The sequence below is a fragment of the Pistacia vera genome, unplaced genomic scaffold (assembly GCF_008641045.1).
Source record: "Pistacia vera cultivar Batoury unplaced genomic scaffold, PisVer_v2 Contig14, whole genome shotgun sequence".
In the NCBI taxonomy this organism is placed as follows: domain Eukaryota; kingdom Viridiplantae; phylum Streptophyta; class Magnoliopsida; order Sapindales; family Anacardiaceae; genus Pistacia; species Pistacia vera.
In genome coordinates this window covers 794,806-866,894 of record NW_022195466.1, presented here as the reverse complement: position 1 = coordinate 866,894, position 72,089 = coordinate 794,806, and the positions used below count along the sequence as shown (strand labels likewise).

Below are 72,089 nucleotides of genomic sequence, written 5' to 3'. Positions count from 1 at the left end.
ATCTTTGACTTGACGAGCATGTGGTCGATATAAACCTCCATTGTGTCTCCAAGGTGCTTGGCAAACATCCTGTTGACTAGCCGCTAGTAAGTAGCCTCGGCGTTCTTGAGACCCAATGGCATCACTTTATAGCAATAGGTTCCCCTTTCCGTGATGAAGGCTGTCTTCTCTTGGTCGTCCGAGTGCATCAAGATCTAGTTGTACCCTAAGAAAGCGTCCATGAAACTAAGGAGCTCGTGGCTTGCGGTTGCATCAACATCATGTCGATATGTGGAAGTAGGAAGGAGTCCTTAGGGCAGGATTTGTTTAAGTCCGTGAAATCGATGCAGACTCTCCACTTCCCGTTCTTTTTCTTTACAACCACGACATTCGCCAACCATTCGGGGTAGTGGACCTCTCTGATCATACCATTGCTCAGCAGCTTCTCGACCTCTTCATTGACGATTTGGTTACACTCTGGTGCGAATTTCCTTCTCCTCTGCTTCACTGGTAGGTGATCCGGATCTACCTTGAGCTGGTGGACCATTGCTTCTGGACTAACTCCTATCATGTCAGCGTGTGACCAGGCGAAACAATCTTGGTTTTGTCTGAGGAATTCTATCAGCTTTTCTCTTGTCTCGGGCTCGAGGTGGGAACCTATGTGTGTTTTTCTCTTGGGGTTGTCCGAATGTATCTGTACTTCATCCAACTGTTCCATAGATGGTTGGTCCAGCTCGGTCAGAGGGGTTGGATAGAATTGTAATTGCTATGAAGTGTTATCCTTGCCCTTGAAAGTATTCGGTCCAACCTGTCTGTTATCGGTTCTCGTTGGTTGGCGATCATAGGGCTTCTTGACTTTGCCTATGTTACGCATTGGGGGTTGATAGCAGTGTTCCACTGATCTGTGCTCTAGCTTTCTGTCATTCCGCCTTGGGTTGTATCTGGCGTGAGTTGCCCGGTTTGTCTCATCTTCTTCCCACCTTATATGGATCACTACACGGGCTAAAGCGTCTTCCATCATGGTACAACCCAGCTTCGTTAGTTCTTTGTATAGTTCTCCATCCGGAAGAAGGCCCTTTCTAAAGGCGTCTACGGCTGCCTCCGGGTTGCAAGAAGGGATGGAGATCTTCTCTTTGTTGAATCTGCTGACATACTCTTTTAGCGGCTCTCCCCTCTTCTGGTATACTCTGTATAGATCGGCTGACAACTTCTCGAGTTTCTTGCTGCTTGCGAACTGCTCCACAAAGGTGTCGATGAGCTGAGCGAATGAGTCGATGGAACAATTCGGGAGGTTTGTGTACCACTGGAGGGTTGGACTGGATAAGCTTGAACCAAAACTTTTGCACATGCAGGCTTCCCTCAACGCTCGGGGTATTGAGAAAGTGAACATCCACTGCTTGTACAAGACTATGTGATCATCAGGGTCAGTTGTGCCGTCGTAGGATTTCATGTTGGGGATGGTGAACTTCTGGGACATGTCAGCTAAGGCGATCTCATCCACAAAGGTGAGTCAGCATAGCAGTGAGGCCTACTTTTCTTTGTCGGGATCGGCATTCTTAGGATGCCCCTCATCACTGCCTCTACATCAGCCAACCTCTTAGCCGGTACCTGTTCCATAGGAGAGGACACCACTAGGTCATCCCGCTTGACTGAGTCGGCCTTTGCATTCGTCCTTGGCATATTCCGTTGGGCCATCTCATGTGGTGTAGTTTGGTGGATCATTCCTTCGTGAACACCCTGGTAGCCTGGATCTTCGTTCACTCCTTCTAGTTGGATGACTCCCATGATAACCAATCTGGTGTTTCACCCTACACAAATGGTCATGGGGGTTGTTTGATAGTCACTCGATCCATCAGAATGGGTGGGCTCGAGTGCTGTAGTTTGGTTGGGTTGGCCGTTCAACCCATGAGGGCGAGACGAGCCGAATGGTGTTTGTGTGGGGATTGTTAACTGAAGGTGAGGCTGGATGGTAAGAATGGGCCGGTCTTATGGGTGTGGACTTTTCGTCACTTAGGCGTCTTGATCTTGAAACTGGGGTGGATCGGCTAAGTGGGGTTCTGTAGGCAGATCCTTTTCTCCATGAGTCAGGACCGAATCACCGATCGCCAATAAACTTAATGGACGTGGCCTTTTACCGGAGGCCACTAGTCCGTGCTCTGGGGTTTGGAGAGGTTGCATGGATGGGACAGAGACACGGAACCGATTGGGTGGTACCTGACAAGGCAGAAGCTCGAGGTCATAAAACTGGCTTACCTTTTCTTTCAGAGACTGGTTCTCGGCCCTAATGGAGGCGTTTTCGGTCTGGATGGCAGTGTTAGGACTGTAAACGAGCCGAGCTGAGCCGGCTCGCGAGCCGGCTTGGCTCGGCTCGATAAAAGCTTATTTAGGGCTTGGCTCGATAAAGCTCGGTTTGACTCGACTCGAACTCGGTTTGTTAACCGAGTCAAGCTCGAACATAGTGAAGCTTGGCTCGTGGGCTTGCGAGCCTGGCTCGGCTCGTCGGCTCGTGAGACTGGCTCGGCTCGATTAAGCACTGTACACTTCATAGGGTGTTTTGGTAATTTTTTAAACTATTAGGTATTAAACCGATATTTTTCAGTGAAAAAAGTTTTAAAAAATGATAGTTTCCCCCTAAAGTGCAAATTTGAAATAACACAATAGCAAGCTCGATAAGGCTCGTGAACTTGGCTCGCGAGCCGGCTCGAGCTCGAGCTCGATAAGGCTCACAAACTCGGCTCGCGAGCCAGCTCGAGCTCGAGCTCGAGCTCTAGTCTCAATTTTGAGGCTCACCAGGCTCGAGCTTGAGCTCAAGCTCGACACTGTTGTAAACAAGCCGAGCTCGATAAGCCAAAAGCTCGGCTCGGCTTGGCTCGTTTACACCCCTAGGCAGTGTTCTCAGCTTCCAATACGGCTACCTTGTCTGAGTTTTGTTGCATGAGGGCAGTCAGAGCCTCCAGTTTGGCCTCGAGGCCAGGGTTAGCGTTGTCAGAATTGTCAGCCATGGAAAATTCCTCTACGTAGCAAGGTTTGTTGAGCCGAATGATTGCTAGAGGCCCCACGGTGGATGTCAAACTGTAGACGTAAAAAATCTACCTGTACAGAAAAAGGGTCTGATCTCGTGAGGTTGAGGCCATTAGCGATCCGCTGCACCTGCACACGTAGAGAAACGAATGTGAAGCGACGGAAAACACCAGGGTGGTGTTTGCCATAGGCACTCCAACGCTCAAGTCAGCAAGGCTGAAAGCGGCTAATTTAGTAAGGGCTAAGGAGTAGAGAGGTTACCGGAAGTCTAGTCGGGGACTGTGACTACGGCGATGATGTGAAGTTCTCAAGTAGGAACTCCGGGCGTGAAGGTGTAGTATCATCTATCTTGTGAGAGGGCTAGCCTCTGTTTATATAGTGACTGTCTGGTCTCCCATTTCTGGTGGGAGTAGGAGTCCTAGACTGACTCTGATATGAACCCTAAAGGAGTTGGGGCGGTGGTGAGCTGTCTTACCAATGTTCGAATAGGAAAGTGATCCTGAACAGGAAAGTAACCTCGAATAGGAAGTTGATCAGGAATAGGAAAGTAATCTTTCCACATATCTATCCATTTTAAATTCCAAATTTCCATAAAAAAAAAATAATAACATATAAATTAGTTAGACGAAATTTAAACAAATGTATACAACATAATTTTATTAGAATGATAAAAAATATTTAGATTTATAACGTTAATTATACAATATCGTTCACATTCAAATACTTCAAGATTTGGTATGAATCCTGTTCTTATCGACTCTTACCATCAAACTTAACTAACGTACACAACCACTAAAAAAGAAACTCAAATTAGCAAATTAATTTCTCTATCTTTCTTCACCTCTAATTACTGAATCAAGATGAAGCTGCATAATAATTTTGACTATAACTTATTTGGTGGATTGAATATGTTGATGCTGGATTTTGGCACCAACTAATTGTCACGTGCGTAGCATTGATTGGTCAAAAAGCACACGTGATAATGAATATAGAAAACGAAATAAATGCTATGAGAGCTTTTAAAGTGGTTTAGATGCTAAGGTAGCAAGTCCTATGTCCACTAATTTGTATTGATACTGATAGTGTGGGTCAGGTCGCCACAGCGGACTGACTTACAAAAGATTGGGAAGTAGATACCAAAGCGTGAGAGAGAGAGTTTTTTTTGTATAAAATTGTCAAATCCCCTTAATGAAGGGGTCTTCCTCTTCTTATACCGAGTTGAATGTGCGTAATCATCACTAAATCCTTGGGTTGGTGTGATTGTTAGGACCTAATCTGATTTTACGTCCCATTACCCATTTTCCAAGCTGATTTCACGCGATTCGGAGCAGGTTAGCAACACGTGGGAGCACCAGGGTGTTTGGCAAGCCTGACGTGCGCTTACCGTTCTGACGGGAGTAGGCCACGTTTCGTCACGCAACTCCACGTCAGCCTTTGATTTCTTATTCATAATAGAAGCCCCCTAGTTTGTAAGGTTTGAGGGTCGAACCTTGGAAACTAAGCCATGTCGCGGTTGGAGGTTTTGGTTGTTCCGACCTGAATAGAAGAAGCTCGGGACATGACCCTTGGCGAACACGACCTCGCACAGTTCTCGCCCAAACAACCTGAGAATTGTCATTTTAACGACCTGGATTCGTCGGGCGCTCTTTTACGTGCCTTGGAGAGATTCAATGAACCTGCATCCACGCTGTCAGACGCTCTGCATGCACTGCAGTGCCTGCCAGAAACATTAAATGCGTTGTGCTGACTCGGCGTTGTTTCGACAGCTCTGACTACATGACGCACTTGAAATGATGTCTCCTATCACGGCATTTAATGCGACGTGGGGTGCATTAAATGCGGGGAGAGAGAGGACGCTGTCGTTTCAGTTCCGAGAAGTGGTAACCGTCGATTCGCAATCCATATAAAAACTCACATTTTTCAGATGAGGTCACGAAAACCCCTTTTACTTCGAGTGACAAGCCTTTGCAAACCAGAAATTATTCTTTCCGATCGGCGCTTCTTAGGCAACTGAAACGAGTTTCGGCCTCGGTTACGCATCCCAGAAGGTAAGATTCTCTTCTTCTTCTTCTTCTTCTTTTTTTTTTTTTTTTTTTGCATTTGTTTGGTTGGTGGGCAACGACGTTGGGTCTCCTGGCGTTCCACCAGAGACGTGCCACTGTTGCCGGACTCGAGCCGTGGGTGGCGACTCAAGTTACTATTAGGGTTTTAGGAATTTGTCCCCTGTCGCCGCACGGGACAAAACACAAAGGCCTAAATGACCGTGTCTGTCGATGTTGCAGACTCTGGAATGGATCCGTCAACGTCCAGAACCGAGGAAGCGGCCAGCTCGTCCTCGCTGGACGTTTCTGAGGACGCATCCCTTGATGTCTTCTCGGTTCTCACCCAAGAAGAACTTAATAGGATAAAAAAGCAGTTTGACGTCCGCGCGGAGGTGTTCCTCGACCATACCAGGTCGTCACGGCACCCTTCCGATGGCCTTGCCGCGATCTCTGAAGAGATCTTCAAGGGTGGAGGGACGATTCCCCTCCATCCTTTCATCAGGTCGGTCCTGGATCACTTCGGGATCGCACCGATGCAACTCACGTCAAACGCGTATGTCATCGCTGTTGCGATGTACATCGCGTGCTACGAAAGCTACTTGGGTGAGCCAACGGCAGTGGAGCTCGGCGTTGCCTATTACCTCAAAAAGAGTAGGGACAAGGATTCATACTACTTGTCCCGACGACCTACCATCATCGAGAGGATACATAGCTATCCCAGCAATGCGGGGGCCTACGAGACAAAATTCTTCTTTTTCTGCTATGACGGCCACTGCCGCTTTCAGACACCAAGTAGGTTATTCCTCGTGAGGCATATTATCTGTTCGCATGCTCTATAATAACGACCTGTATTCTTTTGCAGTTAACAGAACGACCAGCCAAGACTTACTTGACGACTCGGAAAGGCTCTTATCTTTTGGAGTACTAAACGAGGAGAGACGGGAAGCGAGGAAGCTCATGACAACCGCGAACTTGCAGAAGTACAGTTTTTTCAGCAACAAAGCATCTTTAGAACCCTTAGAAGGTAAGTTACGTTGATTCCCGTCCTGGTCGCGGAGCAATTTTGTTTACTAACGCACTTGCATGCAGAAACTATGCCCCCGAAGGAATCCGAGCAGCCCCGCCGAGCTCCGTTCGTCTTCCCTCGATCAAGGAGGGAGAGAGCGGTCGAAGCTGCTCGTCCCATTCCTGCATAATCGATGCGAACTGCTGCACCTTCACAGCCCCTTGTGCATGAAGCGACCAGGGCAGAACAGGTCGCTTAGGCACCACCGGCACGCCCAAGGCGTAAGGCCCCGGCCCAAAGGTCGAAGAAGAGGAAACAAGTTTAGGCCGAAGAGTTTGAGACCGAATCCGATGAGGAGCCCTTGAGGTCACGAAGGGACTCAAGGAGGTTGGGCAAGGAACCTGCAAGTGAGGCGATCACCTCCGACAAGGCAAAGGACATACCAGTGCTGGACTCGCTAGGGAGCCTGCCCGAGTACCTGCAGCCGATAGTCTATTCTCTGCTCGAGTGTGGACTATCAGAGTCTTACGATGAGTTCGCTGACACGACCGACGACCTGATGACCACGTCGTTCCAGCATCTAAGCAAGGTAAACAAGTTGTTCTTAAAATTTTGTTCTAGTTCATTTCTAACCATTTCGTGCTCGTAGGCTCTACTTGCGATGAGGATGTCTATGGAGAGGACTCGATTGGGAGCCGCGAAGGGGTCCAGCGACCTACAAGAGGAGGTTACGAAGCTCAAGAAAAGCCTGGAGTCCGCCAAAGTTGAAAGAACACAAGCATTCGATGCGGCGAACAGGTATCTGAGCCAAAAGGATGCTACTTTACGAACGATGGACTTCTAAAAGGCGGAGCTTGAGCGACGCGTGGAGGATGTGAAGGAACTCCAAAGGACAACCGCCAGGCTCAACAAAGTGGTCGGGGAGAAGGACTAGGAGATCCAAGCGAACTCCGTATGGGCCCAGCGAGTTGAACAGGAAAAGGAGGCCTCCGAACAGGAGAAGCGAGCTCCTGAGGCTGAACTCCAGGAGAGTCGTGAAAGGATCGCTTCACTGACTGAAGAAATGCGGAATCGGTCAGAGGAGCTGGAGGAAAAGGCCGCCGACTGGGCGATCGGGTCCATTTATTCCCTCTGACTAAGGAACCCAGATATGGACATTTTCGACCTCCCGGAGGGGTGGCGAGAGGCTTTGCGGATCATGGCTGAGGAGGACGATCAGGCAGCCGTGGCCGCCCAACGACCCGACCAGGCAGGTGGTTCTGGTTCGAAGGATCCCCCCGACCAGCCGTAGTGTAATGAGTCGACCCCATCGTAGTTGGGTCTAACTTTTGTTTGTACATAAATGAAGATACACTTTCTTTTCAATTGCAGCTCGCTTCATACATAAGTTCAATTTACAATTCAATTTGCATAAGCAATATTACATGCGAATTCTTACACGCGAACAGAACACATACGAACTGTCTCCAGCGAACAAAATTAAGCTTTACATTAGAAATGAAATTAACATAAACTGATTGAGAGCTGAGTTCGGGATTACTGATAGTATGGCCAGAGGTGTTCGGCGTTCCAAGCTCGGGGTACTTTGGAACCGTTCAGTCTTTTGAGATGGTAAGTCCCCGGCCTGATCACCTTGTCAACCCAGTACGGCCCTTCCCAGTTAGGTCCCAGTACCCCTACACTCGGTTCTCTGGTCCCAAGGAGGACTTCCTTTAGCATAAGGTCCTCGACTGGAAGTCTCTTCGCTTGACCTTTGAATCGAAAAACCTCTTTGCTCGCTGCTGGTAGGCTGCTATCCTTAGCGAAGCCTTGCTGCGATGCTCTTCAACGAGATCCAAACTTGCCCTCATAAGTGCTTCGTTTTCAACCTCGTCGTACAAGTCCCTCCGAAGAGAACCAGTTCCCACTTCTACAAGGACCATTGCTTCGTAGCCATACGCTAGCGAAAAAGGGGTCTCTGAGGTGGAAGTTCTTGGAGTTGTCCTGTACGCCCATAAGACTTCGGGGAGGTCGTCAGCCCAATTCCCCTTGGCCGCCCCAAGTTTGGCCTTTAGAGTGTGCTTGATGGTTTTGCTGACTGCTTCAACTTGGCCATTCGCTTGCGGTCTGGCGACTGAGGTAAATTTTTTATGGATGCCCAGCTCGTTGCAGAACTGCTTGAACTCCTCGTTATCAAATTGCTTTCCATTATCCGAGATGAGGGTGTGACGAATTCCGTAGCGGCACACTATGCTCTTGAAAACGAAGTCTTTCAGCTTTCTAGTCGTGATTGCGGCTAGTGGTTCGGCTTCCACCCATTTCGTGAAATAATCTACCGCGACCACGGCATACTTGACCCCTCCCTTTCCGACTGGCATGGGGCCGATAAGATCGATCCCCCACATGGAAAACGGCCAGGGGCTAGACATAGTTATCAGCTCATGAAAGGGGGCTCGCGGAATGTTCGCGAACTACCAGCATTTATCACATTTCTTGACAAAGTTGTGCGCATCTTCTTGAATCCGGGGCCAATAATATCCCTGACGAACAACTGGAGCGGTATGAGTCGGCAGTGAGTGAGGTCGATCGGAGCTTGGCTTGTAAGAGTTGATAGTTTGTTGACTTGACAGGTCGACCGGTGCGAAGGAGGAGAGAGCTGGTGCATTGGTCTGTTCAGTCAGTTGTTAAGGGAAGTGGTTGTTGACACTTGGTTTTTCGGAGTCCAGAACCTTGGATCTAGTCGATCGGTTGGGTAGGGCAATCAAGTCAACATGTCAGACCGGAGTCATCTAGCTCTAGCGGGTTGAGGCAGAGTGGAGATAAGTACTATCCACCCCAACCATTGTGATGATGCTCGAGGGGGCATTCCGATGGGTGTAACAATCGGTGTCAGTGTAACTATCCTGAGTGTCGCCGTCCGAGTGGTTCGGGCAGGCATGGGAGAAGTGGGGAAGACTGAAGGAGTGGTAGTCATCGTGTCTAGTAGCAGTTCTAAGAAAAAGCCGAGCCAATAGGGCAGCGTATCTTGACTAGGGATATCCGCCCGTTTTAAGGACAGCATGGTGGCACATGGACTTTGTATCACATTCTGAATTCGGTTGATATCCAGGCGCCACGGTTGTACAGCGGGTGTGATGGCAGACAAGGTTGAGTTAGTGTTTACGAGAAGTGGTTTCAGATGGGTTGAGGTTGCATATCTCCCTTTCGGAGGGGTTACCACTTCATGATAGCCCTCTCAACTCATGCCGCACGGTTGGAGGTTGCTTATGGTCTAGAGGACCTTTGTATCAGGAACTAGGTGATGTTCGAGGTGCACGAGTTGTTATACTCGTACTTTCTAAGGAGAATCACAAAGAGAAGGTCGATATCTGATTAACCTGAGGCATGATGGACTCACCTGGTGACCGACCTGCGGTCCAGCGACAAGAACTGGAAGGACCGATACTTCTTTGTGAGGGTCAAGCTGTCCTTGGAGAGAGAGGACAGGGCGACATCCCGAGCAGTTGGCGAGCTATGGTGAGAACTTTGCGTTTTTTTTTGTACTTTATTACTAAATCTTGATTGTGTTTTTTGCTTGAGAGCTTGAGTACAATCGGGTTAGGCAGAGGGAGAAGGCTTGGACGTGACGACTAGAGGGTTCTAGCCATTTCGAAGGCGTAGAGGGATTGGCGAGTAGTATTGGCAGAGTCCAACCTCAGGAATAGCCATCTTTGGGCGGAGTAGAGGCGTCAGCGAGGTATTCCCTTTCCTTCATTGAAGAGACTTGGGATGTGCTTCTGGCTCGGTACTGCAATCATATATTTTTGTGAGTCAGGCTGAACCCACTAACCTTGGAGAGTTTCGCGTGCAGAGACACTGATGAAGAAGTGATCATCCCCAGCGCAAGCGGGTCATCGCTCGGCGCGGGAGAAGAGAGGGAATCCTGGCCAAAGGGATAGGAGAGCGGATGATGTGTGGCGACGCCGCGAGTTAGTAGCCAAACGGAGCTGGGTCATCCCAGACTCTATCTTGATGAGGAGACCGAGAGATTACTTCAAGATTCTGGCTATTGCGTCGACCTATGTAATGCGACTCATGAGCAAGCTGACCGAATCGTTCTTATTCCCAGCGGATGAGGCGTGTTTGAACCAATGGGGTAGTTGCTGCCACTAACTAGGGGTATCCGCCTTCAAGTAGGGAGGAGTTTCTTTCTATTTTGTTCTTGACCTGTACTGATGACAATGCTTTTTTGGCAGGCATTCACAACAATCTTCACTGAGGAAGTCTGTGGTGGCATAAGAGAAGAGGATACAAGATGTGTCCAAGGCGAACACTAGTTTGCGCCAGAGAGGGCAGAGCCCAGAAGGCCGAGCAAGAGAGTCAACAGCGTCTGAGGGACATTGAGCGTGAGTTGGAGAGACTGAGGGTGAGTTAGCCGAGAGACCGCAAGGTCAAGTCTCTTAAGGAGCAGTGCCTCTCTATTGCAGAGATGCTATTATCAGGGCCCGGGGGGAGTCATGCTCGAGTATAAAGCTAGGAACACTTCCACTAGAATCCGGATGAAGACATCCAGTTCATGCAGGAGATGTTGGATGGAGGAGCAGATTGATGAGCAGATGCTCGATTTTGCTAGTCGGATTGGACCTCGGTTATAGGGGATGTGAGCAACCAGGTTGCAGGGAAGGGTACTGGTGCTGTAGGATGGAGTGACGAGTCAGAGATGGGGGAGACGACTGTATCGCCGACACTAGTTTATTTCTGTTTGCTCATGTATTGAGGCCTGTGATGCCTTTCTTGGCGTGTGTGTCTTTTATTTACTTTGAATGGGCCGTTTGAGGCTGTATGTTTTATACTTACTGTTCTAACTTTTGATGACTTCTTGATGTGAATTGAGTGTTCATTGTTTTTGTACTTGTGGATGTCTAGGGTTGAGCTCTGGTGCATTTGTGATTCTAGTGTGGCGTGGCTAAGACAGTAGGCTTTAGTGGGCTAGATCGATTGTTTTGCCGACTAAGGGTATAAGAAACCCTTCGTTCGTGTGAGACTGGGTATGTAGCTTTGGGATCGAACGGGTTAACTGAAGGTGTGTATTTTTGGATCGGGCAAGGCCGATCTGAAGGTGTAAATTAGCGTCGTGGAGGCGGGTGATCGCTGGTGTAAATTAGCATCATGGATTGGGCGGGGCTAATTCGATGGTGTAAATTCGTGTCGTGGATTAGGCAGGCCAATCCAAAGGTTGAAATTGTGTCGTGGATCGGACAGGGCCAATCTGAAGGTGTAAATTCGTGTCATGGATCTGAGGGCCAATCGAAGGTGTAAATTCGTACTGTGGATCGGGCAGGGCTACCAATGGTGTATTGAAGATGGAAATTTTCTGAATAATATCGTTAAATTGGGCCATGAGGCGATGTATGAGGAGGTGGATAGGCACCCACTCTCCTTTTTTAAATAAAAACAAAAGAAAACAGAAGAAAAAACAAGTCACCTAAAAGTAGTAGCGTTTGAGGTGAAGGCATTCCAGACTTCGCAATGTTTGCCCTCAGGGGTCTGGGGTTGTAAGCACCTTCCCTGTTCTTTGAAATCTTGTAGGACCTTCCCAGATGGGGCCAAGTTTGCCAGAGTTGATCTCCTTTGTGTTTTGGAAGACTTGCAAGGAACAGTTCCTATCTTGAAAGTTGGATCCTCACTTGCGGTTGTAGTGTGGGCGGCTTGTTGCAGATGCTCCCATTCCGAGCTCATCGACGGTGTCAGTTCTGGCAAAGGTTCTAGTTGTTTGTTTCCTATTCCTATTGGAGCCTGGGGGAGGGACTGATACTTCAGTTGGGATGACGCTTCAAAACCGTGTGAGGGGGAAGGGGGTCTCGCGTGTGACGAGTAAGCGTGGTTCGTATGAACAAAGGACTCCGGGCAGCTCGTCTGCCCATGCACCATTCGCTTTCTACAATCGCTTCTTTAGGGTCGTATGATGGTTTTATTGATGACTCAGCCTGACCATTGGACTGGGGGTTGCGGGAGGTCGAGAAGCTCAGTTTTATGCCCCACGTGTCACAGAAATCCGAAGCTTAAACTGATAAACGGGATCCATTGTCGGTGACGATTTCCTTCGTATCTGAACCTGCAGATGACATGCTTCCAGATAAAGCTTTTACCTCTCGGTCTTGATTTGTGGAAAGCTTCGGCTTAATCCATTTGGTAAAGTATATAGTCATAGCAACATGAAGACTTGTTACCGGGTGCGGTCGATAGTTTTTCCACTATATCCATTCCTCACTCATAAAAGGCCAGGTGTGGGAGGATGGAGTGGAGTCGCTCGGGTGGGAGGTGTGAGACATGAGCAAACCTTTGACAACTATCGCACTTCTTCACAAAGCAGCCGAATGTTCGTATTAGGGCCAATAATACCCAGCAGTGATCACCCAGTGTGCCAAGCTGCGTACCCGCCTGGTTTCCGTATTTGCCTATGAAGTTTGGCGAGAACTTGTTAGGCCTCCTCGGGCTTGTGCACTTGAGATAGGGTCCCAGAATGATTTTCTGAGGGTTGGCCCTATGTATGGTGGATCTGGCAGCTCTTGCTCTCAGTCGGCGTGCTTTATTCTTGTCAGCTGGAGTTGTTGTGCTCTAAGTATTTCAATATTGGAGTCATCCAACATCGGCTAGTTCAATGTCCATTGCTTTCTCGGACGACTTTTGGTGGTTATTCCTTCAGTTGGCTGGCCATTGCATGAACATAGAAGAATGGTACTAAGAGGAAAATTTGAGCGTTGAGCCAAGGTTGGCAAGGGCGTCAGCGTGAGAGTTCTCTGCTCTTGGACTTGGACGATGGAGAACTCTTTGAATTGGGCTGCGCTCTTGACCATGTTCAAGTAAGGTATCTTTGAGTCGGTGTTGGTACGTGCGTTGTAGTTGATTGACCAGAGCTGGGAGTCAGACTTCACCTCCAGTCTCTTCGCTCCATTTCTTTGGCTAAGGAGAGTCCAACATGAGAGCTCATATTCAGCTTCGTGTGTGTGCACCTGAACCACACCGCTATTGCCATTGGATGATGTCTCCTTCTGGTGCAATCAGTACTAGCTGAGTCCACTTCCATTCACGTTACTTGAGCCACCATAAGAGAGTCCATTTGGGGGTAAACCCTCCGTTCAAGCATAACAACTCATTTTCTTCTTGGGTTGTGGTATCGGGGTGAAATCAGTAATGAAGTCTGCCAATGCTTGTGATTTGACAGTAGTGCGAGGTGGTGGGATATGTTGAACACTTAGGTCTATTATCCATTGCGTGAGTTGACTGATAGCTCTAGTTTGTGCAATCTTCTTAAGGGGGAAAGAGGTGAGTAAAACTATGGAGTGACACTGAAGTCGGCCTGAGCTTCCTGGAGCATGATGAGGGCGAGGGACGTTTCTCCAGTTAACTGATCGCGTTTCTGCGCGAGGAGTGACTTGCTTACATAGTGAACCGTAATGCTTCGTCTCTTCTTCTCGAACTAGCACTGCTGAGATTACTATCTCTGAGACTGCTAGGTAAGTGTAAAGCTTCTCCTCCACAGGCTTGGAAAGGAGTGGAGGGGAGGTAGGTACCTTTTTAGTAGTTGCAGGGCTTCTTCCAGGAGGGGGTCCACTCGAACTCTGGACTTCTTGAGGGCATGAAAGAAGAGTGACACTTGTCGGAGATCTGGAGATGAAGTGCCAAGGCAGCAATCATCTTGCTAGGCGCTGGAGTCTGATGCAAGCCGGGGATGGTATACTAAGGATCCTTTGATCGGTCAGAGTTGGCTTCTATCCCCGCTGAGTACCATGTAGCCCAAGACTTACCTAACGAGACGCAGAATGAGCATTTGGCTGGATTAACTTCATGTTATACCTTGAGGAGACGAATGAGCGGAGGTGGTCAAGGTGTGTCAGCCATCTTTGACTGACGAGCATGTCGATTTAAACCTCCATTGTGTCTCCAGGTGCTTGGCAAACATCCTGTTGACTAGCCGCTAGTAAGTAGCCGGCGTTCTTGAGACCCAATGCATCATATAGCAATAGGTTCCCCTTTCCGTGATGAAGGCTGTCTTTCTGGTCGTCCGGAGTGCATCAAGATCTAGTTGTACCCTAAGAAAGCGTCCATGAAACTAAGGAGCTCGTGGCTTGCGGTTGCATCAACATCATGTCGATATGTGGAAGTAGGAAGGAGTCCTTAGGGCAGGTTTGTTTAAGTCCGTGAAATCGATGCAGACTTCCACTTCCCGTTCTTTTTCTTTACAACCACGACATTGCCAACCATTCGGGGTAGTGGACCTCTCTGATCATACCATTGCTCAGCAGCTTCTCGACCTCTTCATTGACGATTTGGTTACACTCTGTGGGCGAATTTCCTTCTCCTCTACTTCACTGGTAGGTGATCCGGATCTACCTTGAGCTGGTGGACCATTGCTTCTGGACTAACTCCTATCATGTCAAGCTGTGACAGGCGAACATCTTGGTTTGTCTGAGGAATTCTATCAGCTTTTCTCTTGTCTCGGGCTCGAGGTGGGAACCTATGTGTGTTTTTCTCTTGGGGTTGTCCGAATGATCTGTACTTCATCAAATTTCCATAGATGGTTGGTCCAGCTCGGTCAGAGGGGTTGGATAGAATTGTATTGCTATGAAGTGTATCCTTGCCCTTGAAAGTATTCGGTCCAACCTGTCTGTTATCGGTTCTCGTTGGTTGGCGATCATAGGGCTTCTTGACTTTGCCTATGTTACGCATTGGGGGTTGATAGCAGTGTTCCACTGATCTGTGCTCTAGCTTTCTGTCATTCCGCCTGGGTTGTATCTGGCGCGTAGTTGCCCGGTTTGTCTCATCTTCTTCCCACCTTATATGGATCACTACACGGGCTAAAGCGTCTTCCATCATGGATACACCAGCTTCGTTAGTTCTTTGTATAGTTCTCCAATCGGAAGAAGGCCCTTTCTAAAGGCGTCTACGGCTGCCTCCGGGTTGCAAGAAGGGATGGAGATCTTCTCTTTGTTGAATCTGCTGACATACTCTTTTAGGGCTCCCCCTCTTCTGGTATACTCTGTATAGATCGGCTGACACTTCTGAGTTCTTGCTGCTTGCGAACTGCTCCACAAAGGTGTCGATGAGCTGAGCGAATGAGTCGATGGAACAATTCGGGAGGTTTGTGTACCACTGGAGGGTTGGACTGGATAAGCTTGAACCAAAACTTTTGCACATGCAGGCTTCCCTCAAGCTCGGGGTATGAGAAAGTGAACATCCACTGCTTGTACAAGACTATGTGATCATCAGGGTCAGTTGTGCCGTCGTAGGATTTCATGTTGGGATGGTGAACTTCTGGGACATGTCAGCTAAGGCGATCTCATCCACAAAGGTGAGTCAGCATAGCAGTGAGGCCTACTTTTCTTTGTCGGGATCGGCATTCTTAGGATGCCCCTATCACTGCCTCTACATCAGCCAACCTCTTAGCCGGTACCTGTTCCATAGGAGAGAGGACACCACTAGGTCATCCCGCTTGACTGAGTCGGCCTTTGCATTCGTCTTGGCATATTCCGTTGGGCCATCTCATGTGGTGTAGTTTGGTGGATCATTCCTTCGTGAACACCCTGGTAGCCTGGATCTTCGTTCACTCCTTCTAGTTGGATGACTCCATGATAACAATCTGGGTTTCACCCTACACAAATGGTCATGGGGGTTGTTTGATAGTCACTCGATCCATCAGAATGGGTGGGCTCGAGTGCTGTAGTTTGGTTGGGTTGGCGTTCAACCCATGAGGCGGAGACGAGCCGAATGGTGTTTGTGTGGGGATTGTTAACTGAAGGTGAGGCTGGATGGTAAGAATGGGCGCGGTCTTATGGGTGTGGACTTTTCGTCACTTGGCGTCTTGATCTTGAAACTGGGTGGATCGGCTAAGTGGGGTTCTGTAGGCAGATCCTTTTCTCCATGAGTCAGGACCGAATCACCGATCGCCAATAAACTTAATGGACGTGGCCTTTTACCGGAGGCCACTAGTCCGTGCTGGGGTTTGGAGAGGTTGCATGGATGGGACAGAGCACGGAACCGATTGGGTGGTACCTGACAAGGCAGAAGCTCGAGGTCATAAAACTGGCTTACCTTTTCTTTCAGAGACTGGTTTCCGGCCCTAATGGAGGCGTTTTCGGTCTGGATGGCAGTGTTAGGACTGTAAACGAGCGAGCGAGCCGGCTCGCGAGCCGGCTTGGCGTCGCTCGATAAAAGCTATTTAGGGCTTGGCTCGATAAAGCTCGGTTTGACTCGACTCGAACTGGTTTGTTAACCGAGTCAAGCTCGAACATAGTGAAGCTTGGCTCGTGGGCTTGCGAGCCTGGCTCGGCTCGTCGGCTCGTGAGACTGGCTCGGCTCGATTAAGCACTGTACACTTCATAGGGTGTTTTGGTAATTTTTTAAACTATTAGGTTAAACCGATATTTTCAGTGAAAAAAGTTTTAAAAAATGATAGTTTCCCCCTAAAGTGCAAATTTGAAATAACACAATAGCAAGCTCGATAAGGCTCGTGAACTTGGCGCGAGCCGGCTCGAGCTCGAGCTCGATAAGGCTCACAAACTCGGCTCGCGAGCCAGCTCGAGCTCGAGCTCGAGCTCTAGTCTCAATTTTGAGGCTCACCAGGCTCGAGCTTGAGCTCAAGCTCGAACACTGTTGTAAACAAGCCGAGCTCGATAAGCCAAAAGCTCGGCTCGGCTTGGCTCGTTTACACCCTAGGCAGTGTTCTCAGCTTCCAATACGGCTACCTGTGTCTGAGTTTTGTTGCATGAGGGCAGTCAGAGCCTCCAGTTTGGCCTCGAGGCCAGGGTTAGCGTTGTCAGAATTGTCAGCCATGGAAAATTCCTTACGTAGCAAGGTTTGTTGAGCCGAATGATTGCTTGAGGCCCCACGGTGGATGTCAAACTGTAGACGTAAAAATCTACCTGTACGAAAAAGGGTCTGATCTCGTGAGGTTGAGGCCATTAGCGATCCGCTGCACCTGCACCGTAGAGAAACGAATGTGAAGCGACGCGAAAACACCAGGGTGGTGTTTGCCATAGGCACTCCAACGCTCAAGTAGCAAGGCTGAAAGCGGCTAATTTAGTAAGGGCTAAGGAGTAGAGAGGTTACCGGAAGTCTAGTCGGGGACTGTGACTACGCGATGATGTGAAGTTCTTAAGTAGGAACGGGCGTGAAGGTGTAGTATCATCTATCTTGTGAGAGGGCTAGCCTCTGTTATATAGTGAGTCTGGCTCCCATTTCTGGTGGGAGTAGGAGTCCTAGACTGACTCTGATATGAACCCTAAAGGAGTTGGGGCTGGTGGTGAGCTGTCTTACCAATGTTCGAATAGGAAAGTGATCCTGAACAGGAAAGTAACCTCGAATAGGAAGTTGATCAGGAATAGGAAAGTAATCTTTCCACATATCTATCCATTTTAAATTCCAAATTTCCATTAAAAAAAAATAATAACATATAAATTAGTTAGACGAATTTAAACAAATGTATACAACATAATTTATTTTAGATGATAAAAAATATTTAGATTTATAACGTTAATTATACAATATCGTTACATTCAAATACTTCAGATTTGGTATGATACCTGTTCTTATCGACTCTTACCATCAAACTTAACTAACGTACAACCACTAAAAAAGAAACCAAATTAGCAAATTAATTTCTCTATCTTTCTTCACCTCTAATTACTGAATCAAGATGAAGTGCATAATATTTTGACTATAAACTATTTGGTGGATTGAATATGTGATGCTGGATTTTGGCACCAACTAATTGTCACGTGCGTAGCATTGATTGGTCAAAAAGCACACGTGATAATGAATATAGAAAACGAAATAAATGCTATGAGAGCTTTTAAAGTGGTTTAGATGCTAAGGTAGCAAGTCCTATGTCCACTAATTTGTATGATACTGATAGTGTGGGTCAGGTCGCCACAGCGGACTGACTTACAAAGATTGGGAAGTAGATACCAAAGCGTGAGAGAGAGAGTTTTTTTTTTGTATAAAATTGTCAATCCCCTTAATGAAGGGGTCTTCCTCTTCTTATACCGAGTTGAATGTGCGTAATCATCACTAAATCCTTGGGTTGTGTGATTGTTAGGACCTAATCTGATTTTAGTCCCATACCCATTTTCCAAGCTGATTTCACGCGATTCGGAGCAGGTTAGCAACACGTGGGAGCACCAGGGTGTTGGCAAGCCTGACGTGCGCTTACCGTTCTGACGGGAGTAGGCCACGTTTCGTCACGCAACTCCACGTCAGCCTTTGATTTCTTATTCATAATAGAAGCCCCCTAGTTGTAAGGTTTGAGGGTCGAACCTTGGAAACTAAGCCATGTCGCGTTGGAGGTTTTGGTTGTTCCGACCTGATAGAAGAAGCTCGGACATGACTTGGCGAACACGACCTCGCACAGTTCTCGCCCACAAACACTGAGAATTGTATTTTAACGAACGGATTCGTCGGGCGCTCTTTTACGTGCCTGGAGAGATTCAATGAACTGCATCCACGCTGTCAGACGCTCTGCATGCACTGCAGTGCCTGCCAGAAACATTAAATGCGTTGTGCTGACTCGGCGTTGTTTCACAGCTCTGACTACATGACGCACTTGAAATGATGTCTCCTATCACGGCATTTAATGCGACGTGGGGTGCATTAAATGCGGGGAGAGAGAGGACGCTGTCGTTTCAGTTCCGAGAAGTGGTAACCGTCGATTCGCAATCCATATAAAACTCACATTTTTCAGATGAGGTCACGAAAACCCCTTTTACTTCGAGTGACAAGCCTTTGCAAACCAGAAATTATTCTTTCCGATCGGCGCTTCTTAGGCAACTGAAACGAGTTTCGGCCTCGGTTACGCATCCCGAGGGAAGATTCTCTTCTTTTCTTCTTCTTCTTTTTTTTTTTTTTTTTGCATTTGTTTGGTTGGTGGGCAACGACGTTGGGTCTCCTGGCGTTCCACCAGAGAGTGCCACTGTTGCCGGCTCGAGCCGTGGGTGGCGACTCAAGTACTATTAGGGTTTTAGGAATTGTCCCCTGTGCCGCAGGACAAAACACAAAGGCCTAAATGACCGTGTCTGTCGATGTTGCAGACTCTGGAATGGATCCGTCAACGTCCAGAACCGAGGAAGGGCCAGCTCGTCCTCGCTGGACGTTTCTGAGGACGCATCCCTTGATGTTTCTCGGTTCTCACCAAGAAGAACTTAATAGGATAAAAAAGCAGTTTGACGTCCGCGGGGGTGTTCTCGACCATACCAGGTCGTCACGGCACCCTTCCGATGGCCTTGCCGCGATCTCTGAAGAGATCTTCAAGGGTGGAGGGACGATTCCCCTCCATCCTTTCATCAGGTCGGTCCGGATCACTTCGGGATCGCACCGATGCAACTCACGTCAAAGCGTATGTCATCGCTGTTGCGATGTACATCGCGTGCTACGAAGCTACTTGGGTGAGCCAACGGCAGTGGAGCTCGGCGTTGCCTATTACCTCAAAAGAGTAGGGACAAGGATTCATACTACTTGTCCCGACGACCTACCATCATCGAGAGGATAACATAGCTATCCCAGCAATGCGGGGGCCTACGAGACCAAATTCTTTTTTCTGCTATGACGGCCACTGCCGCTTTCAGACACCAAGTAGGTTATTCCTCGTGAGCATATTATCTGTTCGCATGCTCTATAATAACGACCTGTATCTTTTGCAGTTAACAGAACGACCAGCCAAGACTTACTTGACGACTCGGATAGGCTCTTATCTTTTGGAGTACTAAACGAGGAGAGCCGGGATGCGAGGAGCTCGTGACAACCGTGAACTTGCAAAGTACGGTTTTTTCAGCGACAAAGCATCTTTAGAACCCTTGGAAGGTAAGTTACGGTGATATAAGCTAAATATATGTAAAAATTTAATAAGGTTAGGTCATATCAATTTAAATATATTTGATTTAATTTTAAAACATCATATTAAAGTCATCAATCTAATGTTTTAAAGATTGCTGAAGTAACACATAAATAAATCCATTAAACTTTTCTCTAAAAAATATTGGATCCATAATCAATTGTTAATGTCGTTACTTAAGTTAAAAGTTTATTTGCGTGTTCTTCTACAAGTAGATCATTAGAATAATCATACATTTTTAACAAAATAAAAATAATGATGAAATATATTTAATAGATATGTCTTGACGTAGGAATGTGTAGACGTAAAAATCTACCTATACGGAAAGATGGTCTGATCCCGTGAGGTTGAGGTCACTAGCGATCCGCTGCACTTGCATACATAGAGAAATGAACGTGAAGCGACGGAAAACACCGAGGTGGTGTTTGCCGTAGGCACTCCGACGCTCAAGTCAGCAAGGCTGAAAGCGGCTAATTTAGTGAGGGCTAAGGAGTAGAGAGGTTATCGGAAGTCTAGTCGGGGACTGTGACTACGGCGGTGATGTGAAGTTCTCAAGTAGGAACTTCGGGCGTGAAGGTGTAGTATAATCTGTCTTGTGAGAGGGCTGGCCTCTGTTTATATAGTGACTGTCTGGTCTCCCATTCCTGGTGGGAGTAGGAGTCCTAGAGTGACTCTGATACGAACCCTAGAGGAGTTGGGACGGTGGTGAGTTGTCTTACCAGTGTTCGAATAGGAAGGTGATCCTGAACAGGAAAGTAACCTCGAATAGGAAGTTGATCAGGAATAAGAAAGTGATATGTGGGGGTCGTAGGCTCTAAACTCGCTCATAGGTCCAAGAAGTGAGCTGGGATTGGGAGGCTTGTGTCCATATGGTTTGGGTAGGCTGTATCTCGTATCAAATGGGCCTAATCCAGATTGGGCCATATTGAGATTTGGGCCTGGTCTCTTCCACACTGTCAAGCCCGTTTTCCTATTTGGGCCAAAGATGATTTTTGGCCCTAATAGTTTGCCCCTCACTCTCTGAGTTAAGAGTTTTTTAAGTCGGACGGTAAGAAGCGATCTAGGTGCGTTCGGTCTCCCTTTCTGGATGATCGATTATCGGTGTAACTGAACAGTTTGATGTAGGTGATTCGTAATCAAGGGTTGCTCGGTACCCAAGCTGATCCGGAACATGCAATCACCACAAGAAGGTGTGCCCGATCGGTGTGAAGGGTCAAAAGGACTAAAATGAGGAGACTTTGGGGCTCGCGTGTCCGCTCAGTGTGCCCTGCCAACTGGAGAAGTGAACCAGCATCCTATGACAGCGGTATCCACTTGACTTGCCGGGTTGAATGAGTTGGAGACGGTAAAACTAAAGGTTCGCTCGGTTGGCGTATTCAGGTGATCGAGTGGATGAAATACGTGAGCTTCGGCCTTTGATTGTCCACCTGTCCACTAAAAAAGACCGAACGGGCGAGGCCTCTTGCCTTGTTCATCTCGAGAGGGAGCTCGGGCCGAGTCATTCTAGTTGGTCGACCAGTCGGGAGGATCCCCTGGGCTTGTGAATCATAAGGGTATGTTGGGTCCATTGCGGAAGCAGCGCGCCGAGTCGGTCGGGAGGTCAGGGCGGTCGATCTGGGCTTCCGTACGTCGTTGTAATTTCCCAAGTGTTGTGGATCTCTGCCACGTGTACGGTGATGATGACCCTTTCATTTTGGAAGCGGGAAAACAAAGCATTGCTTTGACAATGGACCAATCGCAGGTTACCACGTGTCTGCTTTCGTCAGAGTTTCTTTATAAAAACGTAGGGGCGGTCTGTTCGTCTTCCATTTTTGCATTTTTCATTTTCCATTCTTCTGTAAAACAAAAGTTTTCCTTCTTTCTTTCTTTTTTCTATTTCAGTTTCTTTGTTTGAGCAGTGGTGGTTCGCGTTTTGCAGGTTCAGGAGTTATTCTATGGTAAATGCTCTCTCTCTGGACTGATTTTTTGGTTTATTTGTTCCATTTGCTGAGTTTTTGGAAGATATGGTGAATTTTTCTTGAAGTTTCGAGTGGTTTGGACTGGGTTTGAGATGTTTAGAATACTTATTTTTAGAATAGGCTTGAATTTTGGTATTCCTGGTGGGTTTCCGATGTTTTGTCTGGGTTTTTGGGTTTTTTTCGGGTGTTTTTGGACGAAGCCAAGAAGACGAAAACAAGTTAGATATCCTCTTGAGCAGGCTCGGTCGGTCTGTCTGACAGAATATGGTGGCAGGTTGGATTCGAGTCTAGTGGGATAGGTAGGTCATTCGGTCTATCCGACTGGGTGGTGAAGAAATAGTGCTTAGGACTTAAGCAAAGGGTCAGTCGTCTAGACCGAGTAGGTAGTTGTACGATAGTTTAACTTTGGATTGGTGAGTCGGTGACCATGGGCGAGTAGACTTATAAGGGTGAGCTTAAAGGTAGGTCGGTCGTTTGGGGCAAGCGAGGAAAGACTGCTGACTCTGGATCGGTCAGTTGGCAGTGAGGGTCGATCGGAGCTTAGGCTTGTAAGAGTTGATAGTTTGTTGACGTTGACAGGTCGACCGGTGCTGAAGAAGGAGCAGGAGCTGGGTGCATTGGTCTGTTCAGTCGATTGTTAAGGGTAAGTGGTTGTTGACACTTAGGTTTTTCGGAGTCCAGAACCTTGGATCTAGTCGATCGGTTGGGTAGGGCAATCAAGTCAACATGTCAGACTCGGAGTCATCTAGCTCTAGCAGGGTTGAGGCAGACGCTGGAGATAAGTACTATCACACCCCAACCATTGTGATGATGCTCGAGGGGGGCATTCCGATGGGTGTACCAATCGGTGTCAGTGTAACTATCCTGAGTGTCGCCGGTCCGAGTGGTTCGGGCAGGCATGGGAGAAGTGGGGAAGACTCTGAAGGAGCTGGTAGTCCATCGTCGTCTAGTAGCAGTTCTAAGAAAGAGCCGAGCCAATAGGGCAGCACTATCTTGACTAGGGATTATCCGCCCGTTCTTAAGGACAACGATGTGTGGCACATTAGGACTTTGTATCACATTCTGAATTCGGTTGATATCCAGGCGCCACGGTCGTACGAGCGGGTTGACTGGGAGGCACAAGGTTGAGTTAGTGTTTACGAGAAGTGGTTTCAAGATGGGTTGAGGTTGCCTATTCCTCGCCTTATCTAGGAGGTGTTAAACCACTTCATGATTGCCCCGTCTCAGCTCATGCCGCACGGTTGGAGGTTGCTTATGGCTCTAGAGGACCTTTGTATCAGGAACTAGGTGATGTTCGAGGTGCACGAGTTGTTATACTCGTACTTTCTGAAGGAGAATCACAAAGAGAAAGGTCGATATCTGATTAACCTGAGGCATGATTGGACTCACCTGGTGACCGACCTGCGGTCCAGCGACAAGAACTGGAAGGACCGATACTTCTTTGTGAGGGTCAAGCTGTCTTTGGAGAGAGAGGACAGGGCGACATCCCGAGCAGTTGGCGAGCTATTGGTGAGAACTTTGCTGTTTTTTTGTACTTTAATTACTAAATCTTGATTGTGTTTTTTGCTTGCAGAGCTTGAGTACAATCGGGTTAGGCAGAGTGGAGACGGCTTGGACGTGACGACCCAGAGGGTGCTAGCCATTTCGAAGGCGTAGAGGGATTGGCGAGTAGTATTGGCAGAGTCCAACCTCAGGACTAGCCATCTTTGGGCCGGAGTAGAGGCAATTCAGCGAGGTATTCCCTTTCCTTCATTGAAGTAGACTTGGGATGTGCTTCTGGCTCGGTACTGCAATCATATCATTTTTTGTGAGTCAAGGCTGAACCCACTAACCGTTGGAGAGTTTGCGCTTGCAGAGACACTGATGAAGAAGTTGATCATCCCTAGCACGAGCGAGTCCATCGCTCGACGTCGGGAGAAGAGGAGGGAATCCTTGGCCAAAGAGGATAGGAGAGCGGATGATGTGTTGGCGACGCCGTCGAGTTAGCAGCCCACAACCGGAGCTGGGTCGTCCCAGACCGCTGTCTTAGATGAGGAGACCGAGATGATTACTTTCAAGATTCCGGCTATTGCGTTGACCTATTGTAATGCGACTTCCATGAGCAAGCTGACCGAATCGTTCTTATTCCCAGCGAATGAGGCGTGTTTGAACCAAATGGGTGTAGTTGCTGCCGCTAACTAGGGGTATCCCTCGCCTTTCAGGTATGGCAGGAGTTTCTTTCTATTTTGTTCTTGACCTTCGTACTGATGACAATGCTTTGTTGTGCAGGCATTCACAAACAATCTTCATCTGAGGAAGTCTGTGGTGGCATAAGAGAAGAGGATACAAGATGTGTCCAAGGCGAACACTAGTTTGTGCCAGAGAGAGGCAGCAGCCCAGAAGGCCGAGCAAGAGAGTCAACAGCGTCTGAGGGACATTGAGCGTGAGTTGGAGAGACTGAGGGGTGAGTTAGCCGAGAAGACCGCAAAGGTCAAGTCTCTTAAGGAGCAGTGCCTCTCTATTGCAGATGATGCTATTATCAGGGCCTGGGGGGAGCTCATGCTCGAGTATAAAGCTAGGAACACTTCCCACTAGAATCCGGATGAAGACATCCAGTTCATGCAGGAGATGTTGGAGGAGGGAGTTGAGCATACAGAGGAGTAGATTGATGAGCAGATGCTCGATTTTGCTAGTCGATCAGGATCGTCGGTTATAGGGGATGTGAGCAACCAGGTTGCAGGGATGGGTACTGGTGCTAGTGATGGAGTGACCGAGTCAGAGATGGGGGAGACGACTTGTATCGCCGACACTTAGCTTTATTTCTGTTTGCTCATGTACTTTGAGGCATGCGATGCCTTTTTTCTTGGCGTGTGTGTCTTTTATTATACTCTGAATTGGGCCGTTTGAGGCTGTATGTTTTATACTTACTGTTCTAACTTTTGATGCTTTCTTGAATTGAGCTGTTCATTGTTTCTGTACTTGTGGATGTACTAGGGTTGAGCTCTCGTGTAGCATTTGTGATTCTAGTGTGGGCCAGTGGCTAAGACATGTAGGCCTTTAGTTGGGCTAGATCGATTGTTTTGCCGACTAAGGGTATAAGAAACCTTTCGCTCAGTCTGGACGACTGGGTATGTAGCTTTGTGGATCGAACAGGGTTAATCTGAAGGTGTGTATTTTTGGATCGGGCAAGGCCGATCTGAAGGTGTAAATTAGCGTCATGGATCGGGCGGGTCTGATCCGATGGTGTAAATTAGCATCATGGATTGGGCGGGGCTAATTCGATGGTGTAAATTCGTGTCGTGGATCAGGCAAAGCCGATCCAAAGGTGTAAATTCATGTCGTGGATCGGACAGGGCCAATCTGAAGGTGTAAATTCGTGTCATGGATCTGGTAGGGCCAATCCGAAGTTGTAAATTCGTATCGTGGATCGGGCAGGGCCGATCCAATGGTGTATCTGAAGATGGAAATTTTCTGAATAATATTTTGTTAAATTGGGCCATGAGGTTGACTGTCTATGAGGAGGTGGATAGGCCCACTCTTCCTTTTTTAAATAAAAACAAAAGAAAACAGACAGAAAAAACAAGTTCACCTAAAAGTAGTAGCGTTTGAGGTGAACGGCATTCCAGCTATTGCCAATGTTTTTGCCCTCAGGGGTCTAGGGTTTGTAAGCACCTTTCCCTGCTTCTTTGATAATCTTGTAGGGACCTTCCCAGATGGGGCCAAGTTTGCCAGAGTTGATCTCTTTTGTGTTTTGGAAGACCTTGCGGAGGACACAGTCTCCTATCTTGAAAGTTTGGATCCTCACATTGCGGTTGTAGTGTCGGGCGGCTTGTTGCAGATGCTCGCCCATTCCCGTAGCTCATCGACGGTGTCCAAGTTCTGGCAAAGGTTCTGGTTGTTTGTTTCCTCATTCGTCTATTGGAGCCTGGTGGATGGGACTGATACTTCAGTTGGGATGACTGCTTCAAAACCGTATGTGAGGGAGAAGGGGGTCTCGCCCGTTGACGAGCAAGCCGTGGTTCGGTATGACCAAAGGACTCCGGGCAGCTCGTCTGCCTATGCACCATTCGCTTTCTACAATCGCTTCTTTAGGGTCTGTATGATGGTCTTATTTGATGACTCAGCTTGACCATTGGACTGGGGGTTGTGGGAGGTCGAGAAGCTCAGTTTTATGCCCTACGTGTCACAGAAATCCCTGAAGCTTGAACTGATAAACTGGGATCTATTGTCGGTGACGATTTCCTTCGGTATCTTGAACCTGCAGATGACATGCTTCCAGATAAACGCTTTTACCTCTCGGTCTCTGATTTGTGCGAAACCTTCGGCTTCAATCCATTTGGTAAAGTAATATGTCATAGCCAACATGAAGACTTGTTACCTGGGTGCGGTCGATAGTTTTCCTACTATATCCATTCCTCACTTCATAAAAGGCCAGGGTGTGAGGATGGAGTGGAGTCGCTCGGGTGGGAGGTGTGAGACATGAGCAAACCTCTGACAACTGTCGCACTTCTTCACATAAGCAGCCGAATCAGTTCGTATTGTGGGCCAATAATACCCAGCAGTGATCACACAGTGTGCCAAGCTGCGTATCCCCGCATGGTTTCCGCATTCGCCTTCATGAAGTTTGGCGAGAACTTGTTAGGCCTCCTCTGGGCTTGTGCACTTGAGATAGGGTCCCAAGAATGATTTTCTGAGGAGTTGGCCCTCATGTATGGTGAATCTGGCAGCTCTTGCTCTTAGTCGGCATGCTTTATCCTTGTCAGCGGGGAGTTCGTTGTGCTCTAAGTATTTCACTATTGGAGTCATCCAACAATCGGCTAGTTCAATGTCCATTACTTTCTCAGGCGACTTGTTTGGTGGTTATTCCTTCCAGTTGGCTGGCCATTGCATGAACAATAGAAGAATGGATTACTAAGAGGAAAATTTGAGCGTTGAGCCAAGGTTGGCAAGGGCGTCAGCGTGAGAGTTCTCTGCTCTTGGGACTTGGACGATGGAGAACTCTTCGAATTGGGCCTGTAACTCCTTGACCATGTTCAAGTAAGCCGTCATCTTTGAGTCGCGTGCTTGGTACGTGCGTTGCAGTTGATTGACCATGAGCTGGGAGTCAGACTTCACCTCCAGTCTCTTCGCTCCAATTTCTTTGGCTAAGGAGAGTCCAGCAATGAGAGCCTCATATTCGGCTTCGTTGTTTGTGCACTTGAACCCACACCGTATTGCCCGTTGGATGATGTCTCCTTCTGGTGCAATCAGTACTAGCCCGAGTCCACTTCCATTCACGTTACTTGAGCCATCCACTAAGAGAGTCCATTTGGAGGGTAGCCCTCCGTTCAAGCATAACAACTCATTTTCTGCTTGGGTTGTGGTACTCGGGGTGAAATCAGTAATGAAGTCTGCCAATGCTTGTGATTTGACAGTAGTGCGAGGTTGGTGGGATATGTTGAACTCACTTAGGTCTACTGTCCATTGCGTGAGTCGACCTGATAGCTCTAGTTTGTGCAGTATCTTCTTAAGGGGGAAAGAGGTGAGTACAACTATGGAGTGACACTGAAAGTATGGCCTGAGCTTCCTGGATGCATGGATGAGGGCGAGAGCCAGTTTCTCCAGTTAACTGTATCGCGTTTCTGCGTCGAAGAGTGACTTGCTTACATAGTGAACCGGTAGCTGCTTCGTCTCTTCTTCCCGAACTAACACTGCTGAGATTACTGTCTCTGAGACCGCTAGGTAAGTGTAAAGCTTCTCCCCGTCCACAGGCTTGGAAAGGAGTGGAGGGGAGGTCAGGTACCTTTTTAGTTGTTGTAGGGCTTCTTCACAGGAGGGGGTCCACTCGAACTTCTTGGACTTCTTGAGGGCATGAAAGAAGAGATGACACTTGTCGGTAGATCTGGAGATGAAGCAGCTCAAGGCAGCAACTCATCTTGCTAGGCGTTGGACGTCTTTGATGCAAGCCGGGGATGGTATACTAAGGATCTCTTTGATCTGGTCAGAGTTGGCTTCTATCCCTCGCTGAGTCACCATGTAGCCCAAGAACTTACCTAACAAGACGCAGAATGAGCATTTGGCTGGATTTAACTTCATGTTATACTTCTTGAGGACGACGAATGCCTAGCGGAGGTGGTCAAGGTGTTGTTCAGCTATCTTTGACTTGACGAGCATGTCGTCGATATAAACCTCCATTGTGTCTCCGAGATGCTCGGCAAACATCCTGTTGACTAGCCGCTAGTAAGTAGCCTCGGCGTTCTTGAGACCCAATGGCATCACTTTATAGCAATAGGTTCCCCTTTCCGTGATGAAGGCTATCTTCTCTTGGTCGTCCGGGTGCATCAAGATCTAGTTGTACCCTAAGAAAGCGTCCATGAAACTAAGGAGCTCGTGTTTTGCGGTTGCATCAACCATCATGTCGATATGTGGAAGTGGGAAGGAGTCCTTGGGGCAGGCTTTGTTTAAGTCCGTGAAATCGATGCAGACTCTCCACTTCCCGTTCTTTTTCTTTACAACCACGACATTCGCCAACCATTCGGGTTAGTGGACCTCTCTGATCATACCATTGCTCAGCAGCTTCTCGACCTCTTCATTGACAATTTGGTTACACTCTGGTGCGAATTTCCTTCTCCTCTACTTCACTGCTGGGTGATCTGGATCTACCTTGAGCTGGTGGACCATTGCTTCTGGACTGACTCCTGTCATGTCAACGTGTGATCAGGCGAAACAATCTTGGTTCTGTCTGAGGAATTCTATCAGCTTTTCTCTTGTCTCGGGCTCGAGGTGGGAATCTATGTGTGTTTTTCTCTCGGGGTCGTCCGGATGTATCTGTACTTTATCCAACTCTTCCTTAGATGGTTGGTCTAGCTCGGTCAGAGGGGTTGGATAGAATTGTAATTGCTATGAAGTGTTATCCTTGCCCTTGAAAGCATTCGGTCCAACCTGTCTGTTATCGGTTCTCGTTGGTTGGCGATCATAGGGCTTCTTGACTTTGCCTATGTTACGCATTGGGGGTTCATAGCGGTGTTCCACCGATCTGTGCTCTAGCTTTCTGTCATTCCGCCTTGGGTCGTATCTGGCGTGAGTTGCCCAGTTTGTCTCATCTTCTTCCCACCTTATATGGATCACTACACGGGCCAAAGCGTCTTCCATCGTGGTATAACCCAGCTTCGTCAGTTCTTTGTATAGTTCTCCATCCGGAAGAAGGCCTTTCCTAAAGGCGTCTACGGCTGCCTCCGGGTTACAAGAAGGGATAGAGATCTTCTCTTTGTTGAATCTGCCGACATACTCTCTTAGCGGCTCTCCCCTCTTCTGGTATACTCTGTATAGATCGGCTGACAACTTCTCGAGTTTCTTGCTGCTGGCGAACTGCTCCACAAAGGTGTCGATAAGCTGAGCGAATGAGTCGATGGAACAATTCGAGAGGTTTGTGTACCACTGGAGGGTTGGACCGGATAAGCTTGAACCAAAACTTTTGCACATGCAGGCTTCCTTCAGCGCTCAGGGTATTGAGACAGTGAACATCCACTGCTTGTACGAGACTATGTGGTCATCAGGGTCAGTTGTGCCGTCGTAGGATTTTATGTTGGGGATGGTGAACTTCTGGGGCATGTCAGCTAAGGCGATCTCATCCACAAATGGTGAGTCAGCATAGCAGTGAGGCCTACTTTTCTTTGTCGGGACCGGCATTCTTAGGATGCGCCTCATCACTGCCTCTACATCAGCCAACCTCTTAGCCAGTACCTGTTCCATAGGAGAGGAGGACACCACTAGGTCATCCCGCTTGACTGAGTCAGCCTTTGCATTCGTCCTCGGCATATTCCGTTGGGCCATCTCGTGCGGTGTAGTTTGGTGGATCATTCCTTCGTGCACACCCTGGTAGCCTGGATCTTCATTCACTCCTTCTGGTTGGATGACTCCCATGGTAACCGATCTGATGTTTCACCTTACACGAATGGTCATGGGGGTTGTTTGATAGTCATTCGGTCCATCAAAATGGGTGGGCTCGAGTGCTGTAGTTTGGTTGGGTTGGCCGTTCAACCCGTGAGGGCGAGACGAGCCGAATGGTGTTTGTGTGGGGATTGTTAACTGAAGGTGAGGCTGGATGGTAAAAATGGGCTGGTCTTGTGGGTGTGGACTTTTCGTCACTTAGGCGTCTTGATCTTGAAACTGGGGTGGATCGGCTAAGTGGGGTTCTGTAGGCAGATCCTTTTCTCCATGAGTCAGGATCGAATCACCGACCGCCAATGAACTTAATGGACGTGGCCTTTTACCGGAGGCCACTGGTCCGTGCTCTGGGGTTTGGAGAGGTTGCATGGATGGGACAAAGACACAGAACTGATTAGGTGGTAACTGACAAGGCAGAAGCTCGAGGTCATAAAACTGGCTTACCTTTTCTTTCAGAGACTGGTTCTCGGCCCTAATGGAGGCGTTTTCGGTCCGGATGGCAGTGTTCTCAGCTTCCAATGCGGCTACCTTGTTTGAGTTTTGTTGCATGAGAGCGGTCAGAGCCTCCAGTTTGGCCTCGAGGCCGGGGTTAGCGTTGTCAGAATTGTCAGCCATGGAAAATTCCTCTACGTAGCAAGGTTCATTGAGCCGAATGATTGCTAGAGGCCCCACGGTGGATGTCAAACTGTAGACGTAAAAAATCTACCTGTACAGAAAAAGGGTCTGATCTTGTGAGGTTGAGGCCATTAGCGATCCGCTGCACCTGCACACGTAGAGAAACGAATGTGAAGCGACGGAAAACATCAGGGTGGTGTTTGCCGTAGGCACTCCGACGCTCAAGTCAGCAAGGTTGAAAGCGGCTAATTTAGTAAGGGCTAAGGAGTAGAGAGGTTACCGGAAGTCTAGTCGGGGACTGTGACTACGGCGGTGATGTGAAGTTCTCAAGTAGGAACTCCGGGCGTGAAGGTGTAGTATCATCTATCTTGTGAGAGGGCTAGCCTCTGTTTATATAGTGACTGTCTGGTCTCCCATTTCTGGTGGGAGTAGGAGTCCTAGAGTGACTCTGATACGAACCCTAGAGGAGTTGGGGCGGTGGTGAGTTGTCTTACCAATGTTCGAATAGGAAGGTGATCCTGAACAGGAAAGTAACCTCGAATAGGAAGTTGATCAGGAATAGGAAAGTAATCTTTCCACATATCTATCCATTTTAAATTCCAAATTTCCATAAAAAAAAAAAAATAATAACATATAAATTAATTAGACGAAATTTAAACAAATGTATACAACATAATTTTATTAGAATGATAAAAAATATTTAGATTTATAACGTTAATTATACAATATCGTTCACATTCAAATACTTCAAGATTTGGTATGAATCCCGTTCTTATCGACTCTTACCATCAAACTTAACTAACGTACACAACCACTAAAAAAGAAACTCAAATTAGCAAATTAATTTCTCTATCTTTCTTCACCTCTAATTACTGAATCAAGATGAAGCTGCATAATAATTCTGACTATAACTTATTTGGTGGATTGAATATAATGTTTAATTGGACTAAACCTTCCTCTTTCAAATAAATTTGAGGTAATTTAAAATATTGATTTTTAGAAATAAATTTTGGTAACAAACTTTTCAACCAAACATTAACAATAAATAACGTTATATTCTACTAGCTACAAATTCGGCTGTTTAATGAGATATTAGAGCTTTGGGCATATATTTAAATCTAAACATCTAAACTATATAAATATAGAAAGCAATAGTTCTTCTATAAAGTCGTAGGAAAACCTTCCTTAAAAATTGTGTATGATTCTGATTCTACATCTCGACCCCAACAAAATATTTAGGGTCCGTTTGGTTCATTATTCTGATAGTTTTTAGAATAATATTTTGAAAAAAATTAAATTGGGCGGTATTACGATATAGGATTTGAAAATTAACAAAAATATCCCCTATGTTTGTTTGTTTACTAAACACCCCTATAATAAAATATTAAAAGTTAACAAAAACACCCCCAACCCACCCATTAAATACGGACAACCGACCACCACCGCCGAAGGGTGGCCGAAGTGTTTTTATAACTTCTAAAAAAAATATTTGAAGGTATTTAATTAAATTAACAAATTTAAAAGAATTTAAAAGAAATTAAATAATATAGAATAATACTTTGAGAATAAATCATTTTTACTGTTTAACTTTATTGTGAATACTAATAATAATATTCCCAAGAGTGAATCAAACGGACCCTAATATTATTCGTTTCAAGTCCAAGCTCTTATAGATTTACGATTAGGTTTCACACAAACGTCCTTCATCCAAACACATTTAAATATTTAAGAGAATTCAAACATTATAAACACATTTGAATCTGTGTAAGCCAATACAAGGTGAACAAATTTGACATAAATTTCTAAATTCGAATGGAATGTATAAATTATTATATACACTTGCTAATTTTCTAACTGCTTGTGAAGCCTATTCATCATATGAATCAGAATGACTTGCTATGTACAGTGATGTTCAATTTTTATCTACTTCAATCCTGACTCATGCTATATTCTCTGAAAAATTATTCATTTCCGATTCCCTCCTATATTCTGACTGATGCTACTGAAATTAGAGATAAAAAATTGGAAGAGAAAAATCGAAGAAAAGATTGGTCTTCAGGATGCATTCTCATCAAGGTCACAATTCACAAAGAATGCACAGAGGATCTATAGACTTCTCATGAGGAGTGACAATCTCTAGGTAGCGAGTGTGGAAGTAGTGGCCGCATGGCAAAACTGCAACAGATGGAGGAATACTTGGCTGGGAAATGGGGCCATCAGCTTCTGGTGTGAATGAAAGATCCCTCTTGCAAAAGAAACACTCTCTTCCACTTCGTTGAGGAGGTTTGTCGAAATCTGCATAAAGAAGTGTAATTGCAGTCATTGCTATTGTAATGACGAGTGTTCATATCACCCTTAACATTACAAACATAAGAGGCACACTGAGGTATTAGGTTTAGCTGGATTTTCTGAACAACAAAGCGTTTACTGTTTATTTTCAAAATCCACATGCATGGGAAATCTGGCTGTGGCAAACTTAAATAAGCATTTTGAGGTCCAGCTTAGCTTGGAGATGGATAAACCATGGTACATAAGCCAAAACAGATCCTTTTGCTGCCATGCGAGTTCTCAATAATGTACAGTGGGTATATTAGAAGGGTATCATTGCTTAAAATTTTTAAATATTCAATTATCTAAAAAGTATATGGGTATATTAGAAGGATATCATCGCTTAAAATTGAAGAAATGTTGTGTATGGGAGGAAGCAAATTTACAAAACTCAAGGAAGTCAACAACAAAAATAGATCTTAGAATCCTGAAAAAAAATACCTTGCTTCATGTGATCGGTTGGAAAATCCTTAGTCGCTTGTGCAAGAGCATGCAGGTCTGACAAATCAGTCTGGGACAGTGGTGTACGAGATGGTCGGATTAGACTATTTTTGTATGCAGATCTATTAGAAGATGGCTGAACTGGACGGGTTCTGTATGCAGATCTATTAGAAGATGGTCGAAATTGACAGGCTTAGTTTGTAGATCTATTAGAAGTTGGTCGAACTGGCACATTGGAAGCTTACCAACGGAATTACTGGACCTATGATTGTAAAACTTAAAAATCATGATTACAAACAGTAAATTTGAACTAAATTTATATGTGATCATGGAGCTAAATGTTAATTACCAAAGGTATAAGTAGGCGAAGTCAGTCTACTAGCAGGCTGAATAGGAGCAGTGGTTTGAGATTGACCAAAGTTACCTACGAGCATCCAGCAAAAATATTACAAATATACCTATAAAAAAAATGGATGACTTGCGCAGATTTAGAGCCCTCATTCAACCAATTTATGCATGTTTATTATAGTGTTCCATAATGGATTGAAAATAGCACAGCAATCACTAAAAACACCAGATGAGGTCGAGTAATATATTAATCAGGTATACATTTTCTCAAGGGGTACCGTGACTTAAAACTTTATACAGGGAAAGGACCTTTTTAAAATAGATTCGAAGAAGAAGACATACCTTGCACAACATGACAAGGTATAAATTCCTTGGCCAAGGGTGAAAGAGGAAGAGCAGTCCAAGTCAAAGCAGTCTAGGATATGGTACAGAAAATCTGTGTTTTGGGAAGGAAAGGAGCTGTCTGGACTAGTGGTGTGGGAGCAGGCACAGCTTGAATTGATTCTGAAATAGAAGAATCAGTCTGTGGTTTTGTTGTATGCTGAACTGGGTGAGCGACTAGATAGGGATTAGCAGTAAAAGAGGGGCAAAAAACTGGAGAGACTAGGGCTGGATATCTCCATTGAGATGGTCTAGGAGGATTGTTGGATGATTGAGCAGTTCCCCTTCCCCTTACAACCGGTTTTACTTGACCTGTAAATGGTGAAAGTCAACACTCCTAAGGAGTTATATACATTTGTCTGACAAAGACAATCAAACAAGCATTCAGCATTTCTATTGCAAAAGTCCACCCCCCAATAAATCAATGATGAGCTAAATAACTTGACCCAGGCAGACAAAGCTGCACATTATAATAGTTTTGCACTAATTTTGGGATCACAAACATAAACTAGAAAATTCAGGATAGCAACATGACTGTTGTTTCCATTATCAATGTACAGATAAAAAAAGGTTTATCTAACCTGTCGAGCATAAGATATTCAAACAGAACTTTGTAATTATGTTTGAAACGAAATTCCTCTCGAAGGGTCTCAAGAAGCAACCCTAGTTTATACTTTCGATTAATTGACACAATCCAGTTTCTGACCTGCATAATTCATCAAAAGAAGGTCAATCCTCTCTCTCTACCAATCGAGGCGCATTATTTCTTTGTTCCATCAAAATAAAGCTGGAAATATAATACCTCATCAGTTGTAGCATTCAAACTAACAGCAAAAGCACAATTGGACTCATGGAGAAATCGTTTCAACTAGGGGACAAGTCCAGTAGCAGAAACAGTGACCTTGCGAGGACTGAAGGGAAGGCCCTGCTCATGCACCATAATGTCGGAAGCTTTTATGACATGTCCAACATTGTGAAGTGGCTCTCCCATTCCCGCATAATATTTTATGATATAATTAGATAGACCAGAAAATCTAGAAGCTCCGTTTTAGCAAGAGAGAAGATGAAATTCTCACCAGCATTTAATGATTACAAAATGCTAAGAGTTGAGGCAAAAGGCATTGGAAAAAAAAAAAAAAAAAAAAAACTGAAAGGTCTATTGAATTACAAGTATATTTTTCTTATCTCTGTGTACATAAGTGGTGTGCCTCTTGTGTGAGTACTTGCAGTCCTCCAAAGGATTAACAAGTTCATGTTTGAACAACCAACACACAAGAAAAAAGTTACTGATATCATAAAAAGATCACATAAACTCCTTTTAGAAAACCATGCCAAAAGAAATATAACTCCTTTGATCATTGCAAACTATATCTATGTCATAAATACAAAATTGATTCTCTTGTCTTCACAACAGTTTTGAGGAGAAAATCACCACATCAGAGAAGGTAGGGGGTCCTTTACAAAACTTGGCTAAAATAATTATTGTTCTATCCAATTCAAATATACGGGGTAATACCAATCAAAGTGTGGACATCAGTGCATGAAAAATAATACACAACTTTTTGTTTCTGATATAAAAAGGAGAAAAAAAACCTCGTGAAACCATATTGAAAATATTAATAGCGTATACTGACAGTACAGTGCAGGTCCTGTAACAAAGTATCACTCTACTGAAAAAACGTCACTAAACTTAAAGGTTGTTTCCATATGTGCACTTACGTAGCCTTATAAAACAAATGTGCACTTACCATAAACACAACATTTGAAATTGAACCAACTTCACTTGAGGGCAGGTGCTGAGTAAATACAGCCTGCTCTACTATCTCAGCTGTGGTCAGATGTCTCTTCAAACCCATCCTGTAAAAAAATAAAAATAAATAAAAAAATAAATAAAAAAAAGGACATTAGGGTATGAACCTTATATGAGAGAACAAAACCATGAATAACACATAATGTGGAGCTATGTGAAATATTATACTTGCCTGCCAGTGTAGCAGAACTGACAATTCATGGCACAACCCACCTGACTTGAAACAAAGACAGTCGTTCTACCTCTATCACATGGAATGATGACCGTTTCAAATCAATGAGAAGATTCTCAATGTAATGCAACGTTCTAATCTAAATATGTGACATCCATGTCAAATATTTGGTACATAGACAATTATAAGGGACAGTAACTAAAAAATATGAAGCAAACAAAACAAATTATTCTACCTTCTTAGTTCCGTCAGATGCTGTGTAAATGTCTTTCAAAGATAACGCCTTGAAGTCAGCATGTTCATTCAACATTTTCTTGAAATCCTTGTTAAAGCCTACACAATATACAATTCTTAAAACCCAACAGACATACAAGAAGGAACCCGATACACTCTCCCCATAATAAATTAAAATGCCGCATATATGTAGTAAATCTATGACAGACTCTATCCACCAAATGATAGTACCTTCCATCTTGTCAATACAATGTGCCCAGATGTTCCCATAGAGGCGCTTCCGCAACATTAAAGCCTGACCTGATCTAAACCCAGGTGACTGAACCCATTGCTGTCAAAGCACACACTCATAATCATAACTTACAATTATGTGTTTCATTCATCAAACTAAAGCAAAAAGATCTAAATTATCTGGTCTCATAATTCTCATTAAAACACCATCACATCATTAACAGCAAGTTAAAATTCACAAAATGTCACTCCAAAATACAAAATCAGCTCATTAAGTGGGAAAAAAGTGAAACAAAAACTGTAAAAAGTTGATACAAACTTGAAGCTCAGGGTATCTCATTCGCTTGAGCAGCACCTTCAATTCTTCTGTGGAGAAACATTTCCGTCAACACAGTTTCCTAACAAGAAAAGCAATGACTCACACACTCAGTTAAATTAGCCTCCATATATACGTATACTAGCTGTCATCATGACTAAATATGAGCACATCAACCATCCAGTCAACCTAGTATCATATGGTTGAAGCTTTTGAAAAAATAAAACATATATTTTTAATTACAGGGCCCTAACTTGACAATATCACAGTACAAATTAGACTGTCTCGTATATTTAATATTTTCATCGCTATATTCATGCCTAACAAGTAACAACCCTCGAGTCTCACCAGTTACCACATAGCTGAGATTTTTCACATAATTAGAGAACATTTTGGGATCAAATTTAGTTTAATACAGGAAAAATAAACGAATGTTATTTGTAAAAATGAGACTTTCAGTGGGGAAAGAAGAATCCAATAAATGCAAGCATTCCGGTGATATAACAGAGTAAATATAAGGGATTCTATTTCATTGAGCACCAACATTCTTTGGAAACNAGGCTTGGCTAGTCATTTCCTCGTTCAATAGTATCTGAAGTTTAAGATAGGGATACGCTTTCTCTCATGGGCGTGCCAATTTTCAGTATAGGGGCCTTTCGCTTTTTCATCGTTTTGGCCTGGAGGCTGGAGCCGGGTGTGAGAAAACAACCTTCCTCTCTTAGCTCGGTGCCCCTCTCCTCTCTTCTCTGAAGGGTTTATTAAGCATCCGTTGTCAAATAAATAGAGAAATATTGTGCAACACTGTAATATTATTTACCTTTTTAAATCCTGTATCTTGATTATGATTGGAAATGGAACATCTCAGTCATACATTGATATCAAAATCATGTAATCTATTACGGTCCAAAAAGAAATATAATACAAAGTACAATTTCACCGTCTGAATAACAACTGAATGAGCTCAAGAGTAGAATGGTTTGTCCAGCATTACTGTGCAAATATGTTATACATTTCTTGATTCTCACTAAGCACATTTATCTTTCAGCTGGAACTCTATACTGCATTCAACTTTCCGGCATAAATTTTGGATCCTCAGTTCTCCAGCTAACTAGATTGTGTCTCGCCAGATTCGTCCAATGACATCAGCATATCAAGACCTCAAGCTGATAAATAAAACTAATCCCTGCAAGCCAAATATTAAACGGGTCAGTCTTCCAAAATATTGGTCAGATTCATCAAACGATATTAAGAGATTGCAGATGAATAAACAAACAAAATGCTTATTGATGCGATTTCACCAATCCATCCATCTGAGGTGATGAAGGGGTACATGACACTTATGTTATGTTGCCATTGTGCCAATGCACTAAACCAAGTAGATCCTAGATTAGGGGTCCGGAAGGTATGCAATGGTTATAAAATTCAATAAGTGGATAACTAATAAAATCACATACATAGTTTCCAAAGTCACTTCTCTTTTATATGGTCAATGCAAGTTGTCAGAGCTCAAGCGAAAAAAGTGTGTGGAGACCATATGGCTTGTTTACCAAAACAGTAAAAATAAATTAGACAGGTAATCCTCAGAATATTAAGAAGGTCAGAAAATTCCAAGTAACATTTCTCTCTTTTTGGGCTTCAAAAGAGTAAAAACAAACAAAGTATTTCTTGAGTGTCAAAAAAATAAAAACTCTGAAAAGGCCTGTGCTTTATTGATATCATATAAACCAGTGCAGCACATATACTCCAACTGAATATGGAAGAAAATTTTGAACGATGAGAACAAGCATATAAAGAAGGGATATGGAAACAGAGTACCAATTCAAATATCAAAAAAACCATTTAATTCCTTCAAACATCCAGTCACATATAGGAAGGAATGTTTGGTGGAAGACAAAAAATTGAAAGTAAAGCCATGTGGAAAGGAAAAAAAAAAAAGAAAAAGAAACAGAGAAACTACGGCAAAAAATGAGTTATACATAAGACTAATAACTGCAAACATACAGTTTAAAAAAAGACTATATACCTAGAGCCAAGTGCACCTGCCTAAGGATCTTATCACTGGTAAAAACAGATATATCTCTTAATGCATATATTTAGTAAAATGGTAACATAAAGGCATATATGCCAGCAGACCAAAATACATACATAAATGAACCATATGGACGAGAAAATATTAATCTGGCATGAGAAACTACTTACCAATACTTAATCAAGCCATCCCATCCACATGTTGCCACTTTACTTTGTTCCAATGGATGCCACTCACACCCAATGCAAACTCCCTCATGACATTTAAGGGTTCTGAAAACTTTACAGCTCTTCCAGTCCCAAAACCAGCACTTACCCTCACCATCTCCTGACATGACAAACCGTCCATCCGGTGAGAAATTGACTTGGCATGCATACCCAGCGACAATGTGCCCGGCAAACCTCTTCTTCTTATTCAGCTGGAATCTCTCTCTAGTGCTATAAATAAGAATCTGGTTGTCCAAACTCTGTGCTGCAAGCCAATTGGAATTGGGGTGAAGAGAAATTGATGGCATAGAGTGCATGTGAGGCTCACTAATATACTTTATAACCACAGGAATCCCGAATTCCCATACACGAAGAGACTTGTCATCACTTGAAGTAACAAACCTCCTGTTATTGTCTACAAAAGTAATTGTATTCACTGCCCCCAAATGTTGATCATACTCTTGTGTTATCTCTTTTGTATTCATATCCCACTGAACAATCTTCTTATCACTCATACCAGCCAACAAAATGTTTTGCTTATCATCATCAGGATTAAGCTTAACTACATATGGAATTTTCCCCGTTGAGAAAGTCCGTATAACCTGCCCAGTTTCTGTATCCCAGTACTTAATATTCTTGTCATACCCAGCAGTCAAAAATTTAGTCCCATCATTACAAAATGAAATATCCCGAACTGCCTTTGAATGACCCATATAAGTCCTCATACACTTACCTGAATTGAACACATCCCAAATCTTTACCTTAGTATCCATCCCAGCAGAGAGAATCAAATGCCCATGTTTGGGGAAGAACCGAATTGCAGAAACACCCTTTGTATGCCCACTCCAAGTGTGCACCAACCTCTTTGGTATGTAACAATGATCATTTGCTGCTTTAGCATCTTTGGGAGGTGCAATCCAAGACCGACCCTGATAGTCCCTCTCTTCCTTGCCATGAAAAGTAGTTTTATCCACCACAGGCTCCCCTTTCTCACCTGCATTACCTTTCTCTTCTTTCTTCTTTGCATACTCCTCTGCATATTTCTTTTGCTCTTCAGTTAACTCAGTTTGCACCTCCTCCTTCTTACCTGCCCAAGGGCTCTTCCGGTTCTTCATCAGCCAAGTATCAGTCGCAGGATTATCAACCTCTTCATGATCTACATCAACACTCATATCATCATTCTCATCTGATTCCTTTTTCTTCTCCAACTTTCGCTTCTTTTGCTCATGTTGTGGTATGTTATACACTGATATACCATCATTTTTCTGCAGAACATCCAGGTCACCTATATAATTATTACCAGAGGGGTCAGCAGCATAGCCATACTTGTGGAAAGTGTTGTATTGCTCATCAAAAACAAAGGAGTCAATGGAGGCATCCTCAACAAAACCAAGCTTGTGGTTGCGCATGCCTTGGGCAATTCCATCCTTAGCATAGGGGTGCGCTGGACCATATATTGGGGCCCAGAGCTGATCGTAGGTGGGGTTGTAACTGACAACATGCTGGGTAGGGTCAATAGGTCTAGATTGGGTCTGGCGAGCTTGGGCAACAGTTAGAGCCAGTGTGGTGTCATCAACTTTAGGAGCTGATGATTTGGACTGGAGGAGACGTGGTGGTGATGAGTCTGGTGATTCTACTGCTGTGGTACTGGGGTTTTGGCCCTGATCTTCTGGTTCATCTAATTCATCTTCTTGCTCATCTCCATACTTTTGAAGAAGATCCATCGAGGGGGAGAGACTAGATATAGATCCTGTGATGCGAAATTCAATTCTGAATTGGTGATATGTTCAAATATAATTAATTGGGGTGGTAGGGAGACAAACTAATCACTGCGAATGCTACTTATATACCAGAACATAACCCCCACCAGTACAAATAAGCAAGAAGTGTAAAATAATTACATGAAGACAAGTTTCAAACTTTAATTAGTTTTTGAAACCCAACTGAAACCACAGCAATCAAATTATCATCTTTCAATATGAAATGCATATCCCTTTCTAGACCATAAAATCAACAATAATACTTAACCTAGTTATTTTAGGTCATATAACACTCAACATTCAGAAACCTAGTTTACAGAGAATGTAAACTTTAATATTCACATGGAGAAAAAAAGATAGAGAAAGAAAGTCAGGAAAAGAGAGAGAAAGAGAAGCTTTACCTAAGGAAGACGGCGACCGGACTTCGTTGGCTGCGTGTTGGGCTTCAGCGTGCAAAATCTTGGGTTTTGTTTAAGGGGTTTTAAATTACCGGATTTCGGAAAGGACATAAATTTCGCCGGCTGTCAGAAGTCCGCGGCTCAGAGATCTGAGGTGGCGGCAACGTATTCTTGTACGTGAGGAGGCGGAATGTTGGGTTTCTGCGATGTGGGTGTTTATGAATCGGGTTATCAGTTTTTAATTAAGAAACCGAGAGAAGAGATGAGTTTTGTTTTCGTTTAATTTGATATTTTTTTATTTTTTAGTTTGAGAAATTTTTTATGGGCTTTGTGGTCGGCGTGGCCCAAATGCTTAAAAAAATGAATACGATGTTTTAATACCGAAGAAAAGTACATTTTTCCTGTAAATTCATCAAATTTTTCCTTAATTCTTATTTTAGTCAATAAATTTTGTCTTCTTATCATATCCATGAATTGAAAACATTTTTCCTATCGCCATGATATAAATACTACCAATACAAATTCATATAAATTAATTGGTACAAATTGATATGATATTATATATTAAAATAGTAATAATAAATACAAGATAGATATTTGACAACCATGGACTATTTTATTTAAAACATTTTGTATGTAACTCAGTGATATTATGTGTCAACCAAAATAATTAAGGGGATATTTTAATTTAGGGATAAAAAAATTAATAACCTCATTTTCAAACTCTAATAATACGAGTAATATTACACATACAACCTCTTCTTACAAATTTTGTTTCACAATCTTGACGTGACAGTTCACAAATGGTCAGTCGTAATTTATCATATGAGACCCAGATGAGACCAATTACAAGCTGACCAATTATAAACTATCACATCGGAGTTATGAGAAGATGTTGTGAGTGTAACATTTTTCCTAACTATATTAATCAACACCTTATAAAAAGACCAAAAACCCCCTTACATAAATAAACTAGCTAAACAATCTTATGTCATCGTCATTAAGATGTGTTTAAAATAAGACTTTTGGCCGTACAATGCTCATGAGGGCCTTGCGAGAGCAAACCATGTGCTTGACCATTTAGCTAAATACTCATAACTTGGAGTTGATAGAGTTGTTTCAGTTCTTTGCAAAACCGAATAAAAACTAAATGAAATATTAGTGAACTGGGTTAATATACCTTATTATCTAATTCAAAAACACATACTTAAACCTGTTATTTAAAATTTGAATAAAATACCCTTGAAACATCAGAATTTAACTTTACTCGAACTGGTTTATTTTATTTCATACAATATTTTTTGCGACTTTTTTCCCTCTAGAAAGGATTCATTAATGACCCTAAACTTTAAAAAACATTATTTTTATCACTCTAGTCCTCCTAATACAATAAACATCAAAGGTCTAAGTTTTCTGTTCAACATTTTAACACTTCTTCTCAACGAGACAAAAAAAAAAAGGTATAGTATCATAAGAGTAAACTCTCTTGCCTTAATTTAGTTTTGAAATCCTTTACTACATAGCTAAGAATTAATCTATTCGGTGTATATGGTATGAGATGATTTGAAAGAGAATGATGAAAAAGGGCGAAGTGTGGGGTGTGTATAAAAATTAAAAATGGGTATTGTGGTAATAAATGAAACCTGTGGATAGTATAGTTTAGGGTGTGAAAGTTGGTCTTTTTTTTTACCCCCTAAATTGTGGTTAAATTAAGTAATATCCCATAATGCAGTCCAATTCAATACTCAATAGTGTATTTTAAATATGACCGTCTGGTATAAGCTTTCAGTTAGTAACTATGCCAGATCAAGAGCAATTTAATCAAGATTCAAGAGATGATTGACTATATGAATAACATATGCATACATAAGAGGCAACAAGTACAGAATCTCTATAAAATTAGACAACAGAAATCAAGCCAGAAAGTCATCACAATATTATCAAAAAACTTTGATAAATCATTCCTTCAAGGGTTCTTCATCTTGATTCTCAGCTTCCTGGCTATTTGTGCAGCTTTGGGATGAACCTGCTTCTTACTACTATCACACTGTTCTACCTCCACCCAATTAATAATTTTGAGTATGAGGGACTGAGGAACTTTCTTAACATCCGCATCTCCTGCGCCTTTTGATTTCTTCATACCCGTTTCCAAAGCTTTCTCAAGAAACTCCATAAACCAATTTCCAGCTTCAGTTTCTATCTGCTTACCCAATCTGATTGTATGGTTTAAGCTGCAAGATACCACTGGTTTCCTGTTTTCATCATTCTCAGCAATGGCTTCAAGGTTAAGTTTACCAAGTGGGGTTGATGGTGCTTTTCTCTCTGAACTTGCCTTCGTGTTAGAATTTGATCTAAGGAGCTTTTCGAAGTTTGTCTTCTGTTCTACTCTTCCCGGAAAGACAGAAACTGATTTGTACAATGCCAATCGCCTTTTAGATGTACTCAATTCCGAGTTCCGGGATTGGTCCATTGAGTTATTGATTTCGTGTAAGATTGGTGATTCTTCTTCTTCTTCTTCAGGCTTTCTATCTTTTGGATTTTGAGCCATTTCAGTGGCTGCCTGAATGGATACCATATCACTCACTGCTTGCACAATCTGTTGATGAAATTCTATAAACTTCTCAAAGCAAGCTGCTGGAGCATCCGCTCTTGCCGATTTGCTCAAGTTCGAAAACAACCTACAACAATATAATTGATCTTAGCAGACCTCAAAATTTTAATTTGTAATTTAAAATAGAACACAAGGATAGATTTGATACTTGAGAGAGCGAACTAGCGTTTCTGTAGCTGAAGCTTCTCTTAGTGCTTGAAGGGCAATCTTCTGAGCCGTTTCTCGCTGCTGCACAGCTTCCTGTTTAAGCATTATATGAGCTAAAGGAGCCATAGAAACAATAACGTAAAGAGGCCAAATATAAAAATGTGTTAGGATTCTCGAATTTACCTTGCCTAATATGCTTAGCTTTCCTGGCAAGTTCTTTGCCAGACTGGTGCTGCTATCTGAGGCTGAATTAACAGACTGAGAAGGTGGTTGTGGAACCACCCTTGAGTTCGAGTTTTCTGAATCTCCGGCCTTATTTAGGGAAGCTATGGGTCTTGCGTTCCTTAAATTTGGTGGTGGTGTTGAACTTTTCTTTTCCTACAGCAATATCTCAAGTCTCAACAAAATTTAGGACCAAGTAAAAAGATGCAGTTCCTATGGAATCATTAAATCTACATATGTTTAGGAACAAAGAATGAAACAGAGCATTGAAACACATAATTTAATTATCAAAGACTTGAGGAACAAATGTACCTACAGCTGAGTTGAAGGGACTAACTGGGATGCGTGGCTCTCGTTCGCAGACACTCTTGCTTCTTGGAAACTTGGAAGCAGAAGGCGCAACACAACTTTTCCTTAGCAATGCAGGACTTTCTCCTTTCATATCCACCATTTTAGCCAAAAGTCCCCCACCAAAAGAGCACCTAATACCAGCATTAACACTGCCATCCTTCGCTACTCTCCCTCTTATCATCGGTGACATAGTTTTAATAGCACTAGGCCGCTCTTTAACTGGTGTACATGGATCAAAATCCAAAGGAACTGGCTTCAGAACCATGGGAGATGAGACCCCATCAACCCCGTTTTGTCCCCAAGATCCTCTTCTTTGACCTGAAACCTTTGAATTGGCTTTTTGCTCACTTTTTTCTCCTTTTTCTCTCAGACCCATTAATGGTTCTGGGGTGCCCACAAATGGGTGCCTGCCAGGAAGCGGCTTTGCACCTTTAACAACTGGAACTGGAGATCCTGGCTCCAATCTATCAACGTATATGAATTGCCCTAGTTGCATCTTGTTGCTGAGAACAAAATCATCTTGATCAGAAGGAAGACTGACGTATATAGAGTGTGAAGAATCAGAGACTTTAATGTAGAATCCGTGTTTAGGCCAGAGGTTCTTCTCATCAAGCTCGGCTGGAACGATATCGGTTACTTGAAGAAGTGAACTTCTGTGCTCGCTTGTGGGCTTGAGTCCCGTGTTCATCCCACTGAGTAATTTTACCAGAATCCCAGGTGCTAGAGTTGCCATTGCCTTTTAACAGAAAGAATCACCAAGAACAACGATCAAACTCTAGATACAACCTAAAAATGATGAATTTCACGAAGGGAACGAGTAAAAAAGAAGAACCTTTTGTAAGATCCAGGAAACAAGAAGCCCACAAAACAAGATTTCTGACAAAGAAATCCAAGAAGGATAAAGAATAATGAGTTGAAGCAACAAATTTAGCAGCGGAGCCTTGTGATTAAATCAAAACAAGTAAGTCAAAGAAGAGAGAAGGATTAAGGTAAAACATTGAGCACCTCACAAACGAATTGAATTTACTGTTCTCAGATTCTTGGCAGAAGAAAGAATGACAAGAGCGTAGGGGATTTGGTTGGGTGTTTACTGAATGGGCTGTTGGCAACGGTAAGTAGGTCGGAGAAACTTTTTGAAATTTAGAATTTTGGAACGTTGTGGCAACGGTCACATGTTGGTGCGTCGCGTCATTAATGATTTTGAATTATAAACGGGGAATGAATTTGCTCAAGTTTTGTCGAGGCCGAAGGGCATGGTAAGTCCAAATATGACGTCGTTGGGTGACCTGCATTAGGTTATGGGGTCCGGCCCAAACAAAACAAGGCCAGATTAGTTGTTCAGTGATTCAGTTAATTGTTGGATCAAGTTTGGGTTTTAAAATAGGGAAAAGCTAAGAGGGGTGTTATTTAAGTCTCAGTCGATCTCTTTCTAAGTTTTAATAATAATTTTTTAAAAAGTTCCAATATCACCCTTCTCTAATATTTTTCTTCTTAGATCTCTTTGGTAACCCCACCATCTATTTTTTTTCCCTACGGTTAAATTCCCGTTGCCATGTTAATATGTTAGGTTAAATCTCAGTGCATGCATAATTCATTTAACGACATCATATTTCCTCTTTAAAATCTGCCCACAATAATTTTTTTTTTTTTTTTATTTTATTTCAAATACTTCTAATCTTCTCCACTATGTTAGTTGCCTCTTTTGCTAATAGAAGTAAATAAGAGGGGAATCGGACTAGGGTCAAATTAAGGCGAATCGAGTCGAGTATCTGGTTACTCGAACTCAATACTTGAAATTAGAATTTGACTTTGAATTCGAACTTGTACAATTGAGCTTAATTGAACTTAATTAAGTTTTAATAGAGTTTTTCAAACTTTTTGAGTCGAGTTGTACTGTGATCAAACTTAACTCGAATACTTATTCGAGCTAATCGAGTTAATCCTGAACCAAAGCCGAGCTGAGCTTGAGCCGCTGACTCATTTTTTACCCCTAATTTAGATTCAAAGTTGTCAAACAAAGAACATTTTTTATAAGAAGAGATGATTATAGCCTTGTGTGGTATTAGGCTTTTTAATGATTTTTTCTTTTCACCAAAAAATTTGAGATGCTAGATTAAAAAAAATAATAAAAAAAAAAATTTGAAAAAAATAATAACTAAAGCTTACTTTTTCATGATTATTGTTTCCCATTAATTGAAGTCATCATCTATAACTTCACAATACTTTTAATCTCAAAATCATGATTCTAACCTGTAAAAAAACATTTAGGGGATTTAGGATTTTAAGAAATAAAGAGTTTTCTAATATTTGGGTAGTATTAAAATATTTAATTCCCTTTTTAGTAATTATAAGTTTGAAAATATATTTGTATATTACATTTTAAAAACAATTTTAATTATTATTGGGACTTAAATAATACCACTCTAAAGCTAAAACATTGCCCATTTTCAGTCGACCATATATTTGTAACCGAAATAAATAAGATAAGATGCTAAAATTCACAATTCAATTCTAGAAAAAAATTATATTTTTCTTAACTCAAAATATTAGATTGTAATAATCTAAATAATGTTAATGAATATTAATAGACCACTAAAATCTTTATGCTTATTTGTAACCTTATTGTTACGTCTTTTCATTTATTTGCAACTTTTATTATCAGAACTATATCCCTTCCTTAAAACTGTTATAATTATAAGGTTTGAAAGCCCACATATAAAGAGATTCCTTATCCATATTTGTATAGAAATGTATGAAGTGAGAAAGACATATTATAAGGACTACTTAGGTTTTTTTTTCCTTTTTCTTTATTATGGCGGGTGTCAAGGTCAACTTACGCATACCTCAACTGATCCCTCAAGACCCTGGAATTACCAATCGGGTAAGAGTTCTAGTAACTACTTCTATTATGATGTTATCTCATCTTTTATTCATGTTTACGTGCGTACATTTTTATTAAGTTGGTTATGGTTTGAACCGAAAAAAAAAAGATGGAATAGAGAGTAATCATGAAATTTGTGGGTGTTATCATAATAGAAATTTTTTTTTTTCAAAACTTACAAAGTGGGTGTCTTAAGAAGTGGTGTTCTTTTAGTATAGTTGTTGGGGTGCCATTAAACTCATCATGATTATAGTGAAAAAAAATGGAGCAGGGCCAGAGGGATAACAAAAGCCCAATTATATAACGCCCGTAAGCCCATTGTGCAGTAGGCCAAGCCCAGTAACAAGAGACTAGCTGTAGTTGTGCTGTCTCTTCTCAACTCCAAAGAAGTAATAGTTAATGGGCCGACGGTCTTTATCTGTCCCATTACACTTGTTTTCTTTTTAAGGAGTAGTCTTATTCAAACCCTATTTAAGGGGTGTTTATCTGAGTTTATAAAAATTAACTTATAAGCATTTAAAATTTTAAGTAATTACGTGTTTAGTTAAAATACTTATAAGTAACTGATAAGTAGTTGACGTGTTTGGTAAAATGTAGCTTATAAGTACATTTTATTGTAAAATGACTAAAAATGGTACTACATTAAATAAGGGTATACTATGTAATTTTAAAATTAAATAAAGATAATGTGTTAATATACTTGGTCAAACTAGCTTATAAGTAAAGAAAAAAAAAAAGTTGGGGGGAGGCACTTTTTTTTTTTAACTTATAAGAACTTATAAACAAACATGTTAACTTAATTTTAAAACTTATAAGTTAGTTTAACTAGCTTATAAGCTCAGACAAAAACTCCTTTAATTTTTTTTTTTAATTCTTAATAATTATTAAAATCGTTTTTGAAATATAATTTACAAATATATTATATTTTATTCCGATATTAACTGTTAGGGCCAAAAATCGCCTTGGGCTTGATGAGACCTAATAACGAAATAAACATGTCATGACCCAAGGCCTCAACCCAATCCCGATTGGGCATACGTTTAAAATCATCTTGTGAACTATCCACTCTATGAGTTGGACTATCCTATAAATTAAGCTAAACTGGGTTTCAGCCCATTAACCTGCAACAGTCTATAAATAGGAAATCAGAATCTCCTTCTATTTCCTCTTCTACTAAGATTCTAAATCTTACTCAAACTATCAAACTTAATTTGATAAGGTCAAAAAATCATATCTCTTTCATAATAGGGATTATTTCCCAAAATAAGACTTATTGTCCTACTAAGATTCTAAATCTTATTTAAACTATTAAACTTAATATGATCAGGTGAAGAAATCATATCTCTTTCATGATAGAGATTATCTCCCTAAATAGGACTTAGTGTCGTATTAAGATTCCAAATCTTATTTAAACTATTAAACTTAATCTAATAAGGTCAAAAGATCATATTTCTTTCTTGATAGGGATTATCTCTCAAAAAAGAGGACTCAATGTCCTATTAGGATTTCAACCCGTTAGGTTCACTATAAAAATAGAGGTTTGCCTTCTCATTAGGCATGGAATCTCTAATAGTCAATCTACTATACTCAAAACTATCTATTTGTTTCTAAGTTCTTGCTCCCAAGAACCCGACTCCTCCACCGTAGTCCTAGCCTTCGGCAGGACTCCTGGTAATTCTTCATCTCCTTAATTCTTATCAAATAATCTCTTTCAGTCTCGCTGACTTGAGTGTCAGAGTACCTACGACAAACACCACCCCGGTGTTTTCCGAAAGCTTCACGCTTGTCCTTTCATGTGTGTAGGTCTAGCGGATTGTCAGTGGTCTCAATCTCACGGGATCATACCCTATTTTCATGACGGTAGATTTTTTGCATCTACAATCTAGGGTGAAATTCTAGTTGCCATTTTAATAGCTTGAGTTAAATCTTAATGCATTCACAATTCATTCAACACTACATTTCCTCTTTGAAACCTACTCACAATATATATATACTTCTCCAGTCCGTTATTTGTCTCTTTTACTAATAAAAGTTGATAGAAGGACAGAAGGAGAGGATTCAAATCCAAAGTTATCAAGCAAAAAACCAAACTATAGAAGAAGGGGATTTAGATTCAAAGTTGTCAAGCGAAAAACTTTTGTTACAGGAAGAGGGCGATGGGAGCTTTGTGTAGCATCATACTTTTTTACGATTTTTTTTTTCTTTTCATCAAGAAATATGAGATGGCAAATAAAAAGAATTGAAAAAAATAATTAAAAATTAAATTTTCATTATTATTGTTTTCCATTGATTGAAGTCGTCTTCCATCGCTTCAAAATACTTTTAATCTTAAAATCATTATTCTAATGTGTAAAAAAGATTTAGAGGATTTATCTCTCCTTGTGGTCGGATGAAAAACCCTTTAGCTATTGGAATTAGCTATACCTATAAGTCTTGTGTTCGAATTATAGTAGAAATACTTATCACATTTATACAATTACCTTGATCCATTGGACTTGTAGGGTGTTTCGTGGCCCTAAAGATTACTTAATCTCTAACGTAGGTCTAGATACCTCAAATACCTAAAAAAATTTAGAGGATTTAGGGTTTTAAGAAATAAAGAGTTTTCTAATATTTGAGTAGTACTAAAAGAATAAATGCCCTTTTTGGTAATTACAAGTTTTAAAATATATATTTTTTTAAACAAAAATCAACTATTAAGGTTTAGAAAGAGATTGAGTGGTGCTTAAATAACACCTCTCTTTATTTATTATACTCTGATGTTATATGCAATGCTGAATATTAGGGTTCCTAAATTTGTTATCGAAGACATGGTTACCAAGAAAGCATAGATAAGTTGGTTATCCCACCATTTTGAGGGAGCAAGTAAATAGTGATAATAGTGAGGTCCCCCTCTTTGTCTATCGTTGATTCCTTCCATGGCGCCATGATGTTAACAACAAACATCATGTTGCAAGTAACACACTACAAGAAAAAAACCTTTCTTTGACAAGTATTATCTATTAAGAAGGGATATAATGACAATTTTTGAATTATCATTGTAGCCCTGGTCAAGAAAGAATCATGACAGTTTTTGAATTGTCAAAGACCTCTTGACAATTCAATAACTATCAAGGATTTAACAGAATTTTAACCAAATCCTTGACACTTATCTAAGTATCTAACTAACAAAGGATTTAGCTGAATTTTCAAGGATTTGTTTTTTTTTTTTTTTTTTTCAGAATTTTAACCAAATTATTGATAGTCTTCACACTGTTAAGATTTCTTTTGTTAATTTTGTTTTTTAAATAGTAGAATTTCTTTATTATTACGAATTAAATTATAGAATAGTTAAGGAGTATCTTATTCAACCTATTTAAGGGGTGTTTATCTGAGTTTATAAAAATTAACTTATAAGCATTTAAAATTTTAAGTAATTACGTGTTTAGTTAAAATACTTATAAGTAACTGATAAGTAGTTGACGTGTTTGGTAAAATGTAGCTTAAAGTACTTTTATTGTAAAATGACTAAAAATGGTACTACATTATAAGGGTATACTATGTAATTTTAAAATTAAATAAGATAATGTGTTAATATACTTTGGTCAAACTAGCTTATAAGTAAAGAAAAAAAAAAAAGTTGGGGGAGGCACTTTTTTTTTTTAACTTATAAGAACTTATAAACAAACATGTTAACTTAATTTTAAAACTTATAAGTTAGTTTAACTAGCTTATAAGCTCAGAAATTATTATTGGGACTTAAATAATACCACTCTAAAGCTAAAACATTGCCCATTTTAAGTCGACCATATATTTGTAACCGAAATAAATAAGATAAGATGCTAACATTCACAATTCAATTCTAGAAAAAAATCATATTTTTCTTAACTCAAAATATTCTATTGTAATAATCTAAAAAATGTTAATGAATATTAATAGACCACTAAAATCTTTTTGCTTATTTTTAACCTTATTATTACATCTTTTCATTTATTCGTAACTTTTATTATCAAAACTATATCTCTTCCTTAAAACTGTAATAGTTATAAGGTTTGAAAGCCCATACATAAAGAGGTTCCTTACCCCTATTTGTATAGAAATGTATGAAATGAGAAGGACATAATTTTTTAAGGACTACTTAGGGTATTTTTTCTCTTTTCTTTATTATTGGGGGCTTTTGGGCAAACTTACGCGTACTTCAACTAATCTCTTGAGATCTTAGAAACTATCAGTTGGGTAAGAGTTTCAGTGATTGTCCCTATTATGATGTTATCTCATTTTTTATTAAGTGGGTTATGGCTTGAAAGAAAAAAAAAATTGAATAGAGAGTAATAATGAAATTTGTGGGTGTTATCAGAATATAAAAAAAAAAAAAAATTTCAAAACTTTAAAGTGGGTGTCTTAAGAAGTGGTGTAGTATAATTGTTGGGGTGCCATTAGAACCCATCATGATTATAGTGAAGAAAATGAAGCAGGGCAAAAGGGCAAACAAAAGCCCAATAATACAACGCCCGTAAGCCCATTATGCATAGGGCAAGCCCAGTAACAAGAGACTACCCAATAGCCATAAGAAAAACAGAGCTGTAGTTGTGCTGTCTTTTCTCAACTCAAAAGAAGTAATAGTTACTGGGCCGACGGACTTTATGTCATATAAAACTTGTTTTCTTTTTCAATAATGCTAGGGACACCGAAAAGTTTACACCGAAAATGTGTACCGGCCTACGTGTAACACACATCTGTTTTGTTTAATAATTTTTTTTCTAGTGAACGGCCGTTCATTAAATTTGGACGGTCGTTCACTAACATGGACGCCCGTCCATATTATATGGACGGGCGTCCATATACAAGGGACGGGCGTCCCCATTTAAAGGACGCCCGTCCATAAATAAAATATAANTTGTATTTTTTTTAATTTTAGTATTTTTAAATTAATATTAATTTATATTTTGAGTTATTGTAGTTTAATATTTACATTGAATAATTTTTTTTTAATTTTTCATCATTTTTTGAATTATATAATTATTATTAATTTATTATAAATATTAATATAAATAATAATCAAATTAACATAAATACAAATAAAAAAATATATTTTATAGTTTTTGAACAGTGTCACACCAAATTAGTGTAAGTGAACAATGTCACGTCAAATTTGGCGTGACACTGTTCATTTACACCAAATTGATGTAATGTTTGGCGTTGGGTTAGAGTACACTTTTTACACTATTTTAGTGTTTTGGCATTAGATTGGAGATGCCCTTAGTGAAATTTTTGAGGTGAGAAACTTTGCATTAGTGCAATTTTAGCTTTTTTTTTTTTTTTTTTTAACTTAATCCTTGAGACTATAACAATCAAGAAAATAAGTTGTATAATTTGATTTCGACAAAATTCTTGACAGTTAATAACTATTAATTGTCAATGATTCTGTAAAAGATCAAAGATTATTTTAAATTCTTGAATTGTCAAGATTTTATCAAGGATTACATTTCTTTACTGTTTTTTTTAGAACAATCAAGAAATTTTGTCAAATCATTCAGTTAAAAAATACATTTTTTTTTTTTTTTTTTTAGTGAATAACGTTGCCATTGCCGTTGCCGATGCATGCATAATTAAATATACCATCACCATCAATGACCTAGAAACTCCTAATATACACGACAACAGAAGAGGTCAATACGACCAAAATGTTCATCACATTTTAACATTAATGCATGCAAAGTGCGTGCAACAAATTAAGGACTTCAACACCTCCACTTATTATCTTAATTTACCTTCCCATATTCAGAATAAAAAACTTAAATATTTTCGATAGATGATAGTATATTATTGTTTTTCTTGATTAATATTATGAGAGTTTATCTAGTCTCTTAAAAATATAATTTTATAAACAAGTATTTTTACTAAATAAACAAATTAAGTTTATCAAAGTATATGCAATTAATCCACACGTAGAGTTTTCACTATTTTGAACATTTTCAATTAGGTTTTTATTCTTATGGACAAAATCTAAAATATTATAGAATTATCAAATGAGCCATACCATATTTTAATATTATTATGTAATGTTTGCCATTTTTTTTCTCTTATTTATTTTTATATTGAATATGATTAATAATTATTAAATTTTTTATTATTTACATAACCTAATACCAACTTGTGGTATTACTACTGTTAGTAATACCATTGATTTTTCTCTATACTATATTTACAAGAATAATATTAAGCATAATATAATTTGAGCAGAAATTAAGAACACAATTAAACAATGTTATTGTGATTTTGTTGTCAAAATAATTTTAGAAAATATTATTAAAAATAAAAAAATTTATCTTCTTGAAGGTTGAGAGATACACTTTCAACCCGTCACATAGATTTTAACAATCTACAAACATTCACAAGTTGAACAAACAGAAGCCGACGGCGTCAGGAGGCAAGTAGAGGAAGACAGAAACGGCAGCCAAAATCAGTTGAGTTGCTGTTAGTTGTGAATTCAGAAACGACGGAGCTTTGATGACAGATATTTAAACAAGAGTAATACTATATATACATTATTTTCATACAACATTTTTCAGACAATATTATGTGACAAGATATGATTGACTAATTTAAAGTTAAAATTAAACTTTCATCCAATCATATCTTGTCACATAATGTTGTATGAGAATGATGTATGTGTAGTATTATTCTTCAAACAAACAAAACATTCAGAGGATCGGACAGTGAAGGCTATAAGGGTTTGTGTTTCTTCCCAAAAGCAGCTGAAGCAAAATCAGAGGTTATCCAACGGTCCAGTGCAGACGCGATTGTGTTTGTTGCCAATTCAATTGAATGGATGAGATAAAGTTCCAGGAGGAATTGAATGGATGAGATAAAGTTCCAGGAGGATTGCCATCTTAGGATCATAATGTATTATAAAAATAGTTTGCAAGACAGTTTTCTGAAGCTAAGAAATTATAGCTCCTTTAAGGAAATCTTCTGCTTTTTTTGTTTTCTAGAAGTTGTGACATCTATCAATCAACAAGCATCTGAAATGCTTAAATCAAATAGTTCAGATTCTGGTGATGAACAGATTTCTTCTAATGAGAATGTTTATTCTGAAAATGAGCAGGTTCCTTGTATTTCCAGCCATTCAAAAAACTCTCTACAGGCAGAAGTTGAACCAACAACCAAATCAGACAGTCAAAACTCTCTGCAGGTGGAATTTGAGACAGTAGCAAAGTCAGATAGTTCAGCAGTCAAGATAGGTAGTTCCGTACAGCAAGCTGACATGAGAGTTATCTCAAATCCTTCGGACTATCCAGCAATCCAGCTTGAAGTTCAATTACGTACCATTCGTGCCAAATCAAGCTACCAAACCAGAAAATCATCGTCCAATGATCACCAGGTCAAAAACAGGTAATCTTCCACTAGCTTTACATACTTCTATTGAATGTTCGAAGGAGCCAAGTTCAATAGAAGAAGCTTTAAAAACATAAAGAGTGGAAAGATGCAATGCAGATGGAGTCTGATGCATGAGTAGTAAACGATACTTGGCAATTAGTTCCATACAGTTCAGATATGATTGTAATAGATAACAAATGGGTGTTTAGGGTGAAATAGAATGCTGATGGAAGTTTGCAAATGTCTAAAGCCAGATTAGTAGCAAAAGACTTTCAACAAAGTGATGGATGGAATTACCAAACCAGCTTGAAGTTCAGTTACCACTCGTGCCTCAAATTAGGACCCTTTTCTCCTCCTTCTCTTTTTCTCTAACTCAGAGTACTCTACAAGAAGATGAGGTTCAAATGTTCCTGTAAAATTTCAACAAATTCAAACAGTGAAAACCAGCCTCCATCAACAAATTCCGAAACAGCAACAGAGGCAAAAGAGAGAGAGACGTGTTGCTTGTATCAACAACGTCACCTCTCATTCTCCCATTTCATCCAGGAAAGAATTCTAATATGCGATTCTTTAGTGCATTAAAATATTACTATAAGATCCAGATGACACTCCCTTATTTAAAAAAAAAAAAAAAAAAAAAAAAAACAATTCAATTAATCAAAGCAATTTATAAATTAAGCAACTGCAGCAAGAAACATTTTATTAAAAGAAACGTAAAAGAAAGAAAGAAACCAAGCAGTACCCGAGTCTCACTCCAGTTTTTTCAACCAAACAGGAAATTAAAATGCGGCATTCGTGTAAAACGTCAAAATACCGATGTAAATTATAATGATGTATTCCGTATAATGGTGGTTCATCATAGATTTGGCCTTCACCGTAAATCTCTCTTCGGACCGGTTTAGTTCGCCGGATATAGAGCGCAACGCTGTTGTCCGTCGTGGATTGTCGGATAGGCGGTTGTTACTGCGACAGTGAGTTTGAGGAGTGAGGAAAGTAGCATAAACGAAGTCGTTTGGGCATGATTCGAAGTTTAATGTGTTCAAGCGTTGAAAAAAAGGAGACAGAGAAAGGATATAATAAAAATGATTCTTGTTTTGATTAGATTTTAATTATTTTTTTAACATTTAATTAAGAGGATAAGAGAGAAAATTACTGGCGTATTTGCTTGAAGAGATAGATTGATAATCCATTCAAGCTTTTGCCCTAATGCATCGAGAAGAAGATGAGAAGAACAGAGCAATTAGACGAATCCCAACGAGAAGAAGATTTATAAGAAAGAGCAATTAGAATGATTGAGAAGATTTCAGAAGAAGATTGATTGTCGCAACGAGAACTTCTGCGATTCAGTGGAACAGCGACAAAGAGAGATTTTTGGGGGGGGGGTGGGGGGAAGAAATTTGGCCAGAAGAATCGGTTTTTGGCCGTTGGAATTTTTGTAGCAGGAATAGGTTATTCTTTATAACCTAGCTTAATGAAAAACAGGGTCGGAGAATTTGCCTGAGAACATCTTCAACCGCCAAACACCGAATTAGTGCAGGTTGACACCAAATCCTATAATTTTTGGTGTATTTACTATTACATCTTCAAAAAAAAATATATATTTTATTTTCTTTCTTTTTATTTCTATTAATAATTAACTATTAACTTATTTACTAATATTAATATATATTAATTAAATATTAAAATAAATATGTCTATTAATATAATAACTTAAAAAATTATACCAAAAATTTAAATTATTATTTTAGTTATATTGTATTTTTTTAATTTTAGTATTTTAAATTAATATTAATTTATATTTTGAGTATTGTAGTAATATTTACATGAATAATTTTTTTTAATTTTTCATCATTTTTTGAATTATATAATTATTATTAATTTATTATAAATATTAATATAAATATAATCAAATTAACATAAATACAAATAAAAAAATATTTTATAGTTTTTGAACAGTGTCACACCAAATTAGTGTAAGTGAACAATGTCACGTCAAATTTGCGGTGACACTGTTCATTACACCAAATTGATGTAAGTTTGGCGTTGGGTTAGAGCTAGGTGGCATGACGTATTCACCCACTAGCTGATGCACAATGGATGCAGTGTACTGCTGCAGATGTTGTTCTCCAAATTTCCCACCTGCTCACAGAAGAAAAAGTACACTTAAGTTTCATATTTAAAACAACGACTATAGTTTGTCATGCAGAAAAAAGATTATGTATTACCAATAAACTGGATCATATAGAAACTATTTAGCAAGAAATACCTTAAGTTCTGTTATAAAATTAAACAACATGATGCATAAAATACAGTTTTACATCATTGATAGTGTATGGCTGAGAAGAGACATAATTATCAACAAAGGTGGGAAAGGAAACCAAGAGGTAAAGCAATTGATTTTCAGATAATTAGTACTTCGTATATTAGTAAGTCATACTGCAACAAATCAGTCCCATTTAAAAGCTATAACACTTGAGGTACTTCTTCCAAAGTTTAATCGAATCACATATGCAAATTATCATCTGCAATCCAAATCAAATGCATAGAGAATAGATAGTCCTGGATGCATTTAACACACTTACCCTGGCTGGCAAGCTCATGCTTCAAAAATTGTTTCAGATTAAAACCAGATAAAAGGCATAACATTTTAAATTATTGACGTATTATAAACACTAAAAAATTAACATTATTATGAGCAATCTTTTGACACAAGCAAAAAAAGTTGAAAGCAATCCTTACGAGCAATCTTGTACTAAGCCGTCAATTCTCCAGGTCTTTTAATATGCACTGGTTCAAAACCCTAGAACAAAGTTAATCCCAGAGTCTCAGCATGAAATTGGTCAAATTAACCAAAATGAAAGCAACATATCTAATTCATGGCTAAATAAATCCAAATATTGAACACCACAAGTTACGCCATGTTGGAGTTTGGTGCAAAAAAATTAACATTATATGATAGCACAAAGACAATAGCAAATTAAAGGACTGCAATCAATACTATATCTTATAACTATAAATAATTCCAATGAGATTCAAAAATAGTTTAAAATATAAACAGTAAAATGGTCTCAAAAAAGTAAAAAAAAGAACTCTATAGCATCAAAAGTGAATGTCTTGCACTTTAGACTGGGGAGGTTCCAGGGTTTTTCACTGAAATGTAGATAACACGAACAGGGGAGGTTCCAGGGTTTTTCCTCATACCAATTCAAACAATACATGCTATAGACTGGAATGGTTGCACTTTAGAATAAATTTAAAGGGTTAGCACAAAACACATCTATGTTATGTATTATTTATCAAGATTCCATAAATGCAATATGTAATCTGAAGTAGTAATAAACTGAAAAGTAGAAGCCGAAAGTGCGTAAACATGAGAAGTAACAAAATTACATATGCATCACAAGTCACAACTCAGAAGGAGCCAAGGGTTCAACTTTACATTTCTAGAAGATGAAGAGGTTCATGAGCGGAAGGAAGATAGTAGCCATGGCCATGATTTTGCAAAATTATAGACCTTTTCCAGTAGAAATTTAATAACAAAATAAAACCACTCACTCACATGCCTTCCTAGTAGAAACAAGTCAAAGCATCATCTCCAGCAGCTACTTGTTAAACACAATAAATGAAAATAGATAAGAACCAAAATAGAACATCTTGAGAATCTTGAGATTGTTGGTTAAGCTAATTCTAACATAATGGTATGAACAGATGGTACGAAAAGAACTGGGGTCATGCCAAACAAGCGTTTAATAAAAATAATTCTGATGTTATTGATAATAAAATTATGAATATCTTCTCCAAAGTCCTGGAAAATAACTAGAAAACAGAGGATAAGATGCAACGAAGATTCTGGATACTCAAAGACCACTCTTGCAACCAAGTTATAAATAAAACTAGAACCCAGATTGTTGCAGAATAATCATAAAAAAGAAAAAATGCAACAGAGTTTGCACAAAGCCATACATTTCAATTATCTATTTTGACTTGCACGGTCACTATGTGTTCTCTGTCTGACCAGATTGTTCACTGTGTAAGAGTAAGAAGCAGATTATTAAGACCGGACAACACTAACTATGTATTCTTTCACAGGCTACTTGGTGAATAGAAACCAAAACAATTAGTCCTAATAACTTATACAATAAAGAGGAAAATCAAGGCTGCAAAAGCGACAATGAAGATTCCGACATACTGATATTCAGTGAAAAGAAAGGATGTCGCACCTGTTACATCAACACACCCATAAGTATGATATGATGAACAAAAAAATAACATACTTTGGAACAGTCACTGCAATTTCAGACACAATCATTAAAACAATACTGACCAAGATAAAAAAGAGAATAAATGCATAGATCATGTAATCAACCCAACAAAAATCAGATTAAGTTAGAGTAACTCAAATGGTAAACAAACCAGCTAAGAGGCAGACAAACTGAATTGACTACTACGGAAACAGAATTGAATTGAGCTTAGTAGTTTTCATTGTTACTGAAACAAATTGAAGTTAGTACATGTACAAAAAGATAAGGAGAAGTCCATGGTACCTCAAAAATAGCCTCAAATTAGGACCCTTTTCTCCTCCTTCTCTTTCTTTCTCTAACTCAGAGTACTCTACAAGAAGATGAGGTTCAAATGTTCCTGTAAAATTTCACACAAATTCAAACAGTGAAAACCAGCCTCCATCAACAAAATTCCGAAACAGCAACAGAGGCAAAAGAGAGAGAGACGTGTTTGCTTGTATCAACAACGTCTCACTCTCATTCTCACATTTCATCCCAGGAAAAGAATTCTAATATGCGATTCTTTAGTGCATTAAAATACACGTGAAAATGGTTTATCTCCAGCGAAATAAATGCAAAGGGAGTTTTTAGTGGTTCGGTGCTAAGGTAGACCAGTCAGATCCATTGTGTTATTTGTAGTGTGGGTCAGTCGCAATAGGAACGCTGACTTACAAAAGAGTTGGAAAAGTAAGTGTGTTACAGGAGAGAGAGAGTGTTTTCTGTATGAAAAACGCCCGAAATCCCTTAATGAAGGGGTCTTCTTCATTTTCATCAAACTGAAGCGTGTAATCATCATTAAATCCATGGTTTGGTGTGATTTTCAGGATATAATCCGGCTTTACGTCCCATTTTCCCTTTCCCAAGCTGACTTCGCACGACTTATTACAGGGAAATGGACGCGTGTGAGCTCTATATCATTTGGCAGGTCTAACGTGTGCATGTTGCTCTGACGGGAGCAGGTCACCCTTCACGTGACTTTCCCACGTCAGCCCTTTATTTTCCCGGGCATAACAGAAGCCCCCTAGTTTTTAAGGTTTGAAGATCGGACCTTGGAAACTAAGTTACACTGGAGTTTTTGATCGCTCCGACCTGAATGGGATTAGCTCGGCACAGAACTCTTGGCGAACATGATCTCGCGCAATTCCTTGCCAGAGCGACCTGACAATCTTCATCTTAGCGACCTGGATCTGAGGGACGCTCCTCTCTGTACCTTTAGAGATTCAATGAACCTGGTTCTACGTGGTCAGGAGCTCTGCATGCGTTAAAGCGTTTGTCAGACACATTAAATGCATCGTGTGCTGACCCGACGCCGTTTTGACAGCATTAGCTGTGTAGCGCGTTCGAAACGACTATTATCACGGCATTTAATGCGACGTGGGGCGCATTTAATGCTGGGAGAGAGAGTGGGCTGTCGTTTCGATTCCGAGGGGTGGTAACCGTCAATTCGCAATCCATATAAAAACTCGCACTTTTCAGATGACGTCACCGAAATTTCTTTTGTTTCGAGTGACGAACCTTTGCAAACCAAAAACCACTCTTTTCTGATCGGCATCTCTCAGGCAACTGGAACGAGCTTCGGTCTCGGTTACCCATCGCAGAAGGTATGATTCTCTTCTTCCTCTTTTTCTTTGCGTTTGCTTGGTTAGGCGATGGCGTTGGGTCTCCTGGTGAGATATGACGTCGTCATTGGATTCGAGCCGTGGACGGCGGCTCGACTTACTGCTAGGGTTTAAGAATTTGTCCCTTGCCGCCGCTCGGGACAAACACGAAGGCCCAAATGATCGTGTCTGTCGATGTTGCAGACTAGAATGGAACCGTCAACATCCAGACTCGAGGAAGGAGCCAGCACGTCCTCGGGGGAAGTTCCCGAGGACGCGTCCCTTGACTTCTTTTCGGTCCTCACCTCGGAGGAATTTGATAGGATTAAACAGCAGTTTGACGTCCGCGCGGAGGTGTTCCTCGACCATACCAGGTTGTCACGGTGCCCTGCCAATGGCCTTGCCGCGATCTCTGAAGAGATCTTCAAGCGTGGGGGGAGGATTCCCTTCCATCCTTTTATCAGGTCGGTCCTGGATCACTTCGGGATCGCGCCGATGCAACTGACGCCAAACGCGTACGTCATCGCTGTCGCGATGTACATCACGTGCTGCGAAAGCGGCTTGGGCGAGCCAACTGCAGTGGAGCTCGGCATCGCCTACTATCTCAAAAAGAGCAGGGACAAAGACTCTTATTATTTGTCTCGGTGACCTACCATTGCTGTGGGGATACACAGCTATCCCAGCAACGCGGGGGCCTACGAGACAAAGTTCTTCTTCTTTTGCTACGACGGCTACTGCCGCTTTTAGGATCCAAGTAGGTTTTTATTCGCGGGGTCTATTATCTGCTTGCGCGATCTATAGTAACGACCTACTTTCTTTTGCAGTTAACAAAACGACCAGCCAAAACTTACTCGCCGACCCAAACAGGCTCGTATCCTTTGGAGTACTGGATGAGGAGAGCCGGGACGCGAGGAGGCTTGTGATGAACGCGAACTTGCGGAAGTACGGGTTTTTCAGCTACAAGGTGTCTTTAGAACCCCCAGAAGGTAAGTTATACTGGTTCCCTTCTGGTCATAGAACGATTTCGTTTACTAACGAACTTAAATGCAGAAACGATGCCCCCAAAGGAGCCCGGACAGCCCCGCCGAGCACCATTCGTCTTTCCTCGATCGAGGAGTGAGAGGGCGGCCGAAGTTGCTCGTCCTATCCCGGCACAGCTGGTGCGAACAGTCCCAGCTTCCCAGCCCCGTCCTGTGCAAGGAGCAACCAGGACGGAACAGGCCGCTCANAAGGAACACCTTTCAAGTGTTTCTTGGTATCGATGGCCATCCATAGAAGACCCAAATAAAATGTTCTCTCTTCTGCTACCAGTTTGGATCCAACCATGAATTTGGTTTACTGAAATGCAAAAAGTCAGAATTGCTTGGCTTTCCAGAAGTACCTGAACAACCAGATGCCCCACAGAACATTAACCATAGATCCTCCATCATTTTTTATCTTTTATCCTTGCTCTCCAAGCCCTGATTTGCATACCAACACGGAAACATAAATAATAAGAAATTTTTTATCACTAAATGTTCAGATCATCCAATTAAAAGAATTATCATCAATTTCTGGCCTTTTAATTGAAAGAAACAATAACGTAGAAAAAAGTGCAAATCCCCCACAAGAGTAAAAATGAAAAAGATCATGAATGCAAGTGGGAAAGAGGATACAAATTATGAACAAACCAAACTAATGCAGTAAGCTCCCCTGGAGCTTAGTAGTTTGCATTGTTACTGAAACAAAATTGAAGTTAGTCCATGTACAAAAAGATAAGGAGAAGTCCATGGTACCTCAAAATAGCCTCAAATTAGGACCCTTTTCTCCTTCTCCTTCTCTTTCTCTAACTCAAAGTACTCTACAAGAAGCTGAGGTTCAAATGTTCCTGTAAAATTTCACACAAATTCAAACCGTGAAAAACCAGCCTCCATCAACAAAATTCCGAAACAGCAACAGAGAAAGAGACGTGTTTGCTTGTATCAACAACGTTTCACTCTCATTCTCACATTTCAATCGCAGGAAGAGAATTCTAATATGCGATTCTTTAGTGCATTAAAATAATACCATAAGATCAAGATAGACACTCCCTTATTTAAAAAAAAAAAAAAAAAAAAACAATTAAATAATCAAAGCAATTTATTAATTAAGCAACTGCAGCAAGACAACATTTTTATTAAAAGAAACGTTAAAAGAAAGAAAGAAACCAAGAATAATTTACTAGCGTATTTGCTCTTGAAGCAGATAGATTGATTAATCCATTCAACCTTTTGCCCTAATCGCAACGAGAAGAAGATTGAGAAGAACAGAAAAATTAGACGAATCCCAACGAGAAGAAGATTTATAAGAAAAGAGTAATTAGTAGATTGATTGAGAAAATTTGAGAAGAAGTGATTGTCGCAAGGAGAAACTTCTGCGATTCAGTGGAAGGGCGACAACGAGAGATTTTGGGGGGCAGAAATTTGGGCGGAAGACTGGGCTTTTGGGCGCTGGAATTTTTGGCGGCAGAAATGGGTTACTCTAATAAAAAATGCTACGGTCACCGAAATTTTGCAATTATCTATATGGCATCTGACTTGGACCTGACAATGTAGGATACAATACAGATATCTAATAAATGAATTATTATCCAATAATTATGAATATTCAACCATATCTTATAGAGGGTCATTCATTACAAATAGACGAGAGTCTATCAATGGACTTCTGTTTATATAATTTATACACAAATATTTTTTTTTAATTTACAGTTTCTTTTTCATTTATAAAAACCTATAACACATCTAAAACGCTTCTACAAATAAATGTCAAAATTTTTAGATGAAACAAAGGAAAAAAAAAAAAAAACTTTGATTTTTAATGTACAAAGTATGGATGCCAATTCATCTAATGAGGATGTTGTCCATTATAATAAGATGGACTGGCATCCATACTCAAATAACTTTTTTTTAAAATTTATAAAAAAATATGCAAAGTAAGAGAGAAATGAAGAACTAGATAAAAAGTGTTCACAATTTAGTGTCAGAGTCTAGGACAACAATGATGAAGACAAAGAACGGCAGCAAATGGAGACAAAGAAGGCAAAGAACGACGGTAGATGGAGAAGAAGAAGATGAAGAACGGGCGGGAGAAGACTTTTGTTTTTTAAAACCTGTTTTGGGAGCCCTAAATTTTTAAACATTCTAATTGAAAATTTTAAAGAAAATTTTTTATTAAACTAGAATTTGGGTATGGATAACCATCTATTATTTGTTTTTAAACTTTTCTGGATGGGCGTCCATCTTATATGGACACCCGTCCATAGTAAATGGACACATGCCCATATTATATGGACGGGAGTCTATTGATATTGTTATGGACGTCCATATGTTCGTGTAAGATGGACGATCGTCCATTCACGGAATCAGTATTTTCTGTCCAACGTAGCTGCGTCTTAGTGGATGCCACATCGTTCAGTAAAAAAATTTGGTACACAAATTTGGTGTCCGTAGCATTACTATATTATAATTGTTTATAACCCTAGCTTTGACTTAATGAAAAATGGGTGGAAGAATTTGCCTTAGTGAAATTTTTGAGGTGGGAAACTTAGCATTAATGCAATTTTAGCTTTTGTTTTTTTAAACTTAATCTTTGACAGTTAAAAACTGTTAAGGATTGAGACTATAATAGTCAAGAAAAAGAATTGTATAATTTGATTTTGACAAAATCCTTGATAGTTAATAACTATCAAGGATTTTGTAAAACGGTTAATGATTATTTTAAATTCTTGTCGGTTCATAAATTGTCAAGAATTACATTTCTTGACCCTTTTTGAGAATAGTCAAGAAATTTTGTCAAAGAAATTCTTTTTTCTCATAGTGTACCCAAAAATGATACATACATGAGATTCTTTTTCATCACCCACCTATTTTATACACAATTTATGGTTCAAATATTATATTACCTCAACCGTCATAAGTTGCCATTATACCTTTAGGGTCCGCTTGGGAGTTTCATAACAGCGGTTAAGAGGGTAAACTATTATAGTAGTTTTGAGGATAAATCGCCTTAGCGGTTTTGAGGGATTTTTAGTATAGGTTTTTAAAACACCCGACCTATGTTTAGGAGTTTATTTTCCAGCGGTTCTGAGAGTTTTTTTAAATGATAAATTTACATATATACCCATAAAAATACTACAACTTCAACTAGTACTTGAGAGTTTGGTTTTCAATTACAAGGTAAGAGTTTTTTATTTGTTTTCTACTTATTAATATTTTATAACTTCAAATGTGATAAAGTCTCCTTATCCTTTTTCACCATTTTTTGCAGCATCCGAAATGATTGAGAAATTATAGCTCCTCTTCTCCAAGAAAGCATCTAGAAATGAGATTTTAATAAATTTTTTTTATATGATTGCTTAAAATTATTTTATAAAATTACTTTATATTTAATATGGTTGAATATGCGCATAATATGGTTAAATTTTTTTTTTTTTTNATTATTACCAATTAAATTATAGAATAGTGCAACAAAATTATTCATAATATTTATTCTTCCAATAATTATCACAATTCAACAATAAATTTAGATACTGTTGCTCTAAGTAAACAAAATTGAAATCAAAGTATATGGTTAAGAGATTTCAGTCATCAAACTAAAGTGAGAAGAAGAATAAGATAAACATCAAATTATAAGTTTCTAAGTTTCATACAAAAAGCGTACACAAGAAATCACTAAGGCCAACTATATAATCAATGGCCCAAGTATCTGCAGAAGAGAATGCATAAATGCATTTGTGAGGAGAGTGAGAGATTACAATGTTGTGTCCAACAAGTTCCAGTTGTGTAGGTTGCGTGACGTATTCACCTACTGGCTGATGCACAGTGGGTACAGTGTACTGCAGCAGATATTGTTCTCCAAATTTCCCATCTGCTCACAGAAGAAAAAGTACACTTTAAGTTTCATATTTAAAACAACGGCTATATTTTGTCATGCAGAAAAAAGATTATGTATTACCAAGAAACTGGATATGTTACGCCATGTTGGAGTTTGGTGCAAAAAAATTAACATTATATGATAGCACAAAGACAATAGCAAATTAAAGGGCTGCAATCAATACTATATCTTATAATTATAAATAATTCGAATGAGATTCAAAAATAGTTTAAAATATTAACAGTAAAATGGTGTCAAAAAAGTAAAAGAAAGAAGTCTATAGCATCAAAAGTGAATGTCTTGCACTTTAGACTGGGGAGGTTCCAGGGTTTTTCCTCACACCAATTCCAACAATACATGCTATAGACTGGAATGGTTGCACTTTATAATAAATTTAAAGCGTTAGCACAAAATCATAAAGGAAAATCAGCACAAAACACATCTATGTTATGTATTATTTATCAAGATTCCATTAATGCAATATGTAATCTGAAGTAGTAATAAACTGAAAAGTAGAAGCCGAAAGTGCTTAAACATGAGAAGTAACAAAACTACATATGCATCACAAGTCACAACTGGAGCCAAGGGTTCAACTTCACATTTCTAGAAGATGAAGAGTTTCATGAGCGGAAGGAAAAATAAGATAGCAAACATGGTCATGATTTTGCAAAATTATAAACCTTTTCCATTAGAAATTTAATAACAAAATAAACCACTTACTCACATGCTTCCTAGTAGGGGTGAGCGGTTCCGGGTACCCTGCACTTTTTCAGGGAACCGAAACCGGAACCGGAACCGCACAGTACAGGTTCCCAAAAAAAGGAACCGGAACCGGAACCGCACAGTACAGGTTCTTCAATTCAAGGAACCGGAACCTAAAATGCAGGTTCCGGTTCCTTTCCAGGGTACCCTGTAAAAAATCAATTACCCCCCTATTAGTTTAAAAAATAACAAAAACACCTTATAATTTACAATACACCCCTAACAAATTTTCGTTATTCATTCATTTGTGTCTAATGTAACTCATAACCTGTAATCTCTAAACAACGCTTGAATTCAATCAATTCATCACAATTCATATAAAATTCATCAATCAAAAACCAAAACACAACCTTATTGATCACATTCACATAAATAACTCACCAAAATCATTTAAACAAACAACAATTCTTAATACTATTACTAACATTGCCATTGCCAGGGTTCTATTTGATAAGTTAATAAATTATAATGTTTAATATTTATTAATTTAATGTTATATTGGTTAATTGGGTATTATAATATACACAATAAATTAGTAAATTTAATATTAGAAACAAGTAATGTTATAATTAAATAAGTGATCAACTACATGTAAATTGTAATGTTATAATTAATTAAGTGATCATACTACATGTAAATTGTAATGTTATAATTATTAAGTATATATTATTTTATATTATAATATTATAATTAATTAATTGTTAATCATTTAATTAAGTATTATAATTTGTTATAATAGAATATTATAATTAATAATAATCATCCCTAAATTTATAATATAATGTTATAATTAATAAATTATAAATTTCTGTAAATATTGTGCAAATTAGTAAATTACTAATGTTTATAATATAATGTCATAATCAATTAGTAATATTTAATTATGTAATGTTATATTAATTAAATATCATACATATAGTATAATGAAATGTTATAATGATTAAGCAATCATACTACAAATCTATAATTTAATATTATAATAATTAAATTTTAAATCATTTAATTATATACAATATTTATAATGGAATGTATAATTGATTAAGTATCATATTACAAATATAAAATGTTATAATAATTAAATTTTTAATCGTTTATATAAGTATGTAATAGTATTAAATTCTAATGTTTATAATGTAATGTTTAAATTCATAACTAATTAAGTAATGTGCAATCATTTAACTATATAAGCATAATTAAGTGGTATTAAAATATAATGTAATATAATAATATTATAATTTAATTGAGTAATTATTACTTAATTGTAATGCTTAATTAATGTTTATAGGTAATGTTATAATTATTAATTTCTTATCATTAATTCTTAATATGTGCTAATGTTTATGTAGTAATTAGTAATTACTAATGTTTAAAATATATATCATAACTCATAATCATTAGTAATTATTTAATTATGTAATGTTATATTAATTATATCATACTATAATAGTATAATGTAATGTTATAATGAATTAAGTAATCTACTACAAATCTATATTTAATATTATAATTAATTAAATTTCAAATCATTTAATTAATATACTAATGTTTATTGAATGTTATAATTGATTAAGTACTCATATACAAATATATAAAGTAATGTTTATAATTATAATTTTAATCGTTTAATTAGTAATGTAATAGTATAGTAGATTACTAATGTTATAATGTATGTTATAAATTCATAACTATTAATGTATATGTAATCATTAACTATATATGCTATAATTAAGTGTGATCATAATATAATGTAACTATATAATATTAAATTAATTGAGTATTATTTAACTATAATGTAAGCTTAATTAAGTGTTTATAGGTAATGTTATAATTAATTAAATTTCTTATCATTTAATTAAGTATTGTGCAATTTTTATATAGTAAATTAGTAATTACTATGGTTTAAAATATAATATCATAACTCATAATCAATTAAGTAATTATTTAATTATGTAATGTTATATTAATTATATGATCATACATAATAGTATAATGTAATGTTATAATGAATTTACTCATACTACAAATCTATAATTTAATATTATAATTAATAATTCAATCATTTAATTAATATACTAATGTTTATAATGGAACTTTATATTGATTAAGTAATCATATTACAATATATAAAGTATGTTATAATTATTAAATTTTTAATCGTTTAATTAAGTAATGTAATAGTATATAAATTACTAATGTTTATAATGTAATGTTATAATTCATAACTAATTAAGTAATATGTAATCATTTAACTATATAGCTATAATTAAGTGTAATTAATATATTAATATTATAATATTATAATTTAATTGAGTAATATTTACTATAATGTAATGCTTAATTATGTTTATAATAAAATGTTTATAAGATAATGTTATATTAATTAATTTCTTATCATTCATTAAGTATGTCTAATATTTATATAGTAAATTTTATATTACTAATGTTTAAAATAATATCATAACTCATATCAATTAAGTAATTATTAATTATGTAATGTTTATTATGATATGATCATACATAATAGTTATAATGTAATGTTTAAATGAATTAAATAATCATACTATAAATCACATTTAATATTATAATTAATTAATTTCAAATCATTTGATTAATATACTAATGTTTATAATAGATAGTTTAATTGATTATAATTATATTATAATATATAAGGTAATGTTATAATTAATTAAATTTTTAATCGTTTAATTAAGTAATGTAATAATAAGTAAAGTAGAATTACTAATGTTTGTAATGTTATAAATCATAACTATTATGTAATTATATATCATTTAACTATGTATGCTATAATTAAGTAAGTGATCATATATATAATGTATATAATAATATTATATTATTTGAGTAATTATTTAACTATAATGTAATGTTTAATTAATGTTTATAATGAATTTATTTATAGGTAATGTTATAATTATTAAATTTCTTCAGTTAATTAAGTATTGTGCTAATGTTTATGTAGCAATTGTAATTACTAAGTGTTAAAACATAATTCATAACTCATAATCAATTAGTAATTATTTAATTATGTATGTTATATTAATACATAATTATACTGTAATTGTAATGTTTAGTGAATTAACATTAAATAATCATACTATAAATTTTTAATGAATATTATAATTAATTAGATTTTTAATCATTTAATTAAGTTTGTACTAATGTTTATAATAGTCAATTATTAAGTAAGTAATCAATTATTTAATGCTATATTATTATACTATAAATCAATTAAGTAATGTTATAAATTTAATTAATTAAGTAATCATTTAACTATAATGTAATGTTATAATTGATTAGATTGATATTAACTAGTAATTAATTTATTAATGTTTATCAATTTATCTATATAATTATTATTACTAATTTATTATAGAATACTTAGACTTGATAATTGAAGTAAATAACTAAATATATTATTACTCAATCAAATATACTATTTATTCAAAAATAATTCTTTAATAACATTAAAAATGTAAACCACTTTTAATTGGATCTAATTCCAATTATTCACTTAATTGATCAAAACTTTAATATTAATGTGTATTATAATATATTAAAGCTTTTATATGGTGTATTTATATTAATAAGTATATTGTATTCGTATATTTATTTAATTAGGTTATTCTAAAAATTTAACTTTTTCTATTTAAATTTTTTATAGTAAAATAATAGAAACTCCCCCATTATTTACTTTCACAAATATTTCATTATAGTCCGGTTCCAAAATAGGTTTTAAAACAGTTTCCAAAAATAGGTTCCAATAAGGTTCAAAACAGGTTCCAAACAGTTTCCAAAACGGTTCAAATAGGTTCCAAAACAGGTTCCAAACAGGTTCCAAACAGTTCCAAACAGTTCCCAACAGGTTCCAAACAGGGTACCCTTTTTACAGGTTCCGTTTCCGGTTCCGGTTCCTCCGAGGGTAAGAACCGGAACCAGAACCGCACAGTAGCGGTTCCAAAAATTGGAACCGAACCTACCCCACGTGCAGGTTCTGGGTAGGTTCCGGTTCCGTTCCGGTTCTTACCCCCGGTTCTGGTTCTACCCGCTACCCTGCTCACCCCTACTTCCTAGTGGAAACAATCAAAGCATCATGCCACAGCACTACTTATTAACACAAACAATGAAAATAGATAAGAACAAAATAAACATCTGAAATCTTGAGATTGTCGTTAACCTACAACACACACATTGATTATGCTAATTCTAACATAATGGTATGAACAGATGGTACGAAAGAACTGGGGCCATGCCAACAAGTGTTTAATAAATAATTCTGACATTATTGATAATAAAATTATGAATATCTTCTCCAAAGTCCTGGAAAATAACTAGAAAACAGAGGATAGATGCAATGAAGATTCTGGATACTCAAAGAACACTCTTGCAACCAACTTAAATAAAACTAGAACCCAATTGTTGTAGAATAATCATAAAAAGAAAAAGGCAACAGAGTTTGCACAAAGCCATACATTTCATTTATCTATTTTGACTTGCACGGTCACTATGTATTCTCTGTCTGACCAGATTGTTCATTGCGTAGAGTAAGAAGCAGATTATAAGACCAGACAACACTACTATGTATTCTTTCATACTACTTGTGAATAAACCAAAACAATTACTCCTAATAACTTATACAATAAAGAGGAAAATCAAGGCTGCAAAGGACCATGAACACTCCGACATACTGATGTTCGGTGAAAAGAAAGGGTGTCGCACCTGTTACATCAACACATCCATAAGTAGATATGATGAACAAAAAAAAACACACATTGACCGTCACTGCATTTCAGACACAATCATTAAAACATACGACCAAGATAAAAAAGAAATAAATGCATAGATCATGTAATTAACCCAACAAAAATCAGATTAAGTTAGAGTAACTCAATGGTAAACAACCAGCTAAAAGGCAGACAACTGAATTGACTACTACAGAGGAAATCAAATAATAGTTAATAAAACTGGGTCAACTCCCGTATATAAATATCTGGTAATGAATTGGTGTCCGCATGCATTAAGAGCCAAATTTAACTTAAGATAAACACATTAGATCATCACAATTTCTAAGTTAAAAATCTAGAGATCTTTTTAAAATCCCATATATATTAAAGAGCAATGAGATCTCGCGATGTAGACCGTACAAAACATTACCAAGGCAAATGGGAGCACCAAAAACCGATTCTCAGCCCCCACAAACATGGTCATTATTCATCAAAATGATGATAGCTCAAACGGCAGATGTCATATAAAAATGTTTTTAACATGTTACCAGTTACATGTTATGAGCCTATGTACATGTTTAAATGTTACAAATCTGACAAAATAGAGTCAATCTAAATACTTCCTAATCTGTAGAAAAATCCTATATATTTTGTGATTACACAGTACAAGGCACAGGACACTTAAAACAGTACCAGATCTCAACATAACATTAATAATATAAAAGACATTAAGATGATGCAGATGCCATCAAATTGCAGAAAAAATAATCACCCAATACATGGTTAGAGATTAAAGCTGCAAGCAAGTTCGTCCTAGATCCAAATTGATTAAATTCAATCAGTTTGTTTTAGATTAAGCAACTAAGCCCTTAAAGTAACAACATCCAGATATCTAACACTGAACTGCTTAAAAAAAAAAAAAAAAAAAAAAAAAAAAAAAAACACTCATGTACTTCAAAACGCAGAACGAAGAGAAGAAAAGAATTGAGAGTACACTAACCAAAACAGAATCAAGTGCAGGTAGAAATCAACTTGATGATCACAAGTAAAATTGCCTTCTCTGAAAGTGCTCCCATAACATATTCCTGGCAGAGTTTAAGTTACCTTCCAAAACCAAGTATTATATGAGAATCATGTTCAAAAAAGAAAAGCAGTTACATAAATAATATCTTGTGGCCGTATACACCCCCACCTTTCCATCCCAACAGAGCATCCTGATAGAG

At 39.5% G+C, this 72,089-nt stretch overlaps 3 protein-coding genes and 1 pseudogene across 6 annotated transcripts; all 4 read right to left on the bottom strand.

The window, feature by feature from the left end:
• Positions 1-745: 745 nt before the first annotated feature.
• Positions 746-1,456, bottom strand: LOC116123039. Its single transcript, XM_031408826.1, has one exon. The coding sequence runs from the start codon at positions 1,454-1,456 to the stop codon at positions 746-748; it is 711 nt and encodes a 236-aa protein (XP_031264686.1).
• A 30,693-nt stretch (positions 1,457-32,149) lies between these two features.
• Positions 32,150-36,782, bottom strand: LOC116123038 (annotated as a pseudogene).
• A 720-nt stretch (positions 36,783-37,502) lies between these two features.
• On the bottom strand, positions 37,503-40,612 carry LOC116123043 (pre-mRNA-processing factor 17). Of its 2 annotated transcripts, XM_031408829.1 has the most exons (2): positions 38,830-40,612; positions 37,503-37,813 (listed from the first exon to the last, which is right to left on the bottom strand). In XM_031408829.1, the coding sequence occupies exons 1-2, from the start codon at positions 40,587-40,589 to the stop codon at positions 37,807-37,809; spliced, it is 1,767 nt and encodes a 588-aa protein (XP_031264689.1). In that variant the 5' UTR covers positions 40,590-40,612; the 3' UTR covers positions 37,503-37,806. The 2 variants fall into 2 exon arrangements, with proteins under 2 accessions (XP_031264689.1, XP_031264690.1); XM_031408830.1 differs by lacking the exon at positions 37,503-37,813 and having other exon boundaries at positions 38,826-40,612.
• A 2,251-nt stretch (positions 40,613-42,863) lies between these two features.
• On the bottom strand, positions 42,864-45,432 carry LOC116123053. Of its 3 annotated transcripts, XM_031408847.1 has the most exons (6): positions 45,360-45,432; positions 45,187-45,230; positions 44,320-45,090; positions 43,965-44,159; positions 43,783-43,874; positions 42,864-43,701 (listed from the first exon to the last, which is right to left on the bottom strand). In XM_031408847.1, the coding sequence occupies exons 3-6, from the start codon at positions 45,085-45,087 to the stop codon at positions 42,990-42,992; spliced, it is 1,767 nt and encodes a 588-aa protein (XP_031264707.1). In that variant the 5' UTR covers positions 45,088-45,090; positions 45,187-45,230; positions 45,360-45,432; the 3' UTR covers positions 42,864-42,989. The 3 variants fall into 3 exon arrangements, with proteins under 3 accessions (XP_031264707.1, XP_031264706.1, XP_031264705.1); XM_031408846.1 differs by having other exon boundaries at positions 45,187-45,425; XM_031408845.1 differs by having other exon boundaries at positions 44,320-45,425.
• Between the last annotated feature and the right edge of the window lie 26,657 nt (positions 45,433-72,089).

Coding starts and splice junctions, on each gene's coding strand:
- LOC116123039 (XM_031408826.1), bottom strand. CDS start 1,456: ATGTCCCAGAAGTTCACCATCCCCAACATGAAATCCTACGACGGCACA.
- LOC116123053 (XM_031408847.1), bottom strand. CDS start 45,087: ATGGCAACTCTAGCACCTGGGATTCTGGTAAAATTACTCAGTGGGATG. Junction 44,160..44,319: donor TTAGTCCCTTCAACTCAGCT/GTAGGTACATTT, acceptor ATATTGCTGTAG/GAAAAGAAAAGTTCAACACC. Junction 43,702..43,782: donor ACGCTAGTTCGCTCTCTCAA/GTATCAAATCTA, acceptor ATATTGTTGTAG/GTTGTTTTCGAACTTGAGCA.
- LOC116123043 (XM_031408829.1), bottom strand. CDS start 40,589: ATGGATCTTCTTCAAAAGTATGGAGATGAGCAAGAAGATGAATTAGAT.